This window comes from Monodelphis domestica, chromosome 1, assembly GCF_027887165.1.
Source record: "Monodelphis domestica isolate mMonDom1 chromosome 1, mMonDom1.pri, whole genome shotgun sequence".
Lineage (NCBI taxonomy): Eukaryota > Metazoa > Chordata > Mammalia > Didelphimorphia > Didelphidae > Monodelphis > Monodelphis domestica.
Genome location: NC_077227.1, coordinates 358,709,680 through 358,773,005, shown reverse-complemented (window position 1 = coordinate 358,773,005; position 63,326 = coordinate 358,709,680). Strand labels below are relative to the sequence as shown.

At 37.1% G+C, this 63,326-nt stretch overlaps 1 protein-coding gene across 5 annotated transcripts; it reads left to right on the top strand.

Annotated features, from left to right (window-relative positions):
• Positions 1–5,082: 5,082 nt before the first annotated feature.
• Positions 5,083–45,228, top strand: LOC103105522 (hepatitis A virus cellular receptor 1 homolog). 5 transcript variants are annotated; one of them, XM_007473942.3, is made up of 9 exons: positions 5,083–5,166; positions 17,114–17,170; positions 21,683–22,030; positions 29,058–29,210; positions 31,105–31,194; positions 35,279–35,334; positions 38,748–38,856; positions 40,237–40,273; positions 41,664–45,228. In XM_007473942.3, the coding sequence occupies exons 2-9, from the start codon at positions 17,122–17,124 to the stop codon at positions 41,866–41,868; spliced, it is 1,047 nt and encodes a 348-aa protein (XP_007474004.1). In that variant the 5' UTR covers positions 5,083–5,166; positions 17,114–17,121; the 3' UTR covers positions 41,869–45,228. The 5 variants fall into 5 exon arrangements, with proteins under 5 accessions (XP_007474004.1, XP_007474006.1, XP_016284033.1 ...); XM_007473944.3 differs by lacking the exon at positions 5,083–5,166 and having other exon boundaries at positions 16,938–17,170; positions 21,686–22,030; XM_016428547.2 differs by lacking the exon at positions 5,083–5,166 and having other exon boundaries at positions 16,940–17,170; positions 31,105–31,182.
• The last annotated feature ends 18,098 nt before the right edge of the window (positions 45,229–63,326 follow it).

Sequence of the window (63,326 nt, the reverse complement as noted above, 5' to 3'; positions counted from 1 at the left end):
TGAAGCACCAAGACCTTAAGTGCTGGAGAACTCACTACCTCTTTGAATTGCCCATTCAATATTGGCATAGTTCTAATTCTAAGGAACATTATCCTTCCATCAAGCTGAAATTTGAAACTTCCTTCCAGTGCTTTCAGTTGTGCCTTCAAGAATCAAGAAGGATAAGTCTGATCCCTCTTCTTTTTAAGTCACTGAGCTGTATAAGAATCTTTCAAATATTTAAAGATAGCTCTTAGGTCCTCAATTTTCTCTAAAGCTCAAATAGTAGCATGAATTAGATTGTTGGTACTAACTTCTACAGTTAGTAATAAATAAAATGCTTTGAAATTGTTAATCCTTATGGGAATGTGTTTTATTATTATGAGGCATCATAGTATATTGGGATATCTGAGAACAAAAGATATGCTTAAATCTTGACTCTCACATTTAACAGCTGGGCACCTTGGACAAATGACTAGTCCTTGGGTTTCAATTTTTCTGATTTGAAAACAGAGTACTTTGATATTTACACTCCTAGTTTCCAGGGCCATTCTGAGGCATAGTCCTTGTAAGCCTCATGGCACTATAGGCTCATAGGATCAGAGATCCAGAGCTGGAAAGATTTCTGCAGTTATTTTCCTCATTTTACAGTGAAGGAAAAACTGAGGATCAAAGAAGCTAAGTGACTTGTGCAAGGTCCTATAGATAGTATGTGACAGAGCTCAAATTGGAATCCCAGTCTTCTGACTCCAAGTGCCAACTTTTTTTCTCATACACCATCCTGCCTCCAAGTTTGCTATTGTTATTACCACCACTATCCCTCCTTCCACTGAAATGTGTAATGACTTAGTATGAACTATGCTTGCCAGATTCAAGATGGCTACCCTGAAAGAGTGATATCTCTGCCAGGGATATCACTCTAAGAGAATTAAGAAGCATATCTTACTCCATTTTGTGTGTTAATGGTCTGAGGTTTATCCTATGGAATTATTCTCTCTTATATTACCTCTCTATTTATAAAGAACTGGATATAGATATTTCACTGGAGATGGAACCAACTTCCATTTCCTGTTGGAGAGAAGATAGTGGCATAGAGCTATATAAGAATATCCCCTTATTACCAGTCACAACTGCCTCCTTGAAAGATCTGTAGGCAGGGAAACAACAGCAACAACAACAACAACAAAATTCTGCTAGAAGATTTATCCATTAAATAGTTCACAGCGACATTGTGATTTTCCATCTCAGAATACCAAAATCCAACCAAAATCGCTTCAAAACATTTTGCTAATCAGACCAAATTGGCCTTCACTTTTGAACTCCTTTCCAGTTCACACATTCTAGTGCTTATTATTCTTCTATTCTTGCCTCCCCACCCCACCCCATTTCTTCTCCCCTTCCTGCACCAGGTAAAATATGAATCAACATGGACCTGTTAGTACCAGTGATATGCTTGGTGATCATCACTTTATGGTTAAGTTGCCATTATACCATGAGAGGAAAGGGCATGTGTCATCAAGAATGAAGACAGATCACCCATTGGTTTTCAGAAGTTATAATGTCAAACCTACAGTGTGAAATGCATTGTTTATTAGTAGCTACTTTCAGAAAGCAAAGGAAGTATTAGCAAAAAGGGTACTTTACAAAAATGAGTAGAGATAGCTCAGGCTTCAGAGCTGATGCCATGGAAACAACACTCAATTTGGGGGCAGAAGAGGCTAAAATTATGGCTGTATTACTACCTAATCTGGGTAAGACACTTCACCCTTCTGAGACTCAGTTTCCTCGTCTATAAAGTGAGGAAGTAGGTGGCCTTTAAGGTCCCTTCTGAAATTAATAACCCTATGGAGGAGACCTTAAAAGTCATCTAGTCCAAGGAAGGGTTATGGAAAAACAGGGACACTAATATACTGTTGGTAGAACTTCAAACTGATCCAACCATTTTGGAAACTGATATGGAAATATGCCCCCAAAGTTATAAAGCTCTGTATACTTCTTAGACCCAGCAATGCCATTATTAAATCTTTTTCCCAAGGTGATTAGGAAAAAAGGGAAGAAAATCTGTATGTTCTAAAATATTTATAGCAGCTTTCTTTGTTGTGGCAAAGAACTGGAAACTGAGAAGATGCCTGTCAGTTGGGAAATATCTATACAAATTATGGTATATGATTGTGATGGCATACTACTATGCCATAAGAAATAATGAGCAGGTTAATTAAAAAACCCAACATGTAAAGACATACAAGAAAGTATGAAAAGCAAAATGAGCGAACTAAGAGAATATTATAGACAGCAACAGAAATAATATTTAACAAAAAATTTATAAATGTCAACTCCTAGAGAAAGACTGATAAATTGAAACATGTAAGACATAACTTTATATATACTTTTTTTTGGGTCAAATGATGCCTTCTCTAATAGGGAGAGAGTGGAGAGGGAGTTACTTGGGAATTTTAATGTAATCAATGAACAAATTAATTAATTTTAAAAAATTATCTGGTCCAACCCACCTCATTTTATTGGAAATCAACTCCTAGCCAAATTAAATTACCTGCCTAAGGACACAGAGGTAGTAAGAGATAGGATAAAAGATTTGGTATTAGGATGTAAAAATCACTCTCTTGTTTCCACCATGGTATAGTGCCTCCATTTTGGTATAAGAAACTCAGCAACTACTGAGTATGCTGAAAGTCAGTCTTGAGTAGATAGAATAAGAGGAAAAGGTTTGGTTGTAAATGACTCAGAAGAAAAGGAGTGGGAAGAATAGAGAAAGTAGAGGTAATGGGCATAAACTTTGAGGAAATAGACAATGCACCAATTTCTCTTTGAAGTATGGATTTTTAAGGTTTCCAAATCTACAACTGAGATCCCAGAAGAGTTCCTGAGAACACCTGGAAAGATAGACACAGTCCCCTTGCCTTCTTGGCCTGACCTCTTAAAAGACCCAAGGTTAATACCTAACTGAGCAATATTTGCTTCTTGTCTGTCAGCCACTAGAGCAGTGATCTCTGATTACTGTGATGATTGAATTTCTTTAAAAAACAAAACAAAACAAAACCCTTAAGTTCAATTTTAGAATCAATATTAAGTTTACTGACCTATTCCTGGGTTCAAGTCTAAACAAGATCATGAGACAGAGATGTCAAATTAAGTCTGTCTAGAGCACAGAGCTCATAAGTCTAGAGCTAATGGTTCAATTTCCTCATTTTACAAACCAGAAGGCAGTTTGGTGGCATAGTGGATAGAGTGTTAGGCAAGGAGTCCAAAAGACATGAACTCAGATCTGACTTGCTCTGACTTCCAGTAGAAGAGTGGTAAGAGCTAGGCTGGGTTAAGTGACTTGCCCAGGGTCACACAGCTAGGAAGTATATAGAAAGTCATATCTGATCTCAGGTCTTTTGGACTCCTTGCCTTTGTTTGGACTCTTCACATTGTTTAGACTTGAATCTAGACATAGATCATTGTTCATAGAATAGTAGAGCTGGAAAGAACTTGGAGACTTCCAGTTAAACTCTCTTATTTTACAGATTTTTTTTGAACCTTTACTTTCTATCTTAGTATCAATTCTAAGACAGAAGAGTAGCAAGGGGTAGGCAACTGGAGTTAAGTGACTTGCCCAGGGTTACACAGCTAAGAAATGGTCTGAGGTCAGATTCAAATCCAGGTCATCTGGACTCCAGGTCTGTCTCTCTACTCACTGTACTACCTAGCTGCCCCACTTCCCCCTCCTGCTCTTTGTAGGGATCATTTCCCATGCCTGGAAAGCCCTGCCTTTTAATCTCTAACTTTCAGAAAATTTTGTTTTGATTTAAAGTTCAACTCTGATATCAACTTCCTTGTGAAGCTTTTCCTGATCTTTACCCATTCACTTTTAATGGTTAGTCTTCTCTCCTTCCTCAAATTATCTAGCATTATACTTACTTGTGTACAAGTCCTTTTCCCAGTCCTTCTGAAACTGCAGGAGAATGTAAGATCCTTGAGGACAAGAACATTTGTCTTTGTATTCTTGAATTTAGCAATATACCCTGTAGCAGGATGCTCAACTGGGGAATGACTGAACAAGTTGTGGTATATGATTGTAACACAATACTATTGTGCCATAAGAAATGGCAAAGATGATCACAAAACAACCTGGAAGGATTTGTATGAATTGATGCAAAGTGAAGTGAGCAGAACCAAGAGAACACTATGTACGTTGACAACAATAATGTATGATGGTCAACTGTGAATGACTTAACTGTTTTCAATAAGGCAAGAACCCAGTTCAACTTCAAGGGGCTCATGATGAAAAAAGGATATCTACTTCCATAGAAGGAGCAGATGAGATCCAAATGCAGATTGAAACACAACCATTCTTGACTTTATTTCATCCTTGAATTGTTTCCTAGTGTAAGCAACATGCATCTTGTTTCATAGCATGAAGATCAGGGAAATATGTATTATGATAATATATGCATAGCCTATATCATAAAAAGAAACGTCGACTTAAAATGACTGAATTGAATCTCCATGGAACTACTTGGAAGTGGGCTGCATACAAGTGCATACAAGTTCTCTTTTTGGTTACAAGAAAAAAATTCCCATTAGTTTTATTGCTATAGCAAAGTTCTTATATTTCAGCCTATGTAAGACACTGCTTTTGCTTATTTTTCATTGTCTTGATTTGTCTTGATTGCTGTGTTCAGTACATACAATAAAATAATATATAAATAAATAAATTGTGACTGTGGACAATTCATCCAAGAGGGAGTTCTGAGGCAATTTATACTTCTGGGTGATTCTACCTTTGGGCTTTTTGGAGGCTCAATCTTACTCTCCTTTCTTTGCTGTCTCCGAGTAGGAGTCAGAACACACCTGGTTTCAGGGTCTTTGTTGAAGGCAGTAAAGTAGTCCCTCTCAGAAGGGTGTAGATTGTTTATCTCAGAAATAGTTTGCCTTCTAATCCTTTTACCACAAACTATTGTTTGCGTTAATGATTGGTTTAAATCAACTAGGCAAAAATGACTGGGGGAGATGGGTGGGTTGGAGGAGTTTGACTTTTAAAGATACTTCAAAGTGTGTTTATGCAAAGTCCTATCCCTATCCCTAAGAGATAGGGAGTGGGATTCTGGGAGAAAGTTTTACTTAGGCAGAAAGGATAGAACAATCAGAAGTGCTGAGGAAACCAGACACGGGGCTTCAATAAAGGTGAGTAGATATTTCTAAGAAAGCTTAAATGCAGAGAGAAGATCCCATCAAAGTCAGAAGATTTATCCAACATTTTTTCGTTAGTACTTTCAGAATTAAATGGGGGCAATTGAGAATTGTTGTGAGGGGAAAACTTTAATTAAGAAGTTGTAGAATTCCCTGGCTATCTCTCACTCTCTGTCCATTCATAAGTTTTCTTTCATTTCCTCTGTTAACTGTTCTGTTGAGAAATTGCTTGTGTAAGCTCTTAAGGGGAGGTCAGGGTGTTTCTGGTTTCCTCTTCAGTTGAACTCACTGGGTTGGCTGGCACTGGCCTATTGATTAATTTAAAGATGGTTGAGAAATGAGAGGATTTAGGCTGGGAGGAAGTGTGGTTCATTTGGATAATTTGTAAAGTATGTAAGTGGCTAATCCTGGGAGTTGGGTTTGTTGAGGCAGAGTTAAGTGGCTTGCTCAGGATCACACAGAGAGTAAGTGTCTAAGACCAGATTCAAACTCAGAAAGATAAATCTTTCTGACTCCACACTGGACACTCTTTCCACTGTGCCACCTGGCCACCCTCAGTTGGTGGGTGGGGAAACCAAGTAGATTAAATTTGGCAAGTCCAAAGCATGCCATTTAAGGCAACAAAGGGATCTGTCTCTAGAACTATCTTGTAGATAGAGAAGATGTAGCTTCTAGGTTTAGTTCATTCTAATTTTATTCCAGTCTAATCCCAGGACAATTAAAATCATATTATTGGGGGAAATTAGATGGATCTGTGGATAAAGAGCCAAGCTTAGAGAAAGGAGTTCCTGGGTACAAATCTAGCTTTAGATATTTCCTAGCTGTGAGACCCTGGGAAAATCATGTACCCTAAGCGCCTAACCCTTACCTTACCCCTCTTCTGCCTTGAAACCAATTCTTAGTATTGATTCTAAGACAGAAGATTAGGTGTTTTGTTTTTTTTTTTAATTATATGACTAGTTGATTTCTAAGCCAGTGGTGCATAATGACAAGAAAACTGAACATGTAATTGGAATAATAATTACACAGCTTTAATGTTTATAGAGTAGCTAGATGGGCTCACTTGTCTTCCCAAGTTCAAATCCAGCCTCTGACATGTACTAGTTGTGTGACCCTGGGTAAGTCTCTTAAACTTCTTGGCCTCAGTTTCTTCATCTGCAAAATGAGCTGGAGAAACAAATAATAAACATTCTTGAATCTTTGCCAAGAAAATCCCAAATGGGATCATGAAGATTCAGACTGAAATGACCAAATGAAAAATACTTATAGTCTGGTCCTCAATTCTACACATTCTCAACTCTGAAGTAGAATGTAAAAGTAAGAACAGGCACTGGTTTGTTTTGGAGCCTGTGCACACAGGAGGCACTTAATAAATGTCGGTTGAATAGAATATATTTTAAGTATTATTACTCTCATTTAAAGAGGAAGAAACTAAGGGTCAGAGAGGTAAAATTGATTTATAGGATTACTAGATGACTAGTAAACTTGGGATCTATGTTTCAAACCCAGGTCTACTAATATCAAGTCTAGCTCTCTTCTCACTCTAAGGTATGATCATTGCTTCAATCTGTAACTTACCAACTGACCTGCTGAACCTTTCCAAGTTTGCTTCCTCATCTGTAAACTGTGGATCATCTACTAGCCACCTCTTAGAGCTGTTTGTTGAGTATCCAGTGAGCTGCCCTTTGTGACCTTTAACACCGGATGTAAATATAAGTAGCATCATCCTTATGTGAAATGTGTGCTGCCACAAAATTCCAATACAATTAAAGGACTTTTCAATAGTCTCCTGGAGTTGGATTTGACCTTGTATTAACTTGCATTTTCTTGATACAGATAAAGCAAATTTTAATTTTGCTCTATCTGAGAGAAACATTTTCTGCCCTCCTTTGGAAATCTGCTGATGCTTAGCATTTTATCTACTTTGCATTCCTTTGTGTTGCTCCAGGAAAACAAAACAACACCCAGGGAAACATTTTCCGTTTTACAGCCTTAGGCTGAATCTTTCCCCTCATCCCTATACAAATAGATAAGTTGGTTAGGGACTGTCTGTGCCTCTTTGTTTCTTCCTACTGTGACTTGGGGCTTAGGATCTGGGTGGAATGATTTGAAAAGTAGCTGTGACCCACTTAGGCAATTTAGTCAGATTCTTAATATTTCTTGATTTGCTAGAATGAAGGATCCATTCAAATTTTTGTTCCAAATTTCTTTGTGGGTCAGAAAAGGCTTTCCAAAGGTGCTCTGACTTTCACATCTTTCTCAGTATGGCTGAGGTTAAGTGCAGTGAGTGCCTCTTCTATTAGAAAAGCTTCACTCTGTGCTGGGTCCACTGACCTCTCTGAATTTCTTTCTTCTGGTAAAATGGAGATAATAAGGTAGATTTGAGAATTTAGCCTTTAAAGATACCTAAGAGGTCATTGAGTCAAGTCCCCTTTAATTTTATAGATGAGGAAATATAGTCCCAGAGAATTAAATAACTTGCTTATGTTCTCACAGGCAGTAAAGTAAGGGCTAAAGAAAAATCTGCCTTCAAACCCAGGTCCACTGTCTCCCACAGCACTCTTTACACTATCCCAAGGTGAAGTCATGTAGTTGTTTTGAAGAAAGAACTTTAGAAAGTCCTGAGAAATTGAATTACCCTCATCTTATTGTTCAGGAAATTGATGATCAGAACTCAAGCACATATGGATTATAAGTGGAGGGAGAAGGAGAAAAGATCTGGGCACAATGCACAAAATCACAGGATTTCAGGGAAGTTAGGAGTCAGCTGTGACTAGAACACAGTATTTGAGTCTGGAAGAGATGAATTTAAATGGGACCTCAATCACTTCCTAGCTGTGTAACCCTGGGCAATTCCCTTAACCTTTCTCTGTTTCAGTTTTCTCAATTGTAAAGTGAGAATAATAACAGCACTTGCCTTCCAGGCCTATTGTGAGGCTCAAATGAGGTAAAGAACTTAGCACAGTGCCTGGCATGAGGTAGTTACTGAATACATGCTTTTTCTTCTCCCTGGGCAGAGAACACTGTACTCAATTTTCTTAATGTATAGATAGGAGAAAACCGAGTCCCAAAATGGGAAAGTCATTTGCTTAATATTAGAAAACTGTGAGCAGCACAGCTGGACTAGAACCCAGATCTCTTGAGTCCCAGTCTAAAACTTTCTGTTCTGGTAACACAGCTAGTTATTTAGTGTCAGAGACATGGTTAAAGCCTATGTATCTTGTCTGTTATTTCATTGTTTTTCTTATCTTTTCACTATTTCCTCTTGGGTTTCTGTTCCCTCACTGAATAATTTCAATGGAAGGAAGGAAATATATTATAGTCCACAGAACTGGATCTCAAGGCTCTAAATAGCCCTTATAGGGTCAATAACTATCTGCTGTGGCTATCTCTAGCAAGCAAATGGAAAATTTCTCACTCAAGACAGAACTTAAATCATCCCAAATATGTCCATTTTATGATCTAACTGAAAGTACCAATTTCTGTATCCATTTGGAAAGATGGATTAGAGAGGTGAGAGACAGTTTTTTTACCCTGGCTGATGAATGGAGCCCTGAGGAAGGGTCGGTGCATTTTTCTGGTGTTTGCTTGAGTTTAGAGAATCATTTTTCATTTCAAATATATTCCTTTTATCTCTAGAATATGTTTGTTTGCGGATCCTTTATTGCTCAGATGTCACTGAGGCAGCAAGACAATTGCCAAGAGTTAATGTCTTCTCCCCTTAGCCCTACAATAGGGTCCCACCATGAAATTCCAAATGAATTCCCCATTATCCATCCTGCAGTTCCATCCTGCTTCTCAGGCTTTTAGTCCTCCTCCCTCCTTCCTCCTCCCCTTTTCTATTTTTCAGTTAGGAAAATGAGCTTGAACTAAAATCTCTTTAGAATGGGTAGACAGAATTATCAAACAGGATCTGATGGAACAGGGTTAGACATAAAAGGTGCTCAGTAACTGTTATTCAGTCCTTTACAGTCATGTCCAACCCCTTGTAACCCCCTTTGTTTTTTGTTTGTTTTTGGCAAATTGGAGTGGTTTGCCATTTCCTTCTCCAGCTCACTTTTTAGATGACGAAAATGAGGCAAACAGGGTAAAATGACTTTCTCAGAGTCACAAAGCTAGTCAATGTCTGAGTCTTCCTGATTCAAAGGCCAGGGCTCTATCCATTGTACCATCCAGTTAGTTGCCCATGCTTTAGTGATTACGTGAGGGATTTTATATCTTAGGACCTTGATCTACTACTACCTTTTGTGTGGAAAGGAATAAGGAAAGAAGGAATATTCAATAGGTATATAGATAAGAAGAGAATGAGAACACAGAATCTCAGAACCATACTTTCCCCCCTCCCCCCAATTCCCCCCCCCCAAATCAACAAGTATCTTTTCTCTTTCCCATATGTACTACTGGGGAAAAGAAAAAACAAAACAAAACCCAATACTTGCAACAAACAGGTTTGCTTATTTGTTTATTTTTAAGCCCTTACTTCTATCTTAAAATTGATACTAAATAATGGTCAGTATCAAGGTAGAAGAGCAGAAAGACTCAGGCAATTGGGATTAAGTGACTTGCCCAGGGTCATGCAGCTTGGAAGTGTTTGAGGACAGATTTGAATTCAGGATCTTCTGCAAACATGTATAGTTAAGCAAAACAAATTCCCTCAATAACTATGCCCCCAAATATGTATTCATTCTGTATAATAGCTTATCACCTCTCTGCAAGGAGATGGGTAGCATGTTTTCCTCAATCAGAGCTGGTCCCTGCAATGGTCACAGATCTGAAGTTTTGCAAAGTTTGTCTTTATAATGTTGTTGCTGTATATATAGACTGTTCTCCTGGATCTGCTCATTTCACTCTGTCTCTATTCATGTATGTCTTTCCAAGTTTCTGAATCCATCTCTTTCATCATTTTGGGGGCACAACAAGGTTCTAAGGGGCAGCTAGGTGGTACAGTGGAGACAGTGCCAGGACTGGAGTTGGGAGAACCTGGCTTCAAATCTGGTCCCAGACACTTCTTAGCTATGGGACCCTGAGCAAGTCACTTAATCCCATTTGAGTAGCTCTTATCCTTCAATCTTAGAATTGTTACTGAGACAGAAAATAAGGGTTTAACAAAAATAGTGTTCTCTTCTATTCAGCCATTTGTCCATTAACGGCCACCTCCTCTTGTTTTTGTCCCTGTTAAAGGAGCAGCCATAAATATTTTTGTACAAATGAGCAGAGACCCCTTTCTAAGAGCCTTGGTGCTTAGCTTTGTCAACAACTCAGAAGCAGTTACAGAATTAGTTGTGTGACCTTCCTGCGAGTCTGGACCTTGGTTTCCTAATCTCCAAAATGGAATTGGACTAGAGATGACCTCTTCCTGCTCTAAAATTTGATGAGTAAGATCCTCTACCTTTCTGCAGAACCTAAAGTCAGGGGACACAGGAAAGTTTGTTGCACACAGTGAATCATTTAGGCATACAATTTCCTGGGTCTGAAGATCTGGCTGAACCAAGCAATAATAATGAAGCTATATTTTGAGAGCTGGCTAATTTACGAAGATTGTTTCAGCAAAACTTCAAATCTCCCCTGGAATGAGATGGGGTTTCTTCAGGTGACTCCAGGGAGGTTGTTTTATTTTTCCCCCATGGGAAAAGGGCTGAATTGCATCCACTACAAAATAACTAAGGACCACAGGATTTTAGAAGTGGAAGTGACCTCTTAGAAGCCATTCTATCTAATCCATTCATTTTATAGATAAGGAAAGTCTCTAAGCTTTAGGCTCAGAAGAAGCTAGGGGGTGAGGCAGATAGAGCTTTTGACCTAGAGTCAGGAAGACTTGAGTTCAAATGTTACTTCCAGCACCTCTTAGCTCTGTGATCCTGGGAAAGTCAGTTAATTTTTTCTGCCTCAGTTTTCTCATATGTAAAATATGGATAATAATATCATTTATCATTATTTATGGTTGTGCGAGTATATTCTTGTCTGTAAAGCACTTTGCAAACCTTAAATCACTATGCAAAAGCTAGCTATTTTCAGTTTGTTTTATAGTTAAATTTGTTTCTCAATTTGTTGCTTCTTCCTCAATCAGTACAGTGATTTAATTAAGATAGATATGCAAGTATACATTTGTAGAGATATATAATAGATACACAATCTATTTCACAAAGGAAAAGAAGAAAAATGCTCAGAGTAGAGATAGTAGATTTGTAGATAGTCACAGGACTTTTTGAGGTACAAGATTAGAACTAAACTCTGCTGCTTGAGTTCAAACCTAGCTTCAAATACTTTCTAGCTCTGTGACCTTGGGCAAATCACTTAACCCTTTTTGCCTCAATTTCCTCATCTGTAAAATGAGCTGGAGAAAGAAATGGCAAACTACTCCAGTATCATTGCCAAGAAAACCTCAAAAGGAGTCCCAAAGAGTCAGAAATGATTGAATAACAACATGTGGTCTTAGCCTCCACTTAATGTCCAGAAGGCCTAGGAGTAGACTGATTAGGGATCATTTATCATAATCCAAAGCACTAGAGAACTGTGGCCATATAACTTTAAAATTCATCACCCCCACTCATAGGAAGAGGATCAGTGGTATTCTATCTAACTGGCAGAGGTACAGATGCAAAGAAATTAATATACTTGAGAAATGTCACCACGGTACTGAGTAAAATGTCCTAGAGGGAGACACCAAGTTTAGGTAAAACAGAAGTTCCTGCTACTATCCTCTTAATACTTATAAACTAACAAGGGGTCCTGGATGGTGCAATGGATAGAGTGCCACGCCTGAGGTCAGGAAGACTCATCTTCTTGAACTCAAATCTGGCCTCAGACTTTGTTGTGTGACCCTGGGCAAGTCATCTAGCCCCACTTGTCTCAGTATCCTCATCTGTAAAAAGAGCTCAGAAAAGTTGGACATGATTGAAAATAGGAGTATTAAACACAAATTGGATATTAAAAACAGCTAGATTTTCTTGTCAAGACTTCAAGTCCTAACTGATATTCTAAGAATTTGAATGGTAGGAATTGCAAAATAACTAAGAATCACATGGTTTTAGAGCAGGAAGTGACCTGAGAAATCATCTAACCTAATTTACTCATTTTATAGATAAGAAGTCTCTAAGCTTTAGGTTCAGAGTTTAGGGAGAGTAGAGCAGTCAGAAAGTCTTTGGGTTCAAAGTTCAAAATCCTCCTTCAGAAACTTTCTGGTGGAGTGACTCTTGGCCAATTCACTTCATCTCTGTGTTCTTCATTTGTGAAATGAGGATAATAATCTCGTCTTCCTCCAGGGGTTGTTGTGGGAATAAAATGATAATATTTGTAAAGAACTTCATAAACTTTGAAGTGCAGCACAAATGCTAACTATTATTAATAATACTGCAAGCTAAGTTATTTTGAGAGTTAAAAAACAAGTCCCTTGTGACATCTGAGAGGGTATGAGGGAAGCCTCCATGAAGACATCTGAGTGAGAGTTGGAGAATGAGTAGGACTTCAACAGACAAAGGAGAGAGCTTAAGGGACAGCAGGAGCCAAAGGCATGAGGTTGGTTGTGTGCATCGTCAGAGATTTGTCCAGTTTGGCTGAAGCACAAAAGGAGTGGAGGAAAAATGTGCTGTCTAAACTTGGGAAAATAAGATAGGACCAGATGTTAGAGGGCTTTCGGTGTCAGGCAAGGGACTTTGAACTTCACAGGTAATAATAAGGATAGTTAACAGTTATGTTATACATATTATATATAATACATGTATACATCCATATATACACGTTATCCATATATATCCATCTAAATATATATATAATAACTATGCACTAGGCATTTTACAATTATTATCTCATTTAATCCTCACAATCTTGAGAGGCAGGTGCTATTATTATTCCCATTTTACAAATGAAGAAACCGAGGCCCACAGAGGTTGCTTGACTCACCCAGGATCACATAGCTAATAAGTATCTGAGGTAGGATTTCCATGCAAGTCTTCCTGACTTTAGGTCCACTGCTCTATCCACTGTACCACCCAGCTGACTTAGGTTGATAAGATGGAGCCACTGCAAATTTTTGAGTGAGAGGAATCTGACTGGAGTTTGGAAAAAGATTAATCTGAGAGAAGTACTGGGGAAGGAGGGGAGATATGGGGGTGGAAGATGGATTAGAAGTGGGAAGAGCTATCTATTAGAAGTCTATTGCTATGGGTAAGGTAGGTGTGGTATATAGTAATAGCAATGGGAACAGAGAGGACACCCAAAATGGAATTTGTTTAAAACCCTTACCTACTGTCTTAGAATCAATACTGGGTATTGGTTCCAAGGCAGTAGAGCAGTAAGGGCTAGGCAATGGGCATTAAGTGACTTGCTGACAGTCATATAGCTGGGAGGTGTCTGAGGTCAGATTTGAACCTAGGACCTCCCATTTGGCTCTCAATCTACTGAGCCATCCAGCTGCCCCCTCCAAAGGGGAATTTAATGTCCTTGGTAAACTATTTGGATATGAGCAGTGAGGGAGAGGGAAATGTCAATGATAAGCTAGTAGTCCTCCAAAACTGGAACGCTAGTAAAAGGGAACTCACTCCCTTGCACAATGACACAATATTCCTTTTCAGAGTGGTTCTCATGGAAAACCCCTTTGAAGCTGAAGCCCAGCCTTAGGGTAAGAAAGTCTGGTTTAGTATCTTTAAGACTTTGAGACTGACAACTTCCACACAACTTTGTGTTTGGTAAAATTGGAAGAGATCACAGAAAATCCTGCTGACTACACAGTTTTCCGTGGAGGAAAGGTAATTCAGTCCTGGCCCCATGAGGAGCTGATTATACTGTAGACATTTTAATAACTATATGTTTTTTTGAATGACTAAAGGAACTTTTTTTTTTGTGGGGAGGAATGGGTGGTAGCTGGTCATACATATTTATTTCCACTTTCCTCTTTTTTCAATAACACCTAGAAAAATCTATTTTAATTGACTTTGTTACTTCAAATACAGCCACCACCACTCCCTCTACCTAATAAGCTGTCTCCTAATGAAAATATCTAACATTTAAGGATTTGGAAGTGCTCCACATATCTTAGCTCATTTGTGCATTACATTATTTTTATGTTGTAGGTGCTATTATTATTTCAGTTTTGCAGATGAGGAAACTGAGGCTGAAAGAGTATCAGTGACAGAACTAAATTTTCTCTCTCCGTAAATCTTCCTTCCTTTCATACTTTCCTGTTACTTTTGGAAGCACTACTATACTCCCAGTTGCCCATATAGGTGCCATCCTCAATTTTTCACTGTCATTCATCATATAAAATTTGTTGCCAAGGCCTGTTAGGTTTACCTTTGTAATATTTCTCCTATATACTCTCTTCTCTCCTGACACTGCCACCACCCTTCATCACCTCATGCCTGGATTATTGCAATAGCCTGTTGCAAACTTCCCCACTCCATTCCATTCTTCCCTAAGGGATATCCCACAGCCCATGTCTGACCTTATCATCTCCCTCCCCCATAAACCCTGGTGGTTCTCTATCATGTTTAGGATCAAATATAAATTCACCTGGTGTTCAAATCCCTGTGTGATCTACCCTCTGCTCCTTTCCAGTCTTCTCCTCTAACTCCCCACTCCAGTGACCTCCTTGGTATTCTCCATCTTCTCTCCAACTGGGCATCACAACTGGAAAGTTTTCCCTGCTCATCTCCACCTCTTCACACCCCTGGTTTCCTTTGGGTCTTAGTTAAAAGTTCTATCTTCTGCAGGAAACCTTTCCCTCTCCATTCTAGTGATTTCCCTTTCTCTGTTGATTATTTCCAGTTTATCCTGTAGGTAGTTTGTTTGTACAAAGTTATTTACAAGTTGTTTCCGCTCATATTAGATTATGAGTTTCTTGTCTTTTACAAGAGGGGTTGTCTTTTCTTTTTAAACCCTCACCTTTTGCCTTAGAATTGGGAGTTAAGTGACTTGCCCAGGGCCACACGCAGTATGATCCCCATCATTTATTGAAATGCTTGGCACATAGTAATTCCTTTTTTTTTTTAAAGCCCTTACTTTCTGTCCTAGTAACAACTCTAAGACAGAAGGACAAGAGCTATGTTAAGAGGGTTAAGTGACTTGCCCACGGACACATAGCTATGATCTATGTCTTTTTTAAAAACAAAATTAATTCTAATTTATTTAGAGTTTCATTAATCTGTGTAAACTATTTATATGAAAAACAAAGAAAGCTGGGGCTTTTAGCAAAAATATACATCTTCAGTTTTGGAGACTGTTATGACACAAAGGGGAATGGCAGTTTTGAGCATCTGTACAGTGGTGGCTGGTGGGAGGGAAAGGTTAAATGGTCAGGCACAGTGTCTTCTTTCACAGCATCAGGTAAGAGCATGGTATCTCTACCCAGGGAATGTGCAAAAGCTCTTTATTTGAGAACAGATTTGAAGCCAAGTTCTCTCAACTCCAGTTTTGGCACTCTCATCATTGTGCCACCTAGTTGCCCCTGAAGTTGCTTAATAAATGTTTATTGACTGACTTGTCCTGAGTAACACAACTATTAAATGTCTGAGTGGGATTTGGATTTAGGTTTTCCTGACTCCAAGTTCACTGGTCTTGGCCACTGAAAACTTTTGTAATAAAGGATAAAAAAGAAAGAGTAAAAAAGATGGCCCCAAAGATGACCAACAGAGTCCAAGGCCATGTTCACTATTCAACACCTGCATTGGAGAAAGTGCATTTTGTCAATTCTTCTCTGAGATCAGGCTTGCTCTTTTTAATTAGACAGATTATTTAGTTTCTTTTGCTTCCTCCCGCCCCCCCCCCCCCCCATTTACAGTGATGTCATCATGGTGAGTACTCTTTTTCTTATTTCTACTTACTTGGACAAGATTTAGGCCAGCACTTTCATTTTATAGATAAGGAAACTGAGATCCAGATTGGTTGAAATATTTGCCCAAAGCTGGATAGCTCAGTAGATTGAGAGTTAGACCTAGAGATGGGAGATCCTAGGTTCAAATCTGGCTTCAGACGCTTCTCAGATGTGTGACCCTGGGCAAGTCACTTAACCTCTACTACCTAGCCCTTACTACTCTTTTGCCTTGGAACCAATACATAGATAGTATTGATTCCAAGATGGAATGTAAGGTTTTTAAAAAAAAAAAGATTTGCCCAAAGTCACACAAGCAGTAAATGTCAGGCGTAATTTGAACTATGTACCTCACTTCAAGTCCAGTACTCTTTCCAATGCTAATCTTGCCTTCTAATGGACTTTGTATCATTTCATATGTCTTTTCATGCTTCTGTATTCTTCATATTCTTGATTTATCATTCTCAAACTTATAGGAAATAATTTAGGCTTTAGTTCTTTTTTATTTCACAAAAAAGTGTTGCTAATGAATATTTTAGTATATATGGGACCTTTTGTCAGTGAAACATTTCAAAATAGTATCACTAGGCTCATGGGTATACTTTGTGGCTAATGAACAAAATGACCTTTGTGGAGTATTGGAAAGTAGGGAGGGACTTCTTAAATGCCAAACCACATCTATAAAAGAGGCACTGTTAAACCTGTGTGCCCAAGGAAGAAGACCTCTCTTGGGCCCTGGGAAAGTCAGATTTCTTTCTTGTACTCCCGTAATTTTGTCATACCATAGACTCTTCTTCCCTTTTTTTTATCTCTGCTGGGTCAGAAATCACAACTTAGAATGAGTTTTTGTGTGGTGGGAACTAGAATATTCTAGGTAAATTGCAATGAACTTGTGAAGTTCCCCTTTCCAAAATTACTGGAAGTAGCAGATCCCATAACCCAGAGGTAATGCAACAACTGGACAGCAGATACCATGGGCTTTGCTGGTGCCTGGAGGACTTGTGGTTCCCAAGATTGACGTCGCATATGACTCGTCAAGACAAGGGAAAGAGGAAGTTAAAACTGAAGATTCAGATCTTTCTAAAAACCCTCTCTTTCTTAGGAGACTTACCAGTCTCTTGTCTTAATTTTTTCCAGCTGGTGCCATGGGGCTTCCTGTCTTGTTCAGTTGTGTCCTGATGGTGCTTTTTGCAGGTATGTGAAGGGTGGGTGGGATGATCTTCCTATAGGAGGACTTTGGGGTTTTTACTGGTCCTCTTACTTGGTTTCAGTAAATCTCCCACTCCCTATTGAGTACTAAAAAAAAAAAAAGTTAGTTTACCAGGCATTCATACAGGTTAATTAATTTTTCATAAAGAACTTTATTTGGTACTTAACATTATTAATATCATAAATTTGTTAAATTGTTTATCAGAATACAGTTTAATAAATTAGTGAAGTACTTCATTCTGTTTCATATCAATAATTTCATTCCTTAAGTTTTTAAAGTGAAGCCTACATATTTCATTTTCCAGGTCATTTCTTGATTTGGATTTAATGAGACCAGAGACAGAAAAGTTGTTATGAATGGAATTAGCTCTTTTTGGAATATTTTAACAGGATAATATTGTTATTTTAAAACTATCTACCCCCCCTCTGACCCTTTGATAAGCTTCATGTATAGCACATGTAAAGGTTTGGGAATCTCTGATCTATAAGAAAGACACTTGTGGATGGAGGAATAAGGACAGAAAGGAGATTAGTTCAGATTAAAGAGCCATGGAGTCTATATGGGGTAGAGAGGGATGAGCCAGGAACCAAGTTGGGGTCAAATGTCATCTGTGAATGAAGTAGCAAAACTGCTCTTTATTTAAGATCAGAGAATGATAGATTTAGACCTAGAAGAGACTGCAGAGACTAGCCAGTGCAACTTCCTCATTTTCCAGGCATGGAAACTGACAACTAAAGTGATTCAATCACTTTCCCAAGATCACACCTATTGTTATCCTCAGAGGCTCTAATTGAACCAAGGTCTTTGGCTTTCAAATCTAGTGTCATTTGGCAGGGGTTTGCTAGAAGGTCATCAGATTGAATGTAATTGGTGAGCCAGCCACAACCTACCTTTATGCTGTTTGAATTGCTTTGGACTAATGTGGTATAATGAGAAGAGAATATATACATACAAATACATACACACATTTCAAATCTATCCATCTCTCTCTCCATCCATCTCTTCATCTATCTCATCTCTATCTATCTATCTATCTATCTATCTATCTATCTATCTATCTATCTATTCATCCATTTATCTATCCATCCATCCATCCATTTTTCAACACCTCTATCCACCCTTTTCTCTCTCTGTTTGATTGAATTTTTACTTATCTTATTAAATATTTCCTAATTATATTTTAATCTGGATTTGTTAAACTCCAGAGTATGGTGAGATGGCAATACAGGCAGGCTTTATTAAGCAAGCTCTAAGACTAGAAGGTGGTACTAACTTATTATGCTAGTGGCAGTTTCATCATTGGGGAGTTCTGTAAAGAATAAAATTTAGGGGAGAGGGGGAGACTGAGGCAGGTAGAAATTAGTTTCTCTCTGCAAGGAATATATATTTTTTTGAGGTTTATTAAAGGTTAAAGATTAAGAATATACAAGTATGAAACATGTGCCTAGGCCAGAGGCCTAGACAAAATAACCTCACATCATGGAAGAGACCTCTCTGCTCCAAAAACGGAAGTCCAAAAAAGGGCCCGAGCCCTTCAAAAGCCTTTGCTTAAATATCTTCTCGATCTCGGCCCAGGTGAGATTACAAGGCATTCTGGGGAAGTGGAGCAAAGGCTCATGGGGATTGTAGTCCTGTATTCGAGTCTATTTTTTACATCCCCCCGTGTGATCATTTGTGGAAAAATTAATTTTTTCCCCAAAAGGATCATAAAAACATAATAAATTTAAAAGATTACAATAGTGTGAGGATAAGAGAAAAAAGAATAAAACCAATAATTTCTGAACACATTGACAAAAAGCCGTTAGGGGGCAGTCCCCTTTGGCATAAAAGTATACATACAAATAAATGTTCAATCAACCACACCCAAAGTTCAATTTTGTGCAACTTGTGGTCTGGAGGCTTCTTCATGGTGGCTTCTCCAACAGTTCAGTTCTGGATTCAGAGAGGTAGCATCTTCTTCACCTAAAATTCTTCTCAAAAGGAATTTAAACTTTGCAATTTAAATAATGATATTTTTTACATTCCCCCGTGTTGTGGGTGATTGATCAAAATCCCCAAAATTCTCAATAGCCCAATTAATTACAATAGCAAACAAACACACTTTCATATTTCACATAAGTTGCTGTATGACATTTTTAAAACCTATGAATTGATGGACATTTGTCACAATTTTTACAAACGTAGCAATCTTTCAACCTTGGTATTTAAACATATTTTTTAAACAAAGTAAAACTCATCTTGGGTTAAGAACATAATCAAGAAATCTATATATCATTCTGGTAGAAGTAAAATAGTGAGCTAAAGAGCATAAATAAAGGGGTGCTCCTTGTTCTTGGAGGCTTTTCCCAAGGGTACAAATGCCCTGAAATTAACTGCCCAACTTCCATTCACATGTGGGAAGGTTGGGGTTTTAAAATACATTTCATTTCAGCTACTGTAATGGGCCTTACCTCGTGGTAGGGGCAGGCAAAAATAACCAGATTGTTAAAAAAAATTCCAAAAATCATATTTAAAAAACCCTTAAAATCAAATCATTTGAGGTATTTAGCACATTAAATTTTCAAAGGTTGTTAATACAATTATAACCAGTTCTGAAGTCCATCTATCCTCAGCAAAATAGAAAAAAGCTGTTTTTTCATATATGGGCTTATTCACAATAATATTTTTTCAACACAGTTATAGGGGAAAAACAACAGAATTTCAAAACTCAGTACATTCAAAATAAATTCAATCAACCTTCAGTTCACAGAATAATATTCAATCCAGTAATATATGAACTTAAAATCACAAAGTTAAACCTTAAACAAAACAATGCAATAGAATACAGAGATGTTCTTATAAACCATTGGAGTCTGAAATGCCTTAGAATATAGCCTTTAGTCTCTTCAAAGTTCCTTGGGTTTTTTTTTTTGTTTGTTTGTTTTTTTGTTTTTAATTATCCATTTAAATGTCTATTGTCCGAAGGTAGAGTAGTAAAGGCTAGGCTACGGGGTTCAAGGGATCCGTCCAGGGCCCCATAGCTGGGAAGCATCGGAGGCCAGATTTTAACTAGAGACCTCCCGTCTCTGGGCCTGGCTTCCAGTTTGCTGGGCCACCCATTTTCCTCCCCAAAGTTAAAGTTGAATCTTTGGGCTGAGTCTGCTCCCAGACAGGCAGGTAAAATCAATGAAACTGCCAGAAGAGTCAAAAATCCTTTTAAACAGCCCATTGCTATTAAGTTTCTGTTTGAAAAGTCTGTTTCTTCTCTCTAGTCTTTTCTCTCTTTCCCCTCTCTGATCCCGCGGTGGCCAATACCCCCAGCCACGTGGAGGCTTAGCCTAAGGGAAAATCTCCTTTCCCTCTGGTCTCTCCCCTCCGCCCACGTGGCCAATACTGTTACCAGCTGGTCGCAATGAGTCCTGAGCAATCTGCTCCGAGGATCTGGGTGATGAGCCGTCTGGGGTCACGCTGGAGGGTCTGGCAGGCAGGTAGGGCCGGAGGGCCGGTGAGAGGCCAGGAGGAGGAGCGGCTGCGGGGGTGGGCAAGGCCGGGACCAGGTACCAGGTGAGGATGATCAGGGCTGCAGGCTGCAGGCAGGAAGCGGCGGGGCCGAGCCAGGTGGGGTGGGCAGCAGGTCCGGAGCCCGTAGCAGCTTTGTGAGGGAAGAAAACCTTGGCCAGAGAGTTATGGCTCAAAAAAAATTTCTAGGTACTAGATATTAAAACTGAATTTAAGATCAGAAAAGAAATCAGAAGACTGAAAGTTCTTTTTCCCGTAGTGGTTAGCCAAACTGTAAAGAATAAAATTTAGGGGAGAGGGGGAGACTGAGGCAGGTAGAAATTAGTTTCTCTCTGCAAGGAATATATATTTTTTTGAGGTTTATTAAAGGTTAAAGATTAAGAATATACAAGTATGAAACATGTGCCTAGGCCAGAGGCCTAGACAAAATAACCTCACATCATGGAAGAGACCTCTCTGCTCCAAAAACGGAAGTCCAAAAAAGGGCCCGAGCCCTTCAAAAGCCTTTGCTTAAATATCTTCTCGATCTCGGCCCAGGTGAGATTACAAGGCATTCTGGGGAAGTGGAGCAAAGGCTCATGGGGATTGTAGTCCTGTATTCGAGTCTATTTTTTACAGTTCCTAATACTATTGAAATCATGGACCTAGTCCCTATCTCTTTCTCCACACTCTTCAAAGCAACTTATTCCTCTTCATTTCTCTTTAAGCTCACATCTCTCCACTTTAAAAAAAAATGCTATATAATTCAAAGCTTTATGAAATATTTTGTATATGCTGCTTCCTTTGATTCTCCCAGCCCTGTGAGGTAGGTGCTGTTAGTTCCCTATTTTACAAGGGAAGGAAACTGAAGCTGAGGTAGCCAAAGTGACTTTCCTAGGGACAAAGAACTAGTGTCTGAGACAAGTTTGAACTCCTGTTCCTGACTCCAAGTCTAGGGCTCTCTCCACTGCAGGCCCCAACTGGTTGCTTTCTAACCTCTACTCTTTTCTCTTTATCAGCAGGTCCTTCTTTGTCTGCACAAATTGTGACAGGAATAGTGGGCCAATCTGTCACTTTGCCCTGCGATTATTCAGTACAAGATGAGGGAGGTGTCACATCCATGTGCTGGGGTCGGGGACCGTGTCCTCTGAATAAATGCTCAAATGAAATCATCTGGACAGATGGACAAAAAGTGACCTTTCAGTACTCTAGCAGATACCACCTAAAGGAGAACCTTACTCAGGGGATTGTGTCTCTGACAATATATAATCTGACAGAAGAAGATGCTGGGAAGTATTGCTGCCGTGTGGAACTTTCTGGTTGGTTTAATGACAAGAAAGTCACAATAAGATTGAAGGTTGAACAAGGTGAGCCTTTTTCTTTTCCCCAAATGAGAACCCAGAGTCTGGCACATCTTAGTTGTTATTTAAATGCTTAATTTCCCTCATTCCTTTTCTTTTCTCTTTGAAAATCTTCCTAAAGGACACTTAGGAAGTCAAAGGAACTTCTCTTAGGTTTGTTGATCAAATAGAACAAGTGATTCTATTTCCATATTGAGAGAATATTAAGGTGCCCCTGATGGAGTTGAAGAGATTCAATGTGGTTCAGCAGTTGAACAAAAATGTTTAAAAAAATTATTACTTTCTGTCTTAGAGACAACTCTAAAACAGAAGGGCAAAGGCTAGGTAAACAGGGTTAAGTGAGTTGCTCAGAATTGTAAAGCTAGGAAGTATCTGAGGCTAGATCTGAATCCACATTCTCTTGCCTCCAGGTCTGACATTTCACCCACTGTTCAGCCTAGCTGCCCCTCAACAAACATTTTTAAAACCCCTTAAGTAGAACATACAGAGAGGTATGGGAAAATAAATATGAAGACTCTGCCTTCAATTTCGAAAGTTAGCTGGTGACTGATGTCATCTTCCTCATCAAGCAGTGACTTACAAAAAAAAGTCACAGTCACAGAAATCTCATTAGTCACATCTCAATGCAGGAGACCTCAAACTCTGAGCTCCACCCTTGGGTCTACTAATTTTTTTTTTTTTAAGGAGGAAAGGGATTTGGAGCTTTAACTTTCAAGATAAGACTCAACACAGTGTCCCCCAAAGGGCTAACTGTAAAGAAGCTATCTCTGGGAATGGGAGATGCCAAGAGCAAGAGGATCTAGAAGAAAGTGTTAAAGAGTGTAGAGACACTCCACTTAGAGAGTGGTGATAACTGCCCTGCTATACAAGACTGAAGAAAAGAAACAAATATTTACTAAACACCTACTATGGGACAGCCAGGTGGCACAGTAGCTAGAGTACCAGGAGGAATTAGGAAGACCAGGGTGGTTCAAATCTGTCCTCAGACTCTTCCTAGCTGTGTTACTTTGGGCAAGTCACTTAACCTCAATTGCCCAGCCCTTATGCTTCTGTTTTAGAGTTATTCCTAGTACAGAAGATAAGAGTTAAAAAAAGAAAACTTACTATGTGCCATGCTCAGAACTCTATCCACTGCAGAAAATGATTCAAAAATGAGTTCAAATGCCATCTTCATGAAGCTTTTGTCACTAGATTGTTCCTCTCCAGACTAACTTGGGTTCAATATAAGTTTCTTGAGGGCAAGTATTCTTTCACTTCTGTCTTTGAGCCCTTGTGTTTAGCATAGTGCCTCACACAGTGTAGGAGCTTAATAAATGACTACAAATTGAATGATTCCTAGTCTTCCTGGAGTTGTGACACTTTCTACACTTAATTTGGATTTTTCCCTCTCCCTCTCCTACCTCTGTAAGGACAAATGTGAACAGGTAGGTGGCTTAGTGGATTGAGAGCCAAGCCTGAAAATGGGAAGTCCTGGGTTCAAATCATCCCTCAGACACTTCCTAGCTATGTAACTCTGGGCAAGTCACTTAACCCCCATTTGCCTAGTTCTTACTTTTTTTCTACCTTGAAACAAATATGCAGTGCTAATTCTAAGATGGAAGGTAAGAGTTAAAAAAAAAGTGTTGCATGTATTTATAGCATCTGTTATAATTGAGCTAAATTAAAATGACTATTTTGAAAAGTTAAAAAAATAAAGATACTTTCATAATTCCCCATAAAACTAATTAGACATCCTTTAGGATAGGGGATAGAGTTGCACATGTCTAATTCTTTGTGACCCCATTTGAGATTTTCTCTTTCATTATTGTTCTTATCTTGGCCCTTGGAAGTCAATCTGAGAAGTTTAGGTGGGCATTATCTTACATCTGCTCTCCAAGAACAATTAGGTGCCTCATGGCAAACATTTCCAAGTCCCTTATCCACCAAATTACCCCATTTAATTTTAAGAAGGTTTGGAATTTGGGTATCCAGAGTTTAACACAATGACTCATGTTTTATTGGGCTCTTGATAAATGCTTGTTGAAAGTAAGTGGAATCTATTTCTGAGAATAAATCTAATAGAAAGAGAGCTTTCAGGGTATGCTTGAAAATGTTTAATAACTGGCTTTCTGGGGGCAGCTAGGTAGCTCAGTGGATTGGGAGTCAGGCCCAGAGATGGGAGGTCCTGGGTTCCTTACCACTCTTCTGCCTTGGAACCAATACACAGTATTGATTCCAAGATGGAAGGTAAGGGTTTAAAAAAAAATAACTGGCTTTCCACTGGGATACATTTTAAAGCTTAATCTGCATTCTTTACTTTTTCTCCATTTTATTAAGACAATTTTTCAAGACAATCAACAACAAAACAATAAATCAAGACCTAATTTGTAATATTTGTCAATATACAAAATTGTTAGTTCTCATCTGAAAAATTTAACAATTGGTCTTCCAGGTCAAATGTTCCTCAGCACAGCCTTTCCTTGATTCCAGTCATAGCTCTGACTTTTTTTTTTAGCTTTTATAAAGTATTTCAATCTTTACCCTCAGCTTTCCCAACTGTTGTCAAAGCATATAGTGCCCTTGGTCTGGAATCAGGGAGATCTGAGTTCATATCCAGTCTCAGACACTTGCTAGCTTTGTTATCCTGGGCAAATTACTTAACCTTTGTCTGCCTCAGATTCTTCACCTGCAAAATGAGGGTAATAATAACTATTTTCCAGGGTTGTGAGATAGTGTTGCAGTACAGTAGATAGAGAACTGAGCCTGGAGTGAGGAAGACCTAAATTCAGATGTGACCTCAGACATTTATTAGCTATTTGACCATGGGCAAGTCATCTAACCTCTCTGATTCAATTGCCTCATCTGTTACTTGCTCATTAACTATTCCTTGGTGCTGACCAATGAAATTGATTCACATGAACCTAATATAAGATCTTACCCTGGATCTTACCTTTACTAAAAGAGAGGTAGATTATGAAATCATAAAGATTTTAGAATTGAAATTATAGAATCAGAAAATAAGTTCAAGTTGGAAGGGACTTTAGCGGCCATTTGGTCTAAATAATATGTCATTAGGAATCCCTTTTCTAACATCTGACAAGTGGTCATTTAGCCTCTGTTTGAAAACATACAGTGTTTTCATTATTATCCTCTAAGGAAAGTCAGAATTCTACTTTGGGATAGTTCTAATTGTTACTAATGAACAGTGCTTAGAGTTAACTTTGAACACAGGTCTTCCAGATTCCAATTCCAGCACTCTCTGCACGGGCCACCTACTTACTTCTATGGAAGCTTTTCTTTACATTAATTCTAAATCTGCCCTTTTGCAAATTCCTTCCATTGTTGCTAGTTCTGCTCCTTATGGCCACTCTAAAATACTTCCTTCTCCTTTCATGTATATGGTGAAGAAATTGTGTCCCAGACTAAAGAAATCACATGTCCATCTGTATAAGTACCAGAATTGTGATTTGACTTGAATTGGGTCGTCAAGGTTGATGATCTTTCCATTCTGCACACTACCCCAAACATCTGTTTGTTGATTGTTTCTCACAATTTCCCCCAACTTGTGTTCTTTGTTTTCTTGTGTCTCTGTGACTTAATTAATCTTCGCCTTGAAAGTTTATTTTTTTTCTTTAGTAACATTTTCTTTTTTCTTTTTAAAAAATTTGTTTAAAAACCATTTTTAAGCTTTTTATTTTTTTGCATTTGAGTCAAATTCTGACCCTCTTTCTCTCTCCTAGATTTTAGAAGTGTAATAGTCTAAAATATCTTTCCATTTTAGGTATTTTGTGAAAGAAAACTCAAACAAATAAAAGTGAATAAAGTGAAATATATTATGTCTCAATCTGCATTTAGATTCCACCAGTCCTTTTTCTGGAGGCAGATGGTGTTTTTTTTATCATGAGTCTGTGAGGATTTTCTTGGGTCACTGTATTGCTAAGAACATTTAAATCATTCATAAGTGTTTATCATATAATAATACTTTCACTGTGGACAATGTTCTCCGGATTTTCCTCACTTCAATTTGCATCAGTTCATGTAGGTCTTTCCAGTTTTTTCTGAAATTATCCTTCTCATAGTTTCTTATAGCACAGTATTATTCCATTACAATCATATACCACAACTTGTTCAGCCATTCTCCACTTGATGAACATAATTTTACAGTTCTTTGCCACCACAAAAAAGGGCTGCTATAAATATTTTTTCCCCTTTTAAAAAAATCTCTTTGGGTCACAGACCTTCTAGTGGTATTGCTGGATCATGGGTATGCACAGCTTTAAAGCTCTTTGGGCATAGTTCCAAATCACTCTGCAGAATGGTTGGATCAGCTGAAGGTTTATTTCTAATAATAGTCAGCATTTCTACTGCTCTCACCTCTGAGACTTCTTCTCATCTGATGTTGACAAATACTTAGATAAGGAGATTTGTGGGAGGGAGAAGACAGCTTTCTTTATTGAAGCAATATATAGCTTAATACAACTGAGATTAGAAATGGAATGACGAAGGATGGAGACTCATTTTTTAAAAGCGAGTTCTATGTAATAGATTTCCATAGGTTGGTAAGAATCTGATAGCCATTCTTCAGAAGACACTCACTCTATGTGGAGACAAGGTATCATGTTGCCAGGACTACCTTCAGCAAACAGAATGTATTTTCAGTGAGATAAAATAGGTTGTAAGCATAGACAAGTCTTTAAAGGGCCAAACCAAGGCAGAACCCTCTACAGCTTTCTTGGCACCTATTTTATCTTTTTTCCCACTAGATCCTGACTCATTGGTATATTGTAGTGGCTGGACTTCAGTAGCCTTTATCCATTTAGGTAATACTTGAGTTGACAAAGATAAATTAGTTCATTTAGATAGGAGAAAATTATTTGAAAGGGCAATGGGGTTGTGTATGGTGGGATGCATTCATAGGCCCTTTTATAGGGGACATTGAGACTAGGATATCCCACTGATTCAGAAGTTCTGAGCTACAGTGAGCTAAAGCTGATTGGGTGTCTGCACTATAAATCTGGAACAATAATAGTAAATCCCTGAGGGTGGGGATCTATTCCTCTTTGCCTAAGGAGGGGTAAACCATTTCAGGTTAGGAAAATGGAGCAGGTTAAAGCTACTGTGCTAAATAGTAGTGGGATTAGTCCATAAGTGGTCTTTGCACTTCCAGTATGGGTGGGATACAAAATGCCCTCCCCCCACTTCCCCATCCCCTCTCAAAAAAAAGACAGAGGAATATGAAGAAATTTAGCACATCTCCTATTTTTCAAAACTGGAAAATCTGAATGTATTTGAGTCCTATTTACTTTGCAATTCCAATCTTGTGGCTCCTATTCTAAATTTTCTTTTAGACATCCTGATAATACAAGTTTAAATTTAAGATAAGAGGGAAGATGATCTTTTCATTTGGGGAAATAGCTTGTCTCTTATTAGACAAATTATAGGATTAAATATCTTGCTAAGTCTGGCTTTTAATATGAATGTCAAACCCCCTTACAAACATTAAAGATCTTTGAACACTTAGGAGGTGACCATAAAATCCTGGGAAGGTGTTTAAAAATGCTAGCCATTATAATCTAATGAAACATGGATCCTCCCTAACAGTTTCTGAGTGTTTGACCTAGATAGGCTTACTAAAGAATTGGGGTTTGTTTCAGAAAGAAGTACAGACAAGTTGCATAGTTTTGAAACCACATAAGGAATTTATTATATACTTCTAAAAAAAAGTAAGCAATCTGAAATGGAGATCCATGATTTTATATATACAATTCTTTTTTTGTTCTATGTATATGGAAATTCTCATTTTTGGTGTTTTAAGTTCAGGATAAAAAATTTTTAACATTCATTTTTAAAAATTGTGAGTTGAAATTCTCTCCTTTCCTCCCCAACACCTTGAAAAGTAAGAAATATAGGATTAGTTCTACATGTGAAGTCATGCAAAATATATTTCCATATTATCTATGTTGCAAAAGAAAAAGAAAAAGAAAAGAAAAATACAGTTAAAAAAGTATACTTCAATCTGAACTCAGAGTTACTCAGTTTTCTCTTTTTAATATTAGCCTGAATCTGTAATTTCTTTGTACTGTTGCAAATTAGAGAAAGTATTCTTATCTTAGCATCTATGGAACCTCAAGGGTTTGTGGAGAGATTTCAAGGGGTTCATGAACTTGAAGGTGAAAAATAATTTATATACATTTATACATACAAATACTATACAAATAATTTCAACAGAATTAGTTTCCTTTATTGGTATCTTATTTTGTGCATTTAAAAACATTCTGATAATGTTGGCATAGATTTCTCCAGACTGCAAAAATGTGTGTGTGGGGAGGTGCATGACATAAAAATGGTTAATATCTTCTGTTTTGCATAGTTGCCTGGGGCACAGAAAGTGACCTGCCCAAGGTTACACATCCAGTATCTGTCATAGACAGGACTTATGCCAAAGCTGACCTTCAATATAACATGCCACTCTTCTTCTCAACTTAGTTTATAGACCTATGAATTTTTTTAAGGTGGCTATGAACCAGAGATCTGAACACAATAGAAGGTTTATTGATTTTTCTAATCATAATGGCCAGAGTTCTTAGTATTTCCTTATTTTTACATTACGTGAAACTTAATGCAGATTTCAGAAGTTACCAGCATTCTTTGAAGATAATGAGACCCAAAAAATGTAAGGGGTCTGTAAACATGTATCTCTAGAATGACCTAGCAATTGTCTCCTAAAAGGAGGTACCTTACTCTGGTCCTTACTTGCTTTGAAATAATTTCTGGGGCTGAGATTTTTCAGAGGAAGGTGCTCTGTCAGCTGTGCATAGTTGTTGTAGGCAAAAGAAAGAGTGGGGAAGAAACCCTGGAGACATAAATTGGGAAAAGGAATTAAGAGAAGAAATCTTTTACAAAGCCATGAATTGGGCATTGAGACCAGATTCAACTAACTCATGGCAGATTTCCAGTTTTCCTTGTTCTAGAAAAGCTACCTCCGCAAAGAAGTCAGCAGAAGCAAATTATGTCATAGTTAATCCTTGTCTTTGATGTTTATTTCTAATACTAGCCAGTACTGTTACTGCTCTAACAACCCCTGCTTCCACTCGCCCAATGCTGACAACCCTAACATCCTCTGCTTCCACTCGCCCAATGCTGACAACCCTAACATCCTCTGCTTCCACTCATCCAGTGTTGACAACCACCAAGGACCAAAAGTCAGGTAATGTCCCCATTGTCCCAAGGATAAGGATATTTTTGGTGAGAGAGAGAAGACTTTCTACATAGGAGCAATGTATAGCCTAGTGTAATGAGATGTGGGAATTTGGAATGAAGTAGGATGGGAACTGATTAAAAATGTGATTTTTCTATTAAGGGTTTCTAGAGGCTGGTAAGAATCTGATAACCATAGTTCCAAAGCCGCACTCCTTCCTCCCCCCCACCCCCAAGATGGAACTCCTCAAATAAAATTAATAAGTTGATATTTAGCCAGGACTTCCTTCAAGGGAATACCAGAGGGAAGGAAAAATATGAATACTCTTACTCTCTGCTTTAGGTATAAGTCTTCAAGAAATATAAATGTTAATTTAATATCCAAGTCCTTTCTATCTTAGTGAGAGATGTCCAAACTGACATAGTTGTCCTCCTCATCCTCTCCCAAGACAATTTGAGGCAACATTTAGAGGAATCCTGAATAAGGAAAAGAACATAATATGTTGAAATAGTTTTAAAATCTCTGCCTCCTGATTTCCTTCTAGTGCCAGCTAAAATCCAACCTATAAGAAGCCTCTTCTCATCCCCTGAATGCTAATACCTTCTCACTGTCAATTGTCTCTAATTTATCCTGTATTTCTCTTGCTTCTATATAGTTATTTGCAGTTGTATCCTCCAAAAGGCTAAGAGCTTCTTTGGGCAGAGGCTGCTTTTTACTTTGCTTTATATCACTAGACCTTAAATGGATGTCTGGCACCTAGGTGCTTAGTAAATGCCTGTTGACTATCTGACATTCCAAAAATGTAGTCATTACTCAGTTTTTTCTTGGACCACTAACCTCAGTGATTCAAAGGGACTCTTCAGTGCGATCAGTATCATTTCTGAATAATCAAAGAAGGCTCTCCCTTTTGGATGGAATAAATTTGGATGGTTTTTCCTTGGCCAATCACTTTGGGCTGGGGAGGAACCCCAAAAGAAGACTGGGAAGTCCTTTCTATTTGAACTTGACTTTTCACCCATAATATATTATCAAAAGTTTTTAAATCTTTTTGGTACTGGTATGGAAAGAACTTTTAGAATGGAGAAATGCTATTTACTATATTTCCAGTTGAACTAAACGAGATATTTTTAGTATCCTTCCACATGGCAACAGAGGAGTTAATTAAACTTAGAGTGGGGAAGGGAACCAAACAAAGAGCCAAGATATCCCAGGCTTCAGAGAAGAGAATCAGTGATGTGAAGGATAGCTAGGATAGAGAACCATAAAGAAGAAGGAGGATGGGGGCAGGGGAGGAGGAGAAGACAAATTAGAGAAATCTAAAGGAAAGTAGTACCTAGAACACACACACAAATAATGCATAAGGAATTCAGTTGAATTCTTCCAGGGATAGAGAGAAAGAGGAGGGAACATAGTATAGTGCAAAGAGCACTGATTCTTGAATCAAATGAGATATTTTCAAATGTGTAAATCATGCATGTAACTTGAAAAGAACACAGAGAGGAAGAGGATGTTAATCCAAGTCTCAGCTCTTTGGACTTGGAGAGCATATACTGGCAGTTCATTTCAGAAGGGAAAAGTAATAACTGATCAGGATACAGGACTAAAGTTAACAAGGAAGATGACTATATGGCGGGGCCCAGAAAGAGCTCATCTTTTTGAGGGGAGGCAGGGAAGAGAAATAGTTATCTTTAGGATGTTCACAGCCTAACAGAAAGTTAGGGAAGAGGACATTGGGATCTGTGGAGAAACTGGTCATAACTTACTAAATGATGGAGAATGGGGGTTGGGGGAGGCAGCTATTGGTGACTTTGGGGGAAACAGAAAAGACAAAGGAGACAAATTTAGAGACATTCCCAGGGTTATAGTAATGTTCTCTGACAGACTGTTTCTTTTGTTCTGGTAGTTTTTTCTACTCCTGTTATGGACATAGTGACAACTAGATCCCCAGCAACATCAGATGGAAAAAACTGGACACAGCCAGGTATCCCAATTGGTAATGATTTCTCCCTTCATGTTATGTACATAAAACCAGATAAAGAATGGGCACAGTATAAACACACATGTAGAGATTAACTGCTCCAATGCACGTAGAGATAGAGGTACATGTGGGCACATGTGGAGACTTCTTGCATGTTTGAGTTGCTAAGTTGTAAAGGGAAAAGAAAACTTGTGTTATCTCCTTGTAATATGCCTGTGATCCTATCCTTCCTGGGAAACCGTCTCAATTAAAGGGATAGGGACTAGAACTATGATGTCACTATTATAGGGAAGGGGAGGGAAGTGAAGGGAAGGGAAGGGAAGGGAAGAACATTTATATAGTGCCTACTATAGTTATAGGAACTATTTGGTAAGGAAACTCCTAGAATAATAGTTGACATCTCTGCAGGTAGTTAAGATGGCCAAATGGAATTGGCTTAAGCAACAGTGTAGAAAGCAAAAGTAGCCCTTAGGTTTCATTGTTGGTGCAACTAGGAGACTCAGTGGATGAAGAAGTATCAGGCCTTAACCCTGTTTGCCTAGCTCTTACACTTCTGTCTTAAAGCTGTTACTAAGATAGAAAATAAGTTATTTTTTAAAGAATTTGTTGTTGTTGGGAGGACAATAGTGGTGTTCTATCATCTCAGCTTCCAGCAATCAAAGGATATATTCTGAAATTTCTTCATAAATTTCTAAAATTATAACTCCTTATTAATAGTGAGTCCCCAGAAGAGTTTTCTTTTCTTTTTTTTTTTTTAAACCCTTACCTTCTGTCTTGGAGTCAATACTGTGTATTGGCTCTAAGGCAGAAGAGTGTTAAGGACTAGGCAATGGGGGTTAAGTGACTTGCCCAGGGTCACACAGCCAGGAAGTGTCTGAGATCATATTTGAACCTAGGACCTTCCATCTCTAGGTTTGACTATCAATCCACTGAGCCACCCAGCTGCTGCCCCCCCCCCCCCCCCCCAGTTTTCTAAGTAAACTAGTGAAACTTCTTTTCCCATGTTTTTGCTCATCACTTTCAAACTCTCTAGTTTCCATAAATGTCAAGTTTACAATTCATACAATTTGTTAGTAGTGTAACAAACAAATACGTTTCAGCTATGTATCAGCTCTCAAGAAGATCATAGTTACTTACCATTACTGATATTCTGGAAATAAAGTTTCTTCATTTTGTTTTCTTAGGGTGGTAAACCATAATCTCTCTAGTGTTCTAGAGTTCTCTTCACCTTTTCCTTATCTCTCTCTCTCTCTAGCTATGATAAGTAACTACAGAATTATAGTTCTGTGAATCTCTAAGATTTTATTCTTTATTCTTTTAAACTTTCAATTTCTGTCTTAGAAACAAGACAAAAAGGCAAAGGTTAGGCTAATGGGGATAATCGACTTGCCTATGATTACAAGCTAGGAGGCCACGTTTGAATTCAGGTTCTCCCAATTCCAGACCTGGAGCTCTATCCACTGTGTCACCTAGCTGTTTCTTTCTTCTTTCCATCCTTCCCTCTCTCCAGTTCTGTTTTAGTATCAATTTTAAGACCAAAGAGTGTCAAGGGCTAGACAATTGGGGATTTCCCCATGGCCACATGGCTAGAAAGTGCCTGATATCAGATTTTAACTCTACTCTAGTTCTGGAGCTCTATCCATTGTGCTACCTAGCTGCCCTACCTCCAGTCTTTTTTAAAAAGATATAATAACAGTATCCAGTCTTTGTGGGAGAGGTTACTAAAGTTGGAGTTATTTATAGAATCATAATGTCCATCTTCACTTAATGGTGATTTGTACAATTTACATTTTGAGATCAAAGACCAGTTTCTAAATCTGTGAATTTTCCAAAATAATGCCTTAAAAATAAATTGAACACCTATGTACTATCTGATTTTTATATCTATGATTATTTTTACCATGTAAAGCTAGAAGGAAGAAATGTAGAAGTAATTCCTTGAAATCTTTATTTTTCTGGAAGTATAACTTGAGTCTGGACACCTGGGTTTGGTTCCCAGCTAGGATACTTACAAGCCAGGTGGTATAGTTTAGGTCACTTCTCCTCCCTAGCTTCATTTTAAAAAAATGTAAATCAAGGTCAACAATAGTGATATTATCTATACCAAGGTTGTTATGTCGAAGGCTCTTGTAAATTTTAAAGTGTAACAGGGGCATGCTGCCCTTATTGGGAATTTTCCCATTCAGCATTGGGTTATCACAGAGTCAAAAGAAGGAAAATGCTGTTTATTGCCAAAAGTTATAGGAAGTCAGATTCTTTTTATAACCTTGTGCCTGAATGCAATTTCAAAATGGATAAGAATGAAAATCGATGGGGGACCGCATGGAGAAGGGAAATTTTAGGGTATTCCTGAGCAGCTGCAATCAGAGAGCCATATGGTGATGGGATAAAAGTAAGAAAAGTAGGAGCAAGCAGATGGAGAAACAAATGGTAGGCTACAGTTGGGAGCAGAGAGACAGAAGGAAAAACACATGGCATCTCTGAATTCAGGACCCCTGGCAAAATCTTAATGAACCTTGAGTCAAACAAGAAGCTTCTCAGATAGATCTCTAGCCTGCTCCAGAAGATAATCACAGCTTCATGAGTAAGAAGAGACTGATTTGAAGTTTTTAGTACCTGGATCACGAGTTCTGAATAGATTATGTTTCTCTTCTTCTATTCTGATGAGAAAATGGAGATAAATACAAAATTAGGATTATATTCCTTTTGGAATAATTTTTTACTTGATTTATTTCTGCCATTTATATTGTTTTATGTTGGGGAAATGACTTTGATATTGGTTTGGTGATTCTTGCATTGTCTAGGAACAGTTTTGGGCCTTTTCCTTGGTTTCAATGGCAAATTATGCAAAATTGTCACTTTTAAATGAATGAATGAAATGATTCCTGCCACAGAGTCACTGTTGTTACATAAATGTGAACTAATATTCATTTAAAAATAGAGTGGTAGATTGAATAGGGCAGAGGAATAGGATCCATAAATCCCAGTATAAAAATATAGATATCACATAAAAATATATTTTAAGGTCATAGATTTACTCCCAACAACTCTGTGAGATATATATTACCATTATCCTCATTTTAGAGAAGAGAAAAGTGAGATTTAGAGGAATTAAGTAACTTGACTAAGGGCTTGCACTTCTACTTTTGACAATATGACCTCTTCCTTCCTTCCTTCCTTCCTTCCTTCCTTCCTTCCTTCCTTCCTTCCTTCCTTCCTTCCTTCCTTCCTTCCTTCCTTCCTTCCTTCCTTCCTTCCTTCCTTCCTTCCTTCCTTCCTTCCTTCCTTCCTTCCTTCCTTCCTTCCTTCCTTCCTTCCTTCCTTCCTTCCTTCCTTCCTTTCTTTCTTTCTTTCTTTCTTTCTTTCTTTCTTTCTTTCTTTCTTTCTTTCTTTCTTTCTTTCTTTCTTTCTTTCTTTCTTTCTTTCTTTCTTTCTTTCTTTCTTTCTTTCTTTCTTTCTTTCTTTCTTTCTTTCTTTCTTTCTTTCTTTCTTTCTTTCTTTCTTTCTTTCTTTCTTTCTTTCCAAAGAGATTTAATGTGGGGCAGCTAGTGGCACAGTGGATAGAGCTTTAGGCTTGGAGTTAGGAGGACCTGGGTTGAAATCTGGCTGTAGATACTTCTTTACTAAGTGACCCTGGGCAAGTCACTTAACCCCAGTTGTCTAGCCCTTACCTTCTTCTGTTTTAGAATTGATACTAAGAATGAAGGTAAGGGTTAACCCCTCCCTTTCCACTTCTACTCCTAACCCAAAAAGATTTAACTTAGAGATGTAATCTAATTCAGGGGTGTCTTTTATTCACACTTATAAGTCTAAGCTAAATAATGTTTATTCTGTACTTTACATATACTCTTGGTAGGCTTTTCCTGAGTTTCGTTGATGGCTTTTTGGTTGATGTGAAAATTATGGTTATCTTGAAGGTTAAGTATATGTGTCTAACCCAAGAGTGACTGATAGCATCTGACCTAATTTGATGGTCATCTATTCTACTCTGTATTCATCAACAGAAAGTGATGCTTTCTTTCCTTTCTAGTTGCTCAGAATGTGTTACAAAGTCAAACATTCTTAGCTAATCTAATTGATGTTTCTTTCTCTCTTTCAGGAGAGAATGATACAGGGATAGCAACTTCTGAAGGCTACCAGTCTACAAACAAAACGGTAGAGTTCCCCTACCTATCAACCCCAGTTATCAACCAGTTTCTTCAGCATCTAAAGGATTCTGTACTAATAAATTAAGCACAGGGTCTGGTTCCTGTAGAAGCATCTCATTCAGTGACATCCTTCTGCCATGGTAACAATGAAAGTCACTGGAAAAGTATTTATTGGGGGGGACTCTCTTGGGAATTTGGAAGATCTAGATGATTGTCTTAATGCTTTTCAACCTTAAAGCAGGGAAAAAGATAACAGATTTTCATCCAAAATGTTTAAAAATGTTTTTGGGGTAACAAGTTGTAAGTTTCATGAGTAAGAAGGGACTGAATTTTACATTTTTATCATCTGGATCATTAGTTCTGAATAGATTCTGTTTCTCTACCCCTATTCTGATGGGATTAGTGGAGATGTATCTGAGATTCACTTGCAACAATTGAATTAAACAAAAATATATTAAATTCATATTATGTGCAAATCTCTTTGCTAGGTATCCAGCAACGTTTATAAGAGATGTAGGCCTTCTCCTCAAGAATTTCATTCTAGTATTGAAATAAGTCATAAACATAAATAAGTAATAATAAGTACTATAAAATGAGGACCTTGAATCATGAAGAGCAAGTTAAATTATTATCTAGTTTACTTTGTTGAAAGAGGCATAAAGATAAGATTTTAGCTCATGAGATTACAGATTTTGAGCTGTAAGGGACTTTAGAAAAGATTTAATCTAACCTCCTCATTTTGCTGATGAAGAAACTAAGAAAAATGACATTATATGACTTATCCAAAGTCACACAAATAATAAACAAAAGGAAGGATTTGAACTCAGTGCCTTTGATTCCAGATTCTACCACATTGTGCCATTCACAAGATTGGAGAGTGATGAAAAACACCTGCTTACGCATGTATGCACACATAATTGCACACATTGCTCATGGCCCTTCTCTGTCAAAAATATGTTTAAAATTATTATGAACTTGATAAATATCAACAAACTAACATTTCCCTATAAAAGGAGACCAGCATATTCTGTACAGCTTTTTATTTTTGTGTATTTCAAAATTCAACATGGTAGTTCCAACATTGCTCTGCTTTTCTGGGTCTCATTCTGAAATATCTTCTACTCTCTTCTGTTCATTTTCTTTTAATAATTCATTGGTGCTATTTTTTAAAAGTAATCAATATCACTGCCCCAAAATCTTCTACATCAAAATGAGTCCTCCCTTGTAACAAACAAGTATGATCACATAAAAGAAATTCCCATGTTGGCTATGACTGAAAATAACTGTCTTGTTCTGTACCACATGCCCTTTGCCTTTTGGCCAAGAGACCTCCCCTCTTCTCTTAACCATGCCCACTACAACTTCTAGTCTCCATTTCTTTGGTCAAAAATCTGGAAGGGGGAGGCAGCCAGGTGGCTTAGTGGATAGAGTACCAGGCCTGGAGATAGGAGCTACTGGGTTCAAATCTGGCCTCAGATATTTCCTAGCTATGTGACCCTGAATACGTCATTTAACCCCAATTGCCTAAGCCCTTATTGCTCTTTGGCCTTGAAATTGATACTTAATATCAAATCTGAGACAGACAGCAAAGATTTTTTAAAAAATTGGGAAAGAGGAGTAAGGAAGCCCAGAATGTCATAGGACTATAGGTAGAAATGCTTTATAAGTATCCTGATTGGGAAGCAACGATTCAGACTCCTTGAGATCTCATCTAGTTCTGTTTCTGGGAGGAGATCTAATGGACTCAAGCCTTCTTTGCTTTTTCCAGGTGAAATTCCACATTAGCAGAGTTCTTGAAACCAAGTACTTAGTAGTCATAAATGCAAAGATATTTGCCACCTCCTGTAGTACTCCCATCCTCAACTGCTAAACTCTTGTCCCTTGGAAATGCACCAATTATTTTAGGAAAAATATAACACACACACACACTTAAATGGTTAGCCTGGGCATCTGGGAGATTAATAATTTATAAGGCTGCTGTGTAGATGAACACCAATATTATGGATTACTCTCAAGAAAATGCCATGTATACTGCAGAGAAAAGATGAAAGGTTCTTCACAGTTCAATAATAAAACTGCCACAAATAGCAATAAAAAATCTTTATGTACATTTAAAATTGTGTGGGTATATTTTCTCCCCATTATCAGTAACTTAGTTTAGTATCTAAGACTTTTCATACTGATTCTGCTTTCTAGTCTTATCTCCTACTATTTCCCTCTTATGACTTATATTCCTGCTAGATTGGCTTTGGAGGCTTCTTTTTAATATTTTCAGCAGTTTTTTGTACATATGCTTTCATTCAGGTCCTGTCATTCCTCACTCTTAGGATGACTCATCCTTTTATCTAACTACCACCACATTTCCATCGGTTGAAATTTTTCCCATTCTTTTGGGTCCAGGTAGTTCTTTGGAATCCCATTAAATTTGACTTCCAGCCAGAAGTGATCCCTCCATCCTTTGAATTCTCATAATACTTTGTCTGTAGATACACTGTGCACTGTAAAGCCCTTAGCATAGTACCTGGTGCATGGTAGGCACAATATAAATATCCTCCCCCTTCCCTCATCTACTCAATATTATTTATTTGTGACTCTTGATCATAAGATCTCTAAGGAAAGAAGCCTACATAGCTTATTCATCATGATCAATGAATAGGCAGGATCTTAAATATGCCCACTATATCCCACATACCCATGGCATCACAGGAGAGGAAGTAGACTAACCCTTGCTAAATTTGATTTCACTTTTTACAGTGATATAAGGTTTGGTTATTGGGTAAGTTAGTCCAGTTCTTAAAAAGAGCAATGCTTTAGCATACTTAAAAACAACCAAACCATACCTTCTGTCTTAGAATCAATAATGTATATTGGTTCCAAGGCAGAAGAGCAATAAGATCTAGGCAATGGGGAATAAGTAACTTGCCCAGAGCTAAACTTCTAGGAAGTTTTGGAGATCACATTTGAATCTAGGACCTCTGGTTGAGTGTAGTTTTTATAAGGCTATTGCTTTTGTTTCTAATTCTCATTCAATCTCCTCATGAGCCAATTTCACTTTAACTCTTGGTGTTGAGTTCTTCCTCCTTTGGCAAATGAGGTTAATATTTCTAGTTACTCCTAATCCTATAGTGCCCAGCCCTGCCCATAGTGTCTTCAATAAATATTTGTTGGAAATTCACAAATGTCTTGTTAGAAATGACTTAGCAGACATGAGGTTTATACATTTCAAATTTATGAACTAGAATCTTTGGAGTTGAATAGAATAACTTTTGGGAAAAATCTCATCTGTCTTATCCCCAATTATTTTACAGATTTGGGAACATGAGGTTAAACAATTCCAATAAATGATTAATAACCATTGCAGGCAGTGCTTTTTTGGTGTTGAACTTATAACTTATTTTTTTACATCTCTGTGTCTCATAGGTTATCCTTCAAGACCAACTGACGAGCTCTAATAAGGGAATATATATTGGAGTTGGAGTCCTTGCTGGGGTGCTTCTTGTTATGATTTTACTTGTCTTTGTTTTGAAACGTAAGTCATTTAAAAATTCTTGATAATGATATACTCTGAAAAACTTTAATCCCAAGGACAGCTGATGAGAAGAATAAAAGACTTTGAGGTTATAACAAGGATAATCATAGAGGTAGAAAAGACCATGTGATTCATGGGGAAGGGATTTTGAGAGGAAGAAAGTAAATAACTTGTCAAAATTAAAAACAAAACAAAGCAAAACTAATTGATGTCAGAATCAAGACTAGAACCTGAGCCCCTTGATAATCAGAACTGAGCACTCTTCTAATCAAGCAACCAAAAATATTTAATAAGTTCTTACTACATGCTAGAACCCCCCCTGACAGTACTTGGATCAGCCTTCCATCCCCAGGTGCCCGGCTCCCGGGGCCTGATGTGCATTGAGCCTGCATGCAGGTTCATGTCACTGAAAATGGCATATGTCATATGTTTGTCATCACGGGTGTAAGACAATGGGGGTTAAGTGGCTTGCCCAGGATCACATAACTAGGAAGTGTCTGAGGCTAGATTTGAACTTAGGACTTCTCATCTTTAGGTCTGGCTCTTAATACACTGAGCCACCCATCTGTCCCCTTAATCCATTGAGAAGGCCAGTGATATGATAATCACTTGAAATTCAAAATAATGAAAAACATATTTCCATATTAAAACTTGTGTAAAAGAAAACACATGAAAAGCAAGAAAAAAGTAAAATCAAAGTAATATAGAATTTCTTAACTTTTTTGTTGCTATGGACTCTTCTGGCAATCGGAACCCTACAGATCCCTTGTTTAAAAAAAATACAAAGGATTACAAAGGAAGTCAATTACATTGAAATAGAGTTATAGAAATCAAAAGAAAAATGAAAACCAAAAACCACAAACCAATATAATGCAACCAAAACAAGCTCATAGACCCCAGGTGAGGAACTCCTTAGGCTAATCTAATGTTTTCCTTTTAGAGATGGTGGGACTGTTAGGTGAAGCACTGGATAAAGTGCTGGGGCCTGAAGTCAGGAAGACTCATTTTCCTGAGTTCAAATCTGACCACAGACACTTTCTAGCTGTGTGAATCTAGGGAAGTCACTTTTTTTTTTTGCTTCAGTTTCCTCATCTATAAAATGGCCTAGAGAAGGAAATCTTTGCCAATAAAAGACCAATTGGAGTCATGAAGAGTTGGACTTGACTGAAAATGACTGAACAGCAACAGTGGGACTTAGAGACATTGCTCAAGGTTTTAGTGACAGAGCCAGGACCAAAATGCAAATGACCCTGAGGCAATTGTAGGAAGAGATACCATGAGGATATATTCTTGAACTCTTATTTTGTATGCTTTGCTGACATGTTCAGTTTTTTACCTTTTGAATTTTGATACCTACTTCCCTCCCTTTCCTCCTACTAGGATATTTCAATAACAAAAAGAAGGCACAAAGTCTAAGGTAAGCCTCATGCATTGTTCTGAATACCCTTATCTCTCAGTATAGTTGCCTCTGGAAGAAGTGGAACAGCCCATTTTCTTTCTTAATTATATCTGACATTTCTATCTTAAGTGAAAATTGAATATCAGTCTTGTTCCTTGTTCCTTGTCCTTTCTGTGCATCCCCTCCTCCCAGCTACTGAGTAAATATCCTAACTCATCCCTGCAAGTCTTTTCTCCTTCCCACCCCGATTTTAGTAATTTTCACTGGCTTCTTCTTCATTTCTCTGGAACAGTGTCAGAACTGTCACAGGATTAACCAAGCAGTCATGGTTTGCTAGAGGGAGCATAATTGAATCTCTTAGCTCACTTGGTGATGGGGTGAGGAATTGAATTAGATGCTCTGGTCTCTATAGTTGGTCAAATTGGAGTGGCCTAGAGCCAGGTCTCCATAGAGCTGAAATGAGCAGGCATGAGTTGGAGTGTGTGGCTGTAACTCAAAATATTTGGCTGAATGGAAGAGCAAGGAACTGTTTGGTTGAATTTGTACCTGGTGCTCTCTTGGAGTTGCTTCCCTCCTGTATGAGCAAATGTGGGGGATTTTACTAATATCTAGACAGCTTTAGTGTTTTAAAATCGCAGCTTTGGGGGTGCAAATAATTTTCTATAAGTTTGCAGACACATTATAAAGACTAAATTTTAATGCCATCTGATTCATAATGATTTTTTGCTCTTATTTTGATATTCTTTCTCTCTCTTTATATATAATACATATATATATACACACACACACACATATATATACATATATATATATATAATATTTAACCAATCTCCATAGCTGTCAATGCCTCTGTTTCTGTTCAACTTCTATGTTTTAAAGGGTTTTTTAAAATTCATTTGGGGGAAGAATTAAGAATATATTTTTAGATTCATCTCACACCTCCTCCTCCCCCAAAATGAGTTTCCACTTTCTTATTGGCATAACATTCTCCCTATAGAATATAAACTTCCTGAGGACAGGTATTTAATTTAGACTTTGTGTCCTAGTACCTTATGTACTATACCTGATGATGCTGTTGGTAGGTACTTAATACATACTTGTTATATTGCATTGGTTATTTTTGAAAAGTCTAACAATATCTCTTGTTATTATGTCACATTTACTTTTGAGATTTTTATTCCTTTTTTTTTTTACCAGAACTGGAATATGAAATGACCAAAAAGAAACATTATTTCATAATAAGATGGAAGGCATAGGAAGGCAAGGGTTAAAAAATAAACAACCCAATTGGTCTCTTTTAGTATCCTTTAAGCTCTTTGAATTCAAAGGGAATCTTCAATTTGGGGTTTTAGGTTGCTTTTCTGTCATACCAAATTCCTATTCCTCTTTTGCCATTTTGTTTTTCTAGTCTGACTTTCCTGGCTCATGGTATACAAGAAGATACAAGGACTACCAATGAAGGAGGTGGCATCCATGTAGAGGATAATGTTTATGCAATTGAAGAGAATGTCTACACAGTCGAGCCAGAAAATGCCTATATTATTGAAGAGGAAAATCCTTATGTCATAGAAACATATCATGATAAACAGCAACCTCCCAAAGTTTGGCCTTAACATACTCAACTGACAGTTCTAATCTTTTTCCGTGTTTACTTTTTTCTTTTTTTCTTTCCTTCTTGCTTTCTTTCTTAAAATAATTCAGTATTAGTTCCAAGGAAGAAGAGCAGTAAGAGTTAGGCAATGGGGACCAAGTGACTTTCCCAGGGTCTGAAGCCAGATTTCAAACCGAAACCTACCATCTTTAGGCCTGGCTCTCGAGCCACTGAGATTCCTAGCTGCCTTTATGTTAACCTATTTTCAAGGACTTATCTCCAGGTGTTATCTACCCGACAAGGAGTTGTATCAGCAGCAAACACAACAATAAATGGTGACTCTAGAGATAATACAATCAACTTGACATCAAACAATGTCATTTCCATCAGGTTACAAATTATGCTAAAAAAGTGGCAGTTAAACCTGGCAGTGATTCTTTTCAGCTATGCCAATTTATATCAAGCTTCAACACAGAGAGGTTTGGGTTTCTGGAGAGCTGCACAATCACTGAAGCTTTCAAACAATCAATCAAACAAATAAACAAAAGGATAGTTTTGCTTTTGTTAATTCCAATTGCTACATTTCTCTTTAAGTTCCCATGTAGGCAGCTGGTTTTATTTTCTCCATAAATTCATTTTCTTTAGCACAGGTAGACCCAGTTTCCCTTCTTGGATTTTTCAAATGTGGCTTGTGGCCAACTTAATTCCTGGGAGCTCAAAGTGCTCATTTCCATAGTTACAGGAAACTAGAGTGCCTTTCATAGCTCATGCTACAGGGTGTGCAAAGAAGTTCTATTAATAGGTGGTGGATATTGTTTAGAAATGAGAACATGAATCCAAGTTTTTTGCAACTGTCTCAGCCTTCTGCAGCCACAAATTGACATAAGACACATAAATTTGAACCAAGGAAGGGAAAGAAATACCTTGCAAAACTGCAGTGTGTGCAAAAGGAAAGGTCTTTTAGAAAGAAATAAAGACTGTCACTATTTGAAGCTATCACTATTTTAGTCTGCCAATCTCTTTCTGTCTTTCCCTAACAATTTTGGGTTTAAAATATAATGATTAATGGGAAAAGGTCAGAGATTTTTTTTTGTTGTGGTTTTTTTTTGTATGACTGATATTGCAGTCATTCTACTTTCCCTTCTCAAACGTTCAATTAGATTTTTTTTTTTTAATTTATCAGGAGGAAATTTGTACCGTAGGAAAAACTGATCCAGGGAATCACAAAGATATTATTATAGTTGTTGTGATCAGTTGCTTCTTTGTTTTTTTCTTTGTTTCCTTCACATTTTGTCTTAGTATCAGTTTATCAGTTCTAAGACAAAGGAGCAGCTAGGGCTAGGCAATGGGGTTGTGTTCCCCAAAATATGATGAATTGTTTTGGATAAGAGCCATTTTTTTTTTCCTTTCAAGTATTCAGAACATTTTGAAGGCTCACCTGCTAGGTGTCTGTGTTGATAACATGATGTAGAATGACCCCCTATTCTGAATAGTATTTTGCAATGCTGAGTTGTCCTAATTTTACACTGGGAATTTGTAGCAACTTTTAGAAGAGATTTCAGTGGTCACTACAACTCCACTACTTAAAGGGGCCACCTTTAGGATTCTAAGGATGTGGCTTCAGATACTTCCTAGCCGTGTGACCCTGGGCTTAACTCCCATTGCTTAACCCTTACCCCTCTTCTGCCTTCAAACCAATACACAGTATTGATTCTAAAGGTTTAAAAAATGAAAATTTTTTAATGGTGGTCAGGATGGACACCAAATCCAAATGGCACTAATAGAAGGATCACAGGATGAGGAAATCAGAACCTATAAGCATTATTAATTAGGTATATAATAATATATGTTAGCCTATACTTATGTTTTCTTAGTTCTCAAATGGGTAAAGGTACCCTGATTGCCTCACTGTCATTCAAGTAATCAGTGGGGATAACAGATGTGAAAATCCTTTGAAAACTAAGCACTCTGCAAAAGCAAGGTATTATCACCTTATTATTTATGGTCATAAATCTCTATGGAGCCTATTATAATAGTAGGTCCACATTACATGCCTAATAAGTTGGATGATAATCATGATGATGATGGTGATGATGACAAAGTTCATGACAATGTTCTCTTAAAACTAAACTGCTGTTCTAGTTTTTATATACCTCTTTAACAATGCTTCTTTAGAAATTACTTTTTTTTTAGTGGGACACTAATGCATTGTTGGTGGAATTGTGAACTGATCCAGCCATTGTGCAGGGCAATTTGGAACTATGCCCCAAGGGCTGTAATACCACTACTAGTTCTGTATTCCAAAAAGATTAAAAAAAAAAAGGAGTGGGGAGGGGACGAGAAAGGACCTACCTGTACAAAATATTTTTAGCTCTTTTGGTGGTGGCAAAGGATTGAAAATTGAAGAGATGTCCAATTGGGGAATGGTGAATAAACTGGTATATGATAATGATGGAATACTATTCTGTTATAAGAAATGATAAGCAGGATCATTTCAGAAAAAGCTGAAAAGACCTACACAAACTGATACAGAGTGAAATAAGCAGAACCAGAACATTGTACACAATAAGAGCAATATTGAATGATGATCAGCTGTGAAAGACTTAATTACTATGAGTAATAAAATGTTCCAGGACAATTCTAAAGGATATGATAGAGAATGCTGTTTACTTCCGGCAAAATAACTGATGGAGTTGGAATGCAGATCAAAGCATATTATTTTTTACGTTAGTTTATTTGTGTTTTTATTTTGGGATTTTGGTTTTTATATTAGTATTCTCTTACAACAATGTCCAATGTGGAAGTAAGTTTTATATGATAATGCAAGTATAATCCAGATCAAATTGTTTACCACTTCTGGGATTGGGGCTGGGGATAGGGAAGAGAAGAAGGGAGAAAATGTGTATGTTATAATTTCAGAAAGCATATGATGAAAATTGTTATTACATGCAATTTGGAAAATAAAATATTGAACAATTTAAATTTAATAAAAATGAAAAGAAGTTACTTTTATTTCATGGCCCTGGGGGGAAAACATCTTTTGAACAAATGTAGTCAAAAATGTGTTTCATTATTTGATGGTCTTTTTTGACCATCATTGAAATATTTGTAAAGAAGAAAATTGTAGACTGTGACATTTAGATTCATGATTTTTTACAAGTTTATTTAGCTGGTTTGAGACAGGATATTATTATTTGGAGTTATCAGTGTCTGTCTTTAAATTTAAGTGTCTCTTCAAAGATGTGCTTCACTTATATTTCACTGAAAGGTATATATGTGACTGAGCAATTTTTCAAAATTATATGCCGTAATATATTCTGCAAAGGGGTATTTGAGTCCCATTATGGTAATAAAAACAAAAATAAAGGGTTTTCTTTTGGAAGAGTGGCTTGTTATTTACTTAATTTAAGAATAGTGTATATAATTAGGCCATAACATTGTAACAGTCCCTAAATAGTAGTCCTTTTAATGTTCTATGCATATAAGTAGCCATAACAGAAGATGCTCAGTAAGAAGATAGCAATATAATTATAATTAAGCTATAATCTAAGTAGAAATCGTGAAAAGCTCTATATTCTGAGCAGACTGACAATTCAATTTGTTTGGTTGAATATCTGAGTCTCAGGTGAAGAAACACCCAACGTTGTTATTAGGAAGGCTAGAAGGCTAATAATTGGCCTTCTATAATAGGCCTACGGTTAAGTTACAATGTGAAATGAATATCTAGAATGTATCATTTTTTCCCTCTTACTTAAAACAGCTAGATAGATATTTCTAGTTAAAAGAAGGAAAAGGTAGGATCTCTTGACAAGATGCCAAAATAAAATGGTGTTAATATATATAACACAAAATCTCAGCAAAAGGAAGTTTCCCTTTGAAGTTAGACTGAGAAAATAGCTGGGAAAAACTTCAGGCCCAGATGTAAAAAAAAAACAACCTTATTATTAGAAAGCTCAATAGCTAATAAGAAGTCATGTACATACTTTAAAGATAATGCAGCATCAGTAGGACCTATTGTTGGCACCAGTTTGATTTTCTTTGACCTAAATAGCTAAATGAATCTATTTCTACTTAAAGCAGGTAGAAGGTGTCATTAAAAAAAAAAACAAACCAAAAACCTTTAGCAGCTTAAAACCACTGGTTTACTTATCATGAATACTTTTCTGCTTGTTACTTAGTAGTAATAAAAACTTACTAGTCAGTGGCATCCTGCAGAGTATCCAGAATTGTAGCTAGCTACTTGTTACTGATACAGCAAGAGAAACTCTATAAAGAAATTTATACTGTTGAGATCTCACTCCTTAAATCTCTCATTTTTAGGCTTCATTACCGGGTGTCCTCAAAATTTCAGTGCAGTTTTATTGACTACTACTACTAATATTATAGGATAATATTTAATAGCTAAAACCTTCAATAGGAAGACTTTTGGTACACTTTGTATAGTAGAGTCTACAAATGAATGAATTAAAGAAAACACAGTTAGACCCTGATAGTATATATTTCTCTGGAGAGGACTACCCTTGATTTATTGCTGCAAGTAGCTAGAATATGGATGCTCAGCAGAATGCTGTCAGTATTACTACTAGTAAATTTATTCCTAGGAAGTATTTTTTTTTTTTGCTACTATGTTTGATAGCTAACTAGAAATAACAAGCATTATCTGTTTTATATATGGCAATGGATCAGTTTGATCTGAAATGTTCCATATGTTTCTACATAGTGAGATTAATCTATTGCTAGCTATTGGAGTGGGACAGTTAGTATATGGAGCATAGGGCCTGCAGTTTGGAAGACTTTAGTTTAAACCTGGCCTCAGACATTTACTAGCTGTGAAACCTCAGGCAAGTCACTTCATGCCATTTGTCTCAGTAAAATGAGATGGAGGAGGAAATGGCAAACTGCTCCAGTATCTTTGCCAAGAACATCCCAAATAAGATCATGAAGTGTTGGACGTGAGACTGAACAACAAAAGCTATTGCAGGGATACTTTAAAACCTGTGAAGCTTTGTTTGTAAACTTTCCCTAAGGAGAATGGCGTTATGTATGCACTCAAAATACCCCTAGTTCCAGTAGAAAGTTCCTTGGAATGCTGAATTAAGCTGAATGTCTAGATTACTTGAATCCTAAATCATAAAAATGCAATATCTTTATTGGGAAGCAATCAATGTCTACTTTGAAACATATAACTAGAATGTTTAAATCCTAAATGTAGTAGGGGGCAGCTGGGTAGCTCAGTGGATGAGAGCCAGGCCTAGAGATGGGAGGTCCTAGGTTCAAATGTGGCCTCAAACACTTCCCAGCTGTGTGACCCTGGGCAAGTCACTTGACCTCCATTACCTAGCCCTTACCACTCTTCTGCCTTGGAGCCAATACACAGTATTGACTCCAAGACAGAAGGTAAGGTTTTTAAAAAAAATCCTAAATGTAGAAAAATGATTAAGAAATGATGTTAGATTATAAGTTCCTCTTGATTCCACCATTTTGTCTTCTATTATTCTAAATAGCCTTTTCTATCCAATGTGGTGATCCATTAGAATCTTTAAAGAAGATACTTAAGAAGGGTAGCTGGGTGGCTCAGTGGATTGAAAGCTAGGTCCAGATATGGGAGGTCCTTGGTTCAAATCTGTTCTCAAACATTTACTAGCTGTGTGACCTGGGCAAGTCACTTAACCCTCATTACCTACCTCTTGCTGCTCTTCTGCCTTGGAACAATATTGACTCTAAGACAGAAGGTAAGGGTTTATTAAAAACAAACAACAAAATAAAACAAAACCCCAAGATATTTAAAGAGAATGATATCTGATATTTTATCAATTTCTTCAGTAGAGTTACTCTCGAGATTGATGCAAGAAGCTAGACTACTGAATAGGAAGCATGAAGAACTCAATATTGCTGTAAGTATAAATCTAACTATGGGCAGATTGGCATCATAGTGGATAGAATACTGGGCCTGAAGTCAAGAAAATTCTTCTTCCTAAACTCAAATATGGCCTCAGACACTCACTAGATGTGTGACCAAAGGCAAGTCACTTAACCCTGTTTGCCTCAGTTATTCATCTGTAAAATGAACTGGAGAAGGTAACAACCAACAACTCCAATATTTTGCTAATAAATCCCAAATGGGGTCATGAAGAGTTGGACACAACTGAATAAAACAACTGAATAAAATCTAGCTAACTAGAAATCATAAACAACAAATGAATTGGATTATTCCAATTGTTTAGTATGGTTTCACATAGCTAGATGAATCTGTTCTTTGTTAGCAAATATTAGAATCTCCAGTTGAGTAGCTTATAATTAAAAAAAAAAAACATTGATAGCTAAGTGGCATGATGAATAGAATAGTGAACCTGGAGTCAGGATTATCTAAATTCAAATTTAGTCTCAGATACTTATTGGTTCTGTGACTCTAGAGAAGTCATTTACCTTTTTTTTTCTACATCAGTTTCCTCATATTTTAAATGGGGACCACAAAAATATTTACCTCCAACAGTGGTTGAGAGGATAGAGTGAGAGTTTTTATAGTACTTTGCAATACCCAAGGTGATATATAGTTGCTAGCTCTTATTGTATTATTAATTGTATTATTCTTAGTCCTAGAATAAAGTTCCTCTTGAGGCTGGATTGAGAAAATTAGCTAGATTATTTGAGTCATAGATATAAAAATGCAATATTGCTATTAGGAAGCTATGCTCATAAATCATATCAAAGAAATAAATTGTCAAAAGAACCTCTAGATTGCAACATTTTGTTTTCTATTCCTTTAAATAGCTATATAGATCTATTTCTTCCTAAAATTGTGATATTTTAGAACTTAAAACTTAAAGTATCTTTACTTTATTGAATAAAGCTAGATCTGACAATGATCCACTTCCCTTGGGAGAGCTCTTCCTGCTATTGTATTGGCCAAGTTCTGATGTGTAAATGCTTACACTAAAAAAAAAATTGGCTCTAGCACATCCCTGCCTGATAATAAATTTAAACATACAGAGCACAATTTACTGTTGAGGTCGTGCACTCCATGTTTAGTCATTTCAGTCATGTCTGACTCTTTGTGATCCCATCTGGGGTTTTCTTGGCAAAGATACTGGAGTGGTTTGCTTTTTCCTCCTCCATAGCCTTGGGCTCCATACTTCATTTATATCCAGTTTAAGAGATCTTGTCCATGAATCAATTGGTCAATAGATCAACAAGTAAATAGTAATATATACCTACCATATGCTAAGCAAGCACTGCAATAAGTGTTGGGAATACAAAGACAAAACAATGCTTTTCTGACCTCCCTTACCCATAGTTCCTCATCCCTGAAAGCAAGAGAAGGAAGTGTATTTGCTAACATCTTCTCAAGAACCAAGTTTGGTTATTAAAGTTTATTAGCATTGCTTCCCTTTTTTGTTTTTTTATTTTGTTCCATTGTTGGAATCATAGTATTTTATCTTTTCCAGATTGTGCTTCCTTCATTCTGCATCAGTTCTCTCCTTTTTGCATTCAAATTCCATCAGTTCTTACTTTGGAGGTGGATGGCACTGTTCATCATGAGTCCTTGAGGATTTTCTTGAATCATTGTATTCCTAAGAATATTTACAAAGTGGTTCTTTAAATTTTTTTAAAAAAAGTTTCCCCCTCAGATTACATGTTGGAAAATTGTTTTTTTAAAACATTCATCTGCAATTATTTCATTTTTTTTTGTTTTGTTTTGTTTTTTGCCATTTGCACTGATATAGTCATGGTTTTCCTAGTTCTTCTATCTTCATTTTGCATTAGTTTGTGTCTTTCCATGCTTCTTTAAATTCATGTTCATCATTACTTATAGCATAGTAATGTTCTATTATATTTATGTACAAGAAATATAGACAGATTTTTTCCTAGTTCTTTTCTACCATGAAAAATACTACTATCAATATTTTTGGTGTATGAAACCTTTCCTTCTATCTTTGGCCTCTCTTGGATATATGTATAAGCATAAAGCTCTCTTGACCAAAGAATTTGGCCTTTTTAGTTTCTTCTATTTGAATTTTTTTTCCAGAATGGTTGGATCAATTAATAGCCCCACTATGAGTAACTTAATGTGCTGTCTTCTAATGTTCCTTATTTTCTTCTTTTAACCCCTTTGGCAATTTTCTAGATGTAAGATGAATCCTTGAAGTTCTTTTGATTTGAGTTTTTCTAATTTTTAGAGATTTGAAACAACTTTTCATATGGAGGGTAATGGTCTGAGTTTCTTCTTTTTGGAACTGTTTGCTCATATCCTTTGACTCATCCATTGAGAGAGGACTCTTGGTTTTATATATTTGTGTCGCTTTCCTAATACAATGCTCTTTAAAAGAATTTTTGGGGAAGAACTCATCTATCCTAGCTCAGGAAATCAAGGGAGATGTTCAGCAACTCTCTTTTTTTTTTTAAATAATTTTTTATTTGATCATTTCCAAGCATTATTCATTAGAGACAAAGATCATTTTCTCCCCCCCTCCCCCAATAGCCGAGGCGTGATTCCACTGGGTTTCACATGTGTTCTTGATTTGAATCCATTTCCATGTTGTTGGTATTTGCACTAGAGTGTTCATTTAAATTCTCTCCTCAGTCATTTCCTCTCAGCCCCTGTAGTCAAGCAGTTGCTTTTCATCGGTGTTTTTACTTCCACAGTTTATCCTCTGCTTGTGGATAGTGTTTTTTAGATCCCTGCAAGTTGTTCAGGGACATTGCATTGACCCTAATGGAGAAGTCCATTACCTTCGATTGTACCACAGTGTATCAGTCTCTGTGTACAATGTTTTCCCGGTTCTACTCCTTTCGCTCTGTATCACTTACTGGAGGTTGTTTCAGTCTCCATGGAATTCCTCCACTTTATTATTCCTTTTAGCACAATAATATTCCATCACCAACATATACCACAATTTGTTCAGCCATTCCCCAATTGAAGGGCATCCCCTCGTTTTCCAATTTTTGGCCACCACAAAGAGTGCAGCTATGAATATTCTTGTACAAGTCTTTTTCCCTATTATTTCTTTGGGGTACAAGCCCAGTAGTGCTATGGCTGGATCAAAGGGCAGACAGTCTTTTATCGCCCTTTGGGCATAGTTCCAAATTGCCCTCCAAAATGGTTGGATCAATTCACAACTCCACCAGCAATGAATTTGTGTCCCTACTTTTCCGCATCCCCTCCAGCATTCATTACTTTCCATAGCTGTCATGTTAGCCAATCTGCTAGGTGTGAGGTGATACCTCAGAGTTGTTTTGATTTGCATCTCTCTGATTATAAGGGATGTAGAACACTTTTTCATGTGCTTATTAATAGTTTTGATTTCTTTGTCAGTGACTCTCTTGGTGAAAATACTGGAAGTGAATTGCTTCTGACTTCACTGTTTAGGGCAGTTAATGTAATTGATATTTCTCAACCATTTAAAAAAGTCGCTTATTAAAGACATCCCGTCTTTGCTTTGGTATGTAACTTTATTTTGATTTATATTTTTAAAGATCTTTAGTTCAAGAAGGGAGGAAAGGAGGAAGTGAAATCCTTGGAGTTGCATTATTTCATGTAAATATTTAAGGAAGCTTGCTATTTCAAACAATTTGATGCCAAAATCCCTCAAAGTTCCTCTTTTATAGAAGAATATGGGGAAGAAGTTTTTTCTAATGACCATTAAAAAAATAAAGCTCCAAGACAGTATAAACTAAGTCACCTGAAAAACCTTTAAGATGGACTTTTATCTTTACTCGCCTAAACTATCAATGTAGCATATATATGTATATTTCATAGAATCACAGAATTTCAGAATTGGTAGAGCTAGAGGCCATAGATTCTATCTTATACCTAACAATAATAATAATCATCATCATCATCATCATTTATATAAACATTTAACATGTTCTAGGCACTGAGCTAAGCAGTTTACAACTATTATTTCATTTGATCCTCATGAGAACCCTTTGAGGTAGGTACCAATATTGTACAATTTTACAGATGAGGAAACTGAGGCAAAGAGTGGTTAAATGACTTGCCCAAGGTCACATAACTGGTAAGAGTCTAAGACCAAATTTTAATTCAAGACTTTCTGACTTCAGGTCAGAGTTCTATCAACTATACCACCTCACTGCCTTTCAATAAGGATTCCTTATACATCATACTTGAAAAATGGTCAGCCATCTTTTGTTTGAAGTCCTCCAGTGCGGAGGTACTCACTACCTCTGGAGGCAGGCCATTTTGCTTTGAGCTAGCCCTGGTGGTTAGGAAGCTTGTCTCTTGGACATTAAATTTGAATTTTTCTCTTTGTAACCTCCAGTTATGGTACCTTATTTTCTGCTTCTGAGATGAGGCAGAATAAGTCTAATCTTTAGTTATCTGCCTTTCCTTCCATTTTCTATGTGCAACCCTACTTGTCTGGGTATGCTTGGTTCTCTTAACATGGAAGCACTTTTGAAGGACTTTTGGAGTATGCCAAGATTGATTAACAGAGAAACCTGTGCTTCCTACCATGTATGTAGAAATAGCCTTCTTGGACTGACTCCTGACTGTTAAGGGTAAAATTAGGGTTGTTGACTGAATATATTATTTTAGTGGTCGCCAGGGATTTAAATTCAATCCCAATAAAATACTCAAATCAGTTTGGGATTTTTTTATGGTGGTTTAATTACAATAGTGGGAAGAAATTAAGAAGAAGAGAGAGAGGAAAGGGTATAAGATTTCTCCAGTTTAGCTTAAGCCAAGGGAAATTCAGAGCCCTCAGACACAAGGCCTCCTCAGAAGATTAAATCTAGCTTGGCTTCCAGCCATGAGGTTTCCTCTGGACGAGGGGTTGCATTTGAGGATAGTGCTTTCAGGAGGTAAAGGAAAGGAGGAATCAGCCTAACCACTCACCCAGGTCACTCAGGGAAGATGCCTCACCTAAACCACACTACAGAACAAAAACCTGCAAGCACTCCAAGAACACTGACACAAGCTCCCCACACCAAACCTCAAGAACCCAATGTCACTGAGCGAGCCCAACATCTCTGAGCGAGAGAGAGGGTGGAGAGAGGAAGTGACATGAAATATATAGACAGTTCTTTACATCACTTCCTGTGTCTCACATGTACCAATGGTAGCTTAAGCTTGACTTACAACAGCCCGTGGGATCTGTCAGTTGTTTCTGATTTGTCACTTGCTACCACATGTCAGTCATAGGCCATCCTCCTCACTAGAATTCTAAAGACTAAGCAGGGTGGAGTAAATCTAAAATTCACACTGCGTCTTTAAAGTTGATGATACTGAACTCTTTACTTCCCTGCTCCCTTCTTATTCATTTACTAATTCATTTTAAACTCTTACCTTCTGTCTGAGAATTGATATTGTGTGTGGATACCAAGGAAGAAGAGTGCTAAGAGCTAGGGAATGAGGGTTAAATGGCTTTCCCAAAGTTACATAACTGAGAAATATCTGAAGGTTAATTTGAAACCAAGATTGCTCATCTCTGGAACTAGCTCTTGATCCACTGAGCCACCTAACTCCTCTTATCTGCTTTGTCCAGAAAGTAAAGATTACAGTTTATTCTCATTATGGATGCCATATGATTGGGACTTGACCCTGTAAAGGGGTTTTTGAACTTAAAATAGGCACTGTCCTCTATGGGAACTGAGCTAAGTTATGAACCTAATACCCTTCTTCTTCTCAAAGACTAAGGTAGTGCAAAGAGGTAGGGAGTTTTGTCTCCTACATGTTGGGGTGAGTAGATTTGTATATTTGCCATTATTCTTTTGAAGTAAATATTTCTGGTAAAAGCTAATCTATTAGTGGCTGAATGGAAGTGGAAATGCCCTATATTTGTGTGAACAATTTCTGTAGAGGCTAGAGAGACTGACCCACCTAATCCCCTTTCAGTGAATTTAACAACCCTGGTGAGGAGTGTAAATCTAACAGACCAGTACATTCTAGGAAGTGAGAACCATGGTAGTTGGTGTTATATACATGTATCACTTAAAAATACAAACTCATTGATTAGTTCTCTGTGCAATTACATTTGAATTTAGGGGGCTTGTGTAATTAGGATCTGTTACCCTAAAAACCACGATCCCCAGCAAAACTATGATCTCCTACTCACTTTCTATCATTATGTGCTAATGTAGACAGGGTATGAATTGGGTGGAGTTCCATGTCTCACACTCTTTTTTTAAAATTTATTTTTATTAAAAAATTTTTTTTAAACTCTTACCTTCCATCTTGGGAGTCAATACTGTGTATTGGCTCCAAGGCAGAAGAGTGGTAAGGGCTAGGCAATGGGGGTCAAGTGAATTGCCCAGGGTCATTCAACTGAGAAGTGTCTGAGGCCAGATTTGAACCTAGAACCTTCCATTTCTAGACCTGACTCTCAATCCACTGAGCTACCCAGCTGCCCCCCATGTCTCATACTCTTTTTCCTTCTTGTTGAGGGTTTGGTGGAGTGGAGATTTTTGAACAGGTAGAAAAATTTAGTCATGTGGTTCTGTTTTGTCAGATAATACACTTTATAAAAATAATACTTGAAGTATTAGACTTTAATTTAAATCTTACATTTATGGCAACCAGAAATGGGGTTCAGAACCCTTATTTCTCTCTGAGTAGATTAGTTTGAAAATAAACCACGTTTATGCCCCCCACCCCCACCCCAGGGAACTCTCTTCGGAGTTTTCCTAACTTGCTGCTGCCCCCTGTTGCTGTTGATCCTGCCTTCTCCTACTCTTCCTGCTGCTGCTGCTGCTGCTGCTGCTGCTGCTGTTGCTGCTGTTGCTGCTGTTGCTGTGGATTGCTGCAGACAATCTGGGAAAGTATAAATTCCTCTTTCCCTTATATTACCAACACCTGAGTACTTGCTAGCTGCTTGACTTGGAAGCCTGGGTGTGTTTCTCTTAAGCAATAATTAGCATCCTAAAGGGCTTTTATCTGAGGAGAGTTTCTACTCTCTTAACTCCCTGTGCACATGGCAGGGGAAGCAAGCTGCTCCCTGGTGTTTCTACCCCTAGTGGGGAGGGGAAGGAAGGTTAGCCTTCCAAATAGGAAGTAGAATTACAAGCATAACCCACTTTATGAAAGAGCAATGCATTACCTATCTCAAACGGCTCCCAGTTTTAGGATGTTTTTTCTTTCTACTATTCCTGGGTGCACTGGTACTTGAAATTAGCTTGAATAATCCTGAGATTCAGGGGAGAAATCATCCCCCTTGCCTTTTTGGCCTGCCCAGTCTCTACAACACCTCCAATATGGGATTCTTCCACACTATGTTCAGCAAGAAATTCTCTCTCACTGTGGGAGATCCCAGAGGTATGACCAAAAGAAACCTAGATGGATGATGATACTGGGGAGGGGGGAAAAGAGTCTGGAGGTGGATTTTAAGCCTTTTAAACCTTTAAGCCTTTTCAGACTCCATTGTTTTATGGAAATCTCTGTATCATAAAAAAAAGAACTCTTGAATTCAGTGCCTGTATCCTGTCACATATATTGTATTTGCTGATTGCTTGTTTTAAGATTTTATTTTGTTTGTTAAGTTCTGTTACATCGAATCATTTTAAGCTACTGTGTTTTGGTATTAGCTATATATTCTGTTGCATGGTGTGAATCTTAAAACTACTCAGACTGTACCTTAGAAGATTTTGTCTAGCTATTCTCCATTTTTTTAACAATGGAGATACTTGATCAGGAATGTATTGAGAACTTTTAAAATTACTCCACCCTTCTCAGACAGTGCTTTAGGGGAAGATAAAGTTGTAAACTCCTGATTGAACAATGAATGTCCCTAACTCATATTTATAGTAAAGCAGGAACCTTATGCTAGTTCTATTTTTAGATCTAATACAAAAGGGTGCTAAGTACCTATAAAGGTTAAATTAGTACCTAAAAGGTCAAGCAACTTACAAAAGGCAAACTTAACAAAAGTGATGTGAAGTACTCAGTAGATTTAATCTAACCAGAGAAGGTGAGAACAAAAGAAGATGAGAATTAAGAATAGGCAGTCCTGGGGGAAAAATGTCTACTGTGATTGGTAGACGTGAAAATTTAGAGGAGGTGACATAAGAGAAAATTTCTTTAAAAGGAAGGGACTTATTGAGTTGGTTTTAGTTTTTGGATTGGAAGTTAATTGGAGTTGGAGTTTGGAAGTTTGGAGCATGTTTGAAGATGATCTTGTGGTGAGTGATAAAGACTGACTTGCTCTCCCTTAGGCTCAGGCCTAGACCATTTGGCCTAGACCCTTTCTACTATTTTCTCTTTCTCTTTTTCTCTTGCCTTCCCTTAATTCCTTCATTTATATTAATTAAAATCTCCATAAAACCCAGCTGACTTGGTTATTTTCATATTTGGGAATTTTCCCATGGCTACCACTTAATTTTAGATTTTAAATCAAGACACTAAAAATTATCTTTACAATTTGTCCGAAAGCTTTACAGTTTTGGCAGTTCACAGTCTTGGCAAATCACATTTTCATGGTTACAATGGTCTTTGTTTGTACCTTTTCCCTATGACAGGACTGAAGAAGATACCATTGTAAAAGTACCATTGAGTTTTTTGTAACAAGAGGTAAGGGTCTATTTAGTAGCTGAAGTGAAGTGCTATAGCACTACTTCTCACCTCTGCACTAAAATGGATGAAAAATATGAAAGATATGCCTTTTGGAGCTGTTACAGTCTTATGCCATAGGAGGGAGCAAACCCAAGGGGTTGATTACCCCATGATAAGTTATAGTCTTATAATGTTTTCCTAAGGGGCATGGTACCCCTAAATGGCCCCCAAGAGGGAGCATTTCAGCCAAGATTAAGAGCCATGAGCTTCAGTGGCTACCTGAGTGTATCCTAGTGTTGGTTAATACCCTCCTGAGGGGGGAATTGTGTAATTGTCATAAAACTAAAAAATATGTTAAGAAAGAAATATTTCAGGAAAAGGAACTCGACAAATCTTTGAATATAGAAGATAAATTGTTTGAAGAAGACACCATGGGGATGCCTGAAGAAACCTTCACAGCATCAGAAGATCCAGAATGAACAATGGAGTATAATTGGTTGAACTTTGGGGGGTTGTAACATATTTATTTTGTATGTATAGTCTTATGCTAAAGGGGATTGCCCCCCAATTGGCTTTTTGTCAATTGGAGAGGTCCAGAGAAAGAGGAGTGTAGTCAAAGTCCCTGAATTACTATTATATCACTCCTCTAGGCCAAGTTTTTTACTGATTCCTGAATGTTTCTGTTCCTCTTCATCTAGATTTTATTTCTATTGAGGCAATATGCTCTGATGATGGCATTATTTCTTTTTCTACCTCTGTTGGTCTCCACCCAAACACTCTAATGAAGTCAGAGCTATAGTCCCTGGATTTCTCCACATCACTGTGTATTCTTTTATGATTATTATCAACCTGACAGTAATAAAAAAGAAAACAAATGTTTCCCCATACAAAGGAGAGAAAAATAAAATTACCTTAAAAATCATGAATTTAACATGTACTATATATTTTAAGTATAAATCAAATTTAACATGGCAGCATCAACATTGCCCTTCTTATCTGTATCCCTTTCTGAGCTTCTTGCTCTCTTTAGAATTTTTAAAAGTAGGGATTCTTAGCTTTTTTTGTATCATGGTCCCATTTGGAAGTCTGGAGAAGTCTATGGACTCTTCCTCAGAATAATGTTTTTGAATACCCAAGATTATAAAATAATTATATCTAAGTATAGTTATCAAAATATTAAGGAGAAAAAAATAAATTCATAGCCCCCAGCTAAAGAACTTCTGTTTTAATTAAACTATATATTACTCTATTTTTACCTTTTATCTAGTATATTTCTTATGGTTAGGGTATAGCCTTCTAGAATCATATGCCACTACCACACATCCCACTAAATCTCATACTCGTTTCCTATCCTTTAGCTCATCCCACTAAATTTTGGTGACATTCATGAGGTCACATTTGCCTTTTGACATTAGAATCATTTATTTGTTCACCTTGTTTTTTACCTATAGTGTATAGACACCTGGAATCATTGGTGTTGTTGCCTACACTTTTCCTGTGACTTGTTTTCCAGTTTATTAATCATTTCTACTCCCGGCAGTGTAGGTATTCTCTAAGCTATCTTGGCAATAGATAAAGGCTGTTTTCCACCCCACCCCCCTTCTTTTTAGGCCTAAACCTCCCTTAATTAGATTTAAAAGACTTCAGGCAAGGATACATCTCTCATATAGGGATTTAGATTTAGATAAAAAATTTAGATTATTTAGATTAAAAAATTTATATTAAATTTAGATTTACTTAGATTAAAATTTAGATTAAATTTAGATTTAAATTTAGATTAAAAAAAACTTTTTGCCTGCATAAAGAAGCATGCCTTTTATTTTTACATCATATACTTTTAGAAATCTGTCACTCTTTCCCCCCTAATTTGTTCTCCCTTGTCACCCAACCTCTTACCCAAATGAAAGGCAAAACCATTTTTATCATCTCTAGTAGATGTGTTACATCCCTGGCCAGAAGTCAATCACTCCTATATTTTAAGCTTTGGCCCAAACATAAAATTCTCAAACACCATATTTTTAAGTAGCCATTCACTTCCCAAATCAGCCTTTTCTTGTGAAGCACATGCAACAATGATTAAAACATAATTTTGTCAGAAACTAGACCTAGACCAACGTCTTAAACCATTTACCAAGATAGGATCAAAATGGACAAATGACCTAGGTATAAAGGGAGGTAGTTTAAATGAATTAGAACAGAACACATTACCTAGCAGATTTATGGATAGGAGAAGAATTTATGAATGAACAAGAGATAGAAAGCATTGTGAAATCTAAAATGGACAATTTTCAATATATTAATTTGGAAGTTTTTAATGCTTTGTGTGTGTGTGTGTACATTTTTTACAAATAAAATGAATGTATCAACAATTAGAATGAAAGCTTAGTTGAGAAAAAAAATTAATAGCTAGTTGCTTGGATAGAGATCTACTACCTAAAATCTATGTTCAAATATGTGAAACCATTTTCCAATTACTAAATGGTAAAAAAAAATGTGAACAAATAGTTTTTGGGTGAAGAAATCAAAGCTACATATAACTATATGAAAAATTGCTCCAAATTATTATTAATCAGAGGAATGAAAATCAAAACAACTCTGAGGTTTTATCTCACAACTATCCAATTGACTAAATGATAAAGGGGCAAAATGACAAATATTGTAGGGGATGTGGAGAAATAGAAACACAGTTGGCTGAACTGTGAGTTGATTCAGCTATTTTGGAAAACAATCTGGAATCTTACTCAAAGAGTTATAAGACTATGTATACTTTTTGGCCCAGTAATATGACTATTAGATTTATTTCCTAAGGGGGTCAAGGAAAACAGGAAAGAAGTTATATGTTCTAAAATATTTTGATTTAGTGGAAGATATAAATAGCATGAATCTCAAACAATGACAGGCAATTGAGTTTGATGGAGGAAGAGAGAGAACCTAGGAGTCAAAGTGGGGAACAAGGAATATTCTTCAGTGAACTGAGGAGAATTTGTGAAGAAACAGCCAGTAATGGAAAAAAGTAGTCAGGGAGGTTGTTTTATTAGGGAGAAGTCAGGTTTCAGTAAGAGCTAGTTGATAGAATTTTTGGTTCATTGTAGTTTCAAGGAATCTATTACTTAGATATGGTTATTTCCACTTTCTCTTCTAAGGTACTCATTCTCTTTATGGTTCTTTCCTCAAGAATGTTTCTTTCTTTCCTTGTTTTTGGGTTTGTTTGTTTGTTTGTTTTTTTTGGTCTCACTTCATTTATTTTAAGTATTCATGTGGCTCTCAGGGCAAATTCCTTTTTCTCCCTTTGATTTTGTGAGGAACAAATAAGATAATATTTTAAAAGTGCATTGCAAACCCTAAATCACAATATAAATGCTAGTTGTTCTGTACAGATGGCTCAGGACCCTGATGAAATATAAGGCTAATTGACCTTTTGATTTGGTCTTAGTTTTACAATGTAATGGAGTTTTGGATATGTCTAAAACCCTAAGATGGAAATAACTATGTTAGCTATGCCTAGAAACTGCTTCTAAGAGAAGATGTTCTCTGTCCCCCTACCAGGGTACAGCCTCTTTCTATGGATTGTATAGCCAATAAAAGGCTGAATCTTTATAACTTCCAGAATGGGACAGTCTTGTTTTCTTTCCAATCCTGGCTAGGAGTACAGTTTGCCCACATCATGGAAACCATACACTAAATTGGATATTGAGAGAAGATCTTCCTTCTCTAACTCTATCTTTTTAGGTTCTTTGGCCCCAAGAAATGGGATTGGGGTTTTGATCTGTTTTGTTTGTACATTTTAATTCTAAGCCTAGGCCATGGAGTCCCTGGACCTCTGAACACAAACTGTAGAGTCCTTGAAGAAAGGATTCCATGCCCAGCATTGCTGCCATCTCAACAAAGAAACCAAAGAGGTATTGTTTTTTTAGGGGCCTTTGCAATTGGAACTTGGTGGGATGATGCTAGGCAGGAACTGAGGGAAACTATGAATGTAATCTCTCACACCTCCTCAGACTGAGGTGATGTATGGGGGCAGATTATGTTTCCTGGTGCTGGGAGTGGGGTGTTATTTGTATTTTTTATCTCCCTCCCTGCTGGGAGCCATCAGGCCATGATGCCTTGACAGAGTCACGTGTGGTAGCTAAGGAGTCCACAGAGTGGCCCTTGGCAAGATGTGACTGCCCTCTCTATCCCCCTTGCATGACCTCTCTCATCAATGTCCCTTACCTATGGAATTGACATGACTATCATTCTCTCTAGTCTCAGAAGGAATAATGCAAGAGCAAAATACCTATACCCGAAAACACCCTCAAATCCAACCCCAAAAGACTATTATTGGTTAACTTTTATTTAGACACACAATCCTCAGTAAAACTGCAGCTACAGGCCAAGCCCAGAACTTTCCCACTCACAGAAACTTATTCTCACGAAGCCAGCACACAAATCAATCATAAAGGCCCATATAAGACATACAGGTACACTACAGGTACACCAAGCTTCAATATGCCTCAGTGACTTGATCTCACAAACCAGTAACTGAGAAACTCCTTAGTAGTAAAACCTGAAAAATGATCAGTCTAATATTAAATCTGAGTTGTGTTCCCAGTACCCCTCAAACTCAATGATATGATTGTTGAATTGTCTTTTAAGAACTTCTGATTAATTATTCCATTTTATTAACAGTAATAAGTAATTTTCCTTGATTGTTTGTAAGATGAAAACTCCTCACAGGATAATGAGAAAATTAAGCCACCTGGGACAAAATCATTTATCTTGTGTGAAACCTTTATGCTGTCTGTAATCACAATACAAGAATATAGAATGTTAATCAAGTGATTTGTTAAAAGTTAATGTATCACTTTTCCAATTACTTCTATTTAGACATGTGTGTTAGGTAATGTATCTATGTGCCAAGAAAATGGGTATAAAAATAAACATCAAGTCTGGGGATGGTGGAGCAGCTATCAAATGCAAAGCATTCCCATGGCCATAAAGATACAGCTGTCTTCCATTTGTTATTTTCTTGACTGATCATTTGCCACTTGTCAGGAACCCCTGGTGTGGCGGCCAGTGAGGCTGGACCTTGCCCATGGCACCTCCCACCTCCTTAAATGCACCAAAGAAGTAGAAGGAATGAGATGTAACGTAGCTGGTCTTTAGTCAGTGGGAATCAAGTTAGTCACTAACACAAATGGAATATCTTAGAATATTTCTACAAAGACTCATTATCATAGTGGCCAGCAACACCAAACAGTTATTCATCCTCTCAGTCACTCATTCTATGACTAATGGAGACTCACAGTCAGTAGTGATGGTGGTTTCAGAATTATATTTAGGACCCATTTTCACACCAGCATTTTCATCAACATTTTGATTATTATTTGGGGAAGTGCAATCTTGCATAATATTTCCTTAGACTAATTTTGGAAACTCCTCATTCATTTCCAAAAAAACACAATCCCCATTGAGTATTTTGTCATTACTTTTTACTAACCTCCAGGTGTCTCTATAATTTAAACTGATTAGTATCAAATGTTACAGAGCAAAGTGTTAATGTAAAGAGAGCAACATTTCAAAGAAAAATGATGATGAAAGACTGGAACTCTCTTCAATACAATGACCAATCAGATTTACAGAGAATATGAAAAAGCTTGCTATTCATTTCATGACAAAGAAATGATGGACACAAGATGCAGAAAGAATATGTATTTTTGGACATGAACAATGTGTGGATTTATTTTGCTTGAATATGTTTATTTTTTACAATGGATTATTTTTCTTTTTTTCAGTTTTTAATTTAAGATCCAGAGGGGAGATTGTTTAATAGTAGTGAGACAAAAATGAAAGAAAAAAAAGATTGATTTTGTAACATTTTAAAAAACAAACAGTAAGAAGTTTAGAAGAAACCACAAATAAGAATAAATAATTTTGAAAGTAGAAAATTTTATGTACTTTTTAAAAAAGGAGTATGAAATAGAGATTTGCAGTTTTATTTTGCTTTGCTGTGTGTTTGGAAGTGCTTTTTTTAAGTGTTTAAGTTCAGAAAGAATATTTGAATAGTTATAGATTTATGATCTCATCAATGTAGATATCCCTTTATGAAGTACAGAAAGTTGTCCTTTCAAAACAGCTAGGTAATGCTACTGCTAGATAGAGCTCTAGGTCTACAATCAAAAAAACAATAACAAAGACCAGTGTTCAAATCAGACCTCAGTCACTTACTAGTTTTGTGATCTTAAGCAAGTCATATATAACTTCTGTTTGCTTCAATTTCTTCAAGTGCAACAAAAGGCTAACAACACCACCTAACTTGTTGTCAAGTTCAAATGAGATGAGATGTGTAAAGTGCTTAGCACAGTGAACACCAAATCATAGACCCTTAATAAATGCTCATTTTCCTCTTCCTTTTCCTTTGAGTTCTGATCATTGCCAAGCAATGCTACTATACCTCACTCTTCATGCAAACATGCAAACAACTATGTGCAAAGAAGTTATACATAGAATAAATGGGAAATAGTCAAAGAAGGAAGACACTAGAATTAAGAGGTACTGTAAAAAAAAAAAAAGATTCCTGTAGAAGCCGGGATTTTAACTGATACTTGGAGGAAGTGAGGGAAGCTAAGAAATAGAGATTAGGAAGGAAAACATTCCAAGTAAAAAAAAAAAGTCTTAAAGCAAAAGAGGTATTTGTGAATTTAAGCTGTGTTTATGTTTAGAGAATGTATGTGTGTGTTCATATGTTAGTGTGGGAGATTGTAATCTCTTTACACTATTAGTGAATTTATTGACATTGTCCTTTGCAGAATATAATGTAAGCATTTGATAAATCAAAAAAATTTTTTCTTGATAAACAAAAGGGTTTATTTGAAAGGGTTTAAACAGGGTAAGGAAGGAGGGCCAAAGGGGGAAATTCTCTATCTCTAGGTTTTCCTAGATTTCCAAGTCAGTCAATGATGAAGCTCAGAGCAAAAAGAGGAAGTATTTGGTTCATG

Bases quoted from the DNA above. Each gene is read 5' to 3' on its own strand.
- LOC103105522 (XM_007473942.3), top strand. From the start codon at position 17,122: ATGGGGCTTCCTGTCTTGTTCAGTTGTGTCCTGATGGTGCTTTTTGCA. The intron at 17,171-21,682 runs GTATGTGAAGGG...TCTCTTTATCAG, and splicing joins CCTGATGGTGCTTTTTGCAG to CAGGTCCTTCTTTGTCTGCA. The intron at 31,195-35,278 runs GTAATGATTTCT...TCTCTCTTTCAG, and splicing joins ACAGCCAGGTATCCCAATTG to GAGAGAATGATACAGGGATA.